Raw genomic sequence first — 70,282 nt, 5'->3', positions numbered from 1 at the left:
TCTAAAACTAAAGCCTCCACCTTTTAACAGATCCCTCTCTCTCTGTAAATATCTGTGCGTTTATGCCATTTGTGTATAAATCTTATCTTTTGGGGTTTTGGTGCAGATTTGAGGGGGCGTTTGCAGATCCAGAGTTTTTGGTTTTTGCGGTTTTAGGGTTTTAGAGGTTTCGAAATATGGCCACCCCCTATGCCTTTCCCGTCACTGCTGCTCAGGTTCTCTTTCTCACTCTCTCTCCTCTCTCTCTGTTATTCTATCTTGCTCTGCCGCCGCTGAGGGTGAAATCGCCGTCGTGCTTGTGGTGGTGTAGGTTGGGACGTACTTTGTGACACAGTACTACCAAGTGCTTCAGCAGCAGCCGGACTTCGTGCACCAGTTCTACTCCGAGGCCAGCACTATGGTTCGTGCCGATGGCAATTCCAGAGCCACCGCCGTCGCAATGCAGGTATTCTTCCGGCAATTTTGGTGCCATCTGCTTCTTCATAACTTATTAAGTTCCTCTTAAAGTTTTCAACTTTTTCTACAAAATAACAGCAGAATGTCTTCTTTACAAGTTTTTCGGAGTAATTCAAGTAGTTTGATTGGTTTTTGTAATTTTTGGTTACCTATATGTACCGGGTTGGCAGAATGGTTTCCCGAGTTTGAGTCTACTAGTTGCAGACATTTGTGTATCTAGCTGTGAGAAGAGATGTGTACCTCATTTTATTGTGTGTGAGAGGCTGCATTTTCTTTTCGTATCTTCGTTACTCCTCGTTAGGCCTCTATGAGGTGTACCCAAGTGAAGAGTTAGCAATTTGCACAGTCCCTCTATGTGGATCAACTAAATTGGGAAAAGTATGCCTATTTGGTATAAGGATATTGGCTGTAGATTGCCTTTCTATTTTGGTACAAGAACTGGCAATTTTTCCAGAAGTATGCCTATTTGGTCTAAGCATTACCCTTCCTATTTTTGTTTCCTAATTTCTGTCAAAACTGTAAACTGTAGTCCAAACTTAGTAGGTTGGGCACCTTGTAAGTGGTCCTTACATTATTTTCATTAGGCGTTACCCCCTAATGAGAAATATCAGGAAGTGCTAGTTCTGGACAAACAATCATATTGTATAATTGGAGTTTACAGTTTTAACAATGGCGACATTATTCACAATTGATTACATTCATTCATATTACAGCATCTCTCTTATTTTATTTCTTGTTCAGGAATCTTGTCTAGTAAACCATAAATTGTTTTAAATTCTTAATAACTGTATTTATCCAGGTATAAATGATATACCTGGACATTTATCAAGTGCCTATTGCAGTTCTTAGTATCCTGCTCTGTTCTAGATTCTTTCTTTCTTTTTTTTTTTTTTTTGGGCCACAAATTTGAATTTTTATTTGAAACATAACAGTGGAGTGCTTTGATAAGTCTGCTGTTTTAATTCAAGTGATACAAAAATCACCCTTCGATAAAGGCATTAATAGTTTGATTCAAGTCATACAAAAATCACACTTCAATATAGATATTAATCGCAGCCAGACTGGCCCAGCGATTAGTTCCCTCCAACCGAACTCCCTTGGGTTCATTGGTTTTAAATTCACTTGAATTTGCAGTTTTATGGGTGGCCTTTTAGTTAATCATGTTGATAACCCTTTCATTTTTACAGCTGTAAAAATGTTTAAATTGAAACTAACCTGTTGTTGTAATAGGCCTTGACATCTATCTATCAACATTTTCCGTACTCCTTCACTCACAGTCCATTAGACAATTATTGATTGAAATGTTGAGTCATTATTTCCTAGCTACAAGAAATTAAATTTGATTCCACTTGTCAGCATAGTTTATATCTTGACTCCTGTCTATTTGATACTCAAGTTTATCTTTCTTTCTTTGTATACTACAGCAAATCCATGATCTTGTTATGTCACTTAATCTGACTGGATTTGAAATCAACAAAGCAAATTCCTTGGAATCCTGGAATGGAGGTGTTCTTGTGCTGGTTGAAGGCTACCTTGAAATGAAAACTTTCACTGGGAGGAGGAAATTTGCACAAACATTTTTCCTTGCACCTCAGGAGAGAGGTTTTTTCGTGCTGAATGATATATTTCACTTCGTTGATGAGGAACCGATTCATCAACATCCAGCAGTCTTATTAGCCCAAAACAATCTCAACGCCAAGCTAAGTGCTCCTGCTACAATTCCGCATCCAGGTATTGTAATGCCTCATGATTTACGTTGATTTCAAGGATTCCTTTATCAGTAGGCATTGTAAAGTCTGGGTAGTTTTGGGAGAAAGGATGTGATTATTACCAGAAAAAGTGTTGTTGAATTTGTTCGACTATATTTTTGCATTTATGTACAAGAATTTGGTATTTGAAAAGAAAGAATTTTATGTATGACAACAAAACCAATTCTATAATCAGCAAGTGCGTTGTTTATTGGTTTCTTCTTTATGTGTGGTTGAATGGTTATATTTACTTCATCTGAAACCGTATATACACATGGTTATGGCTCATCCTTCAGTGCCATTTCAAAAGCTCTTTTGAAATTTTTGGAGTTAAATGCAGTTTCTGAAGTTCTTAGTAACTTGTTTTGATTTGGTCGTTTGATAATTACCATTCCAATGTATAAAAAAACTGTCTTTCTTTAGTAGTTTAATTGATGGAACGGGTGATTTTGCAGTGGCTAACTATTATCTGGGTGAAGAAATTCAGACAAGAGACTTTGTGGCTCCTGCTGTCAAAGAAAATGGACCAGTTGAAAGTTATGGTTTTGCCGAGCAGCAGTTGCAGCAAGTTGTTGAAACTGAGAACTTGTTGGATGATGGTGCTGTAGAACAATCAAATGGTTCACTTCAAAGCACGCCGAATACCGTACAAGATCACCTGCATGCATCTGTTGAGGAACCTATTGGAGAGCCCCAAAAGCAGACCTATGCTTCTATAGTACGCACTGAACCTGTATCTAATTTTTTTTTTTCTTCCCAAAAGCACATACGTATGTAATTATGTATGTATGGAAGGTTATGCTCATTTGTGTGTGACCACTCGTCTGCTTGATTTTTTTTGGTAGTTACGCGTTGCTAAAGGACAACCTGTGCCTTCTGTAACTCCCCACCATTCATCTAACAAAAGTGCACCAATGGCTTCAGAGTGGAATCACTATCCTCAGTCCTCTGCTCAGCAGCCCATTTCACCATCGAATACATTTGAAAGGCCTGTAGAAGAGACAGCAGATGAGGTTGCTGCCCCAGAAGATGAAGGTGAACTCTTGTGCTTATTTTAATGAGTTCTTTGAGAATAATTGCTTAAAATTTTCAGTTTTATTAAAATCCTGTCTTTTTTATTTTTTTCTTAGTTTTATCTTGTTCGCGCTAATAAATCAACAGATCTGCTAAATCAACAGATCCGCAGTTTGAAATGTACTTCAACAGTTTTATTTAATTAATCTTTTTTTTTTTTTTTTTTTTTTCTTCTATGATTGATTTTAGGCGAAATAAAGTCTGTTTATGTAAGAAACTTGCCGACTACTGTTTCCCCATCTGAAGTTGAGGAGGAATTTGTGAATTTTGGAAAACTCAAGCAGCCTGAAGGAGTGGTTATTAGGAGTCGCAAGGTTCATGCTCCTAGCTTTTTGCATTCTTTTATTACCTTAGGTTCCTCTCCAGATCTATCATTATATATCAGTCTGAAATTATTAAGCTATAAAGTATTTCACTGTTGTGCAGGATGTTGGTGTTTGCTATGCGTTTGTTGAATTTGAAGATATTACCGGTGTGCAGAATGCCGTCAAGGTCTACTCATGAAACCATTAATACAATGAGTGCTATTTGCGAAATTTGAATTTTGGTAGAAGATTCTACCAAAATTTCCTTGCAATGCCAATTGAATTTAATGTTGGAGATGGATTCTTAACTTTTTAGTTGCTTTCCTCCTACAAGTCTGCTTGCTGAATCTTTATTTGATTTTTTCTTGTTTTTATTTTGTTATATAGGCTGGTAGTGTTCAGATTGCTGGACAACAAGTATACATTGAAGAGCGGAGACCAAACAGCAACATCCCGTCTCGAGTGGGAAGTATGTTTTCTGTATTAGTATTCTGTTGTCTTATTAAAATTCTGTAATCGGTTCTCTCTTATTATCTGGACCATTGAATTGAAAATATTGCAATGTTCAACAATTCGGTATTTCGATGATTGCCTAATCCTGTTTTTTTTGCCCGTGCATGTGATATTTGTGGCATCATTATATTTTGTGGCAATTTTATAATGATTTCATAATGGTCTCATTTCACCGTCCATGGCTTCTGTATTTAATAGTTGGCAATTAGCAATGTTCTTAGCGTCATCCACTTTCCTGTTCTAGTTATCTGGTGAAAGAAACTCTGATATGATTCGTTTTAGTCAAATTTGACTGCCTACTGTGGTAGCTATAGAGATATTTGAGTTTTGTTTCTGATCAAATTGTTATGGTATAACAAACTCTTACAGTCCAGGCTTTACATGAAGATATGCTCTTATTGTAATCTTATTGCAATTGAATTGTTGTCTGAACAGGAAGGGGAAGAGGAAGGGGCAGCTACCAAGCAGAGGTACCGAGAGGTCGTTTTGGCTCGCGGGGTTTTCGGAGGGGAGGTGGCTATGATGGAGGTGACCAGGAGTACAGTCGACCGAGGGGAAATGGCTACTATCGGTCAAGTCCTCGACAAGACACAGGGAACTCAGGTTATCAATCATCAAGAAGCGGGCAAAATTCATCAGAGTTCACTAAGTAAGATTATTTTACAGCAAGCGAAGGAAAGTTTTGGGTCAGCAGATAACTTTAATTGGTTGCAAAAACTACATACTGGTATTCCGTAGAGTCGGTTTAGCTTTAGATGTATTAGGCATATCCATCATATTTTTCTGAGGAGTTGCTTGGCGTTGGATTTTTGCAATTTTGACCTCATTTTTTCGTTGCGAAATCCTCCATAGTCACTCTTGTTGATGCAGTTAATTTAAATTCATTCCTACAAGTGCAAAAATTGTGATACACAGAATGCAGTAAGGTGCCGCTTACACGCAAATAGAGTCGCACAAGGCGGGGCGCCAGGCAAGACCAGCAACTATTTGTTGTATGTAGCTTCAGTTACATGAATTGATACATAGATTCTGCACTAAATTGAGACTTTGTCCCAGAAGTTACTTCGAATTTTTATGTTGTATTTCTCGGTTACAAAAACAAGAAGAGTGTACAGCTTCTGATCCTTTGAAGCATTAGATATTAATTCATCAATCCGGCAATCTGTGTTAGCAATTCAGGCGTTTCCAACGCTCTCCACTCCTCCTTGTACAAGAGGCGCTTGGACGTGAGCTTGCGTTACGCTGTCCTCATCTTCTTCGTCATGTTCCCAAAGGAAATGAGCATACGCCGCAAGAATATAGCTGAAAACAATGGAACCAAATGTTAACAGGTCATTTAATCCGGTCAATAAAGCTATATTACTACAGAATACAGAAGCACATTTTCAAGACAATGTTTCCAGGTTGAGCTGTCTTCGGGATTAGTTTGAGCTGCTCGCTCAAAGTACGACAGTGCCCTCTTACTGTCGTGATGAAGTTCCCATACCAGTGTTGCATATTGAGCCATGATCTCACCGTCCCCAGGATCAGCTAGTGTCGCCTGCAAATACTACTCTTGTGCTCCTTGAAGGTCTCCCTTGGACTGTAAGCAGTCACGATAAGTATGAAAGAAAGCAATGAGATCATCTCCAATCGGTCAATCACAAAAACAAACTGAAATAAATCAATAACGGTGGGGGAAATCATATCTGCAGTAGCTTCATACTTTTCTTAGGTTGAGGTTTTATATAAAAAACCGAATGATAAGAGAGCAGAATGCACGTTTCTCACCCGCCACAAAAACTGAGCATAATTTCTTAGCAACAAAGCGTTGTTGGGGTTCTCTTCAATCATCATCTTGTAATTCTCCTCAGGGTCGTCACTCCTCGAGCCAGCTGCTGCCGTATCAGGCACACCATCGCCCCGTGACATCCTGAATCTGTTCCACAGGGCATTAGGTCATTTACAGTAACGTAAGCATTCTCAAATGCCATCATATCTTCAACCAGCGAACAAAAAGACCAATAAAACACCTCAATCTGACCACGACATGCTTCATCTTCTTCCGAGTCATCCTCTATTTCCCAAAGAAAACTAGCGTATGCTGCAAGAATATTGCTCCAATCCAGAAACAAATTATTAACATTCAGATGTGCTAAACAGCCTAAACAGCAATCTGGTCAAGATCTTTTTGCATCACTTTGACGAAATGTACGCGGATTTGTACAAAACCCAACTGCTTCAGCAAGTAGTGTGAAAGTAGATTTCTGTTTTCTTCGGAGAAAGATTTAATCAATAAAATGGTACCTGTCGTGAGGACTAGCCTGAGCTGCACGTTCAAAGTAACTCACGGCTTTATCTTGGTCACGATGAAGCTGCCAAACCAGCGTGGCATATTGACATAAAGCCTCACCATCTCCAGGATTCGCTAGTGTAGCACGGAAACAGAAATCTTCAGCTCCATCGAAATCTCCCTTAGCCTGCCATGAAAGCGTTGATTCACATTACACTAGAATTAGAAATCAAGCTTTGTTCTGTAACAAATAACAAAGGGTTAGACCTTGCCCACGACAATCACAATCGAGTACAGATATGGAAACACAGATTTGAATTTATCTATTGAAACTGAAATTTGGATACCACTATCAGTTTTACCTTCTCCTAATTCTAAATATAGCCCTAATCACAAATTTAAGAACAACCAAAATAGGGAAAACAACAGAGGAAAAAAGAAGACATCTTTGAAGAAAGAAATCTTACCTTCAAAGCTTGACCATACTTCCTGAGGAACAAAGGGTGGCAGGGATATTCATCAACCATCCTCTTATAATACTCTTTGGGATTGTCGCTCGCATCGACAATTTCAGTAGTTAAATCATTATCCCAAGCATCACAACCAGAACCAGCACCACCAACCCCAACCCCTGTTGCAAGATACAAGGGAGGACTGGCAGGTCTTTTTACTTCTTCATCAATGCGCAAAGTCCAGATCGCCTTCAAACCTTCCTCTTCCTCTTTCTCCTCAATCAATCCCATCTTCTCAAAGCTCAAGCCTCCACCCCAGGTCACGTCTGTGCTATCTCCTACTGTAGTAGTCCTCCCCAGTGGTTCTTGTTTCGAATCCTGCCTCGGAATCATTTCATCACGAAACTCACTTGCTTCGTTAAATATCGAAAAAGAAGGAGCTGTTTCCAGCATTGAGTCGTGATCATGTTTATATGAAGACTTCAATGGTGCAACTGAATTCCTTAACTCTTCCACGTCACAACAACTATAGACTAGTAGTTTCTTCTAAGTTTCTGTCAGACTGAGTTCGCCGAATGGCTTTGAAGTCCAAACTTTTGGATTCTTGATTGAATTCTGTGAACCCGGAAGCGGAATGAGAGTTTGGAGAAGAAGAGTTGCATGAAAAAGATGTTTCAGTGGCGGGTTGAAGGGCTTCTGTGGTACATTCAACAAGCTTTATTAAACTATATTCTTTTACTTGCTTGAGATCTACAATTTCTGTGCCTTTGACCTGTAAATTTAAAACAATATTGAAATTAATCAGAGCCACTTATGTGAGTAACAGATCGTGTTCAGTTGCCTCTGCTAATAACCAAACGTACATGTAGCCTTTTCTTTATGCAAGCCATATTCTAATTAATCTAATTTATATTACGAGGAGAGATTCCAACTTAAGTGCAAAAGAGAGTACACTGTTCTAATCAACCGGCTATACCCAAATATGCAAGGAACATGTAGCCTTAAGGAACATCACATAGTGTGTGTGTGTTGAAATTTAGCTAAATACTTATCAAAGCAGCTGGCTGTACCCGTTTGGTTTTGGAAACAATATCATATGTATGTGAAATTGTGACTCCCATTTGTTTATGCAGTATTCTATAATTTATATACCTTCATTTCCTGTTCATCCAAAGGAAGAAAGAACATGTGACTTTAGGTATAAAGAAAGCAACAACATATCAGTTTCGCGATCCCGATCCCAATACCAAAGGAAATGATTTTTGCACTGCTTCTCTTTCTGCACATTCCTATTTAAAACGGTTCCCATTTTATTAAATTCGAAGGCAAATAAACCTGAGTGTGCATTCAGAACAAACAGGTGTGCGAAAATCATTTCCTAGCACCAAAACCCAATAGGCAGCAAGATGCACGTGATTCCATCAATATATGCAAGTAAAGTAGGTCTTCAAACAATTTGAAATCCTTATACATGGAATTGGACATCCACGTCAATATAAAGCAAAGTAAGCAATGACATGAAATTCACCAGAACAATGGGGAAGCTTGTGAACAAATCCACCTACCCTTATCTTTTAGGTAAATTATTTCTGGCTAATGAGGCTTGAGTTCTAATTAACTCACTGAACCAAATGATAGTGTAATTAAGTAGTGTCCAGAGGCGACCAATTTATTCCCTCATTTAAATATGGCGTTAGTGTAAAAAAACATAGTGATCAAGGCTTACCCTCTCTCTATCTTATGTCTGCAAACTTATTTCCTGGCAGAAATAAGAGGGAGAAGGATAATCGGGGTGGGGTTTAAGGATCTAATGAGGCTGCGGATATTTATGCTTTTTAGCTTTTCTTATAATGGTAAAAGAATATGTCATTGAAGGATGTAGAAACATAACCATCACCAGATGACTTAGTGGTTAGAGACAAATTTCAGGCCCGCACGTCTTTGGTTCGATTCCTATTGCTGGTGAATTGCATTATGGTGGCCATGAGAGGCTGAAATGCCTTTGTGAGTCTTTCCAATTTCCGAAAGAGTGGAGTGCTGTGGCTAAACCACCAGTGTTCCATTTTAAGAAAGAAAAAAGAAAAAGGATGTGGACAAGTTAGAAATAGAGGTGTGCTATCCATACACCATTTTTTATTTCCTGCACATCGTCTTAATTTATAACCATTGAATCGACTGAATTAAAAAAGATCAGATGACAAAAATTAAGAATGAATGTATAAGAAGTAAAAATTAACCATAGAAATAAGTCAGGTTGGTCATAAGCTAGTATTTTACTGTGAGCATTTGTTTATTGGTTTGCTTGGAGAGACAGCAAGCTGTGCCACGTGTACTTCCACAGTTTTCCCAACCAAAACGCCGATCACCACCACTATATTTCTTGTTCAAGTTGTCAAAGACGGTGGCCATGGATTTTATTTTAGGCCTGAATCTTTCACTGGGGTAGAAATTTGAAAACCTTTGGGCTTTTGGTTTGTTTCTTTGGGCTTCATATTGGTTGGGTTTTATTTGAGCTTAATTTTGTATATCTAAACCAATCCATTGTCTACTTATTTAACAAAAAAGTTGTATAAGTCGTTCACTTGATGCAGATATACCACATATATAGCATGTTGTATTAAACGTACAAGTTGATGGCTAAATCTCAGGTCTTGGTTCTTTCTAACTGTTCTGTGCATGTTAGAAAGTAAGATTACTTTTGTAGTTCAGTGATCAAGTCTTAAGAATAATTTGACTCGCCTAATCCTTCATTATCCTCATTAAATTAAAAAATTATAAAAACGTACAAGTTGATCATGTACATATCATGCAGTGGGGTATGAGGCTTCCATAGCAATGCCATAAAGACGTTTTCTCTCAACATCTCCTTGCATTTTTATGTACCCTTCTTCACCCCATTCTGCGCCCCATGAGTTCTTCACTAACCAATACTTAATCTTATTAGCACTAACTCCATAACCAACAGTGGTAACCCCATGGTCGAGGTTTGTTCCACAAGTTCCTGTAAAGACACCACTTGAATATGACTGAAATTCTGAACCACCAACATTAATGGCAACAGAAATTGGTTGATTAGTGACAGCCTTCAAAAGGGCAGCTTCACTGTTTGCAGGCACAGTCGTGGCCAGTTATCTTGGATGCATGGCTGGCCTCCTTCGTGTTGCTGCAAGTACCATCAACACCCGTGCAAGGGTAATTAGTCTCGCTAAGCCCGTGGTTTTGAATGATGAACTGAATCGTATCATCCATCAAATCACCCTCACAACTTTGGTTCACACTGTTTAGGTCGCAATCAACCAGCTCTTGCTCAGACAAAGATATCAATTTACCAGTTCAGCTTAGTAATCCCCTCTATAACTGCCACCGCTGCAACAACATCCTGCAAGTATTTCATTGAAATTAAACATTTTATTCGTTTTGCTGGATAAATTAAATAATGGTTAGATTAATAGACATGGATTTTTAATATTGCAATTAAGTCGTAGTTTGATTTAAGTTCCAAATTAAATTATTTACATACCACATCGGCCTTGGTCTTGGATAGGTGTTACTGCTCCTTTCTTTCTCCAATCTATTGTAGGTGGTGCTGTAACATTTCCATATTTGAAAGAAGTCGTCTTTGTGGAACATTCATACTCCATGAATTTCTAGAGGCCCCGCCTAAGCCCCTACCAAGCACCCGCCTAGTCCTCTAGGCGCTAGGCTTCTATCCGCCACCCAACTAGCACGTTGTAGAACCTTGGATATAGTTGGTAAGGGAAGCAACCTGGGATTGGATGGATAAATGAATTGAAAAGAAGGTATACTGAAATGGTAGACTTTTCACAGTTTATATAGATAAGATAACGGCCTATTGCGATCTTCATGCCCCAAACGTTGGTCTGCAATCCTCGTGCCCTATAAAATGTTCTGATATAAAAGGGTTTTGCTTCTAACTATTGTTTTAAATTGAAGTAATGATATATTACTAGCAAAACATATGTCCTTATGTGTGTGCTTAATTAGTGACCCGTAAACCATGAGGGACAATTTTAGATGCATAGTTCATTATATATGCGGTTCAAGTTGTAAATCTGAAGATATTCTCAACTTCTCACGCATATGCTACGTACTCTGTGTTCGATGTCACCCGATGGACACCATGCATGCATAGCTCCATTAATGACGACGTTCCTTAGAGGCTTAGAGCCTCTCATCGCTAAATGTTTTGGATGAACACTTTACATTTTTTTGTTGTCCGGAAGCTTTCTAATTAACATGATGTAAAATACACATTTGACCGAAAACTATAAGTTTGCATTTTGGAGAGGCAAACAATTTTTTACGTGGTTTATAAAATGACTTTAATTGTGCAAACAAAAGAATTTTTGTTAGACTTGGAATCTTCATCAAATGTTTAGACTGAAGATTGATGATTAGGAACCTGAACCGACTTCGGTTAAACATAGAGAAGATAAGATATATACACACATGAATAATTATTACAGAGTAGCTAGATTAATCAGTTTCCCGGATAATATTACAAAGTACTAAATTAATGTGTTTTATGCTTACATTCATCTCATCTCTACTCTGTGGTTTCTCTACCAGCTAAAGCCAAAGCATCTCCCGCAGTTTGATTCCCTATCTCAATATGGCTTTAGGATAAAGACTTAATTAAGGTGATACTGGTAACAATTACTGTTAGCTCTCAACAAAAAACAAAGAAAATGAAAAAAACAAAACAAAACAAAATTACTGTTAGCTGAAGACGATCACACATGATTCAAAGGACCATAAAATCCCACACTTAATTAAACCCTAAATTTAGATTAGGGACTGTAGGTACATGTAACTACACCAAAATTAACAACCCTCTCTCGCTCTCCACTTTCCAAAATTAAACCTAGTCAAAACAAAAAGCATGGGGTCAAACACTCTCTAACACCCATCGTCGTCATTTGTCTTTCTCAAATAACGGACCCTCCTTGTTCTATGCTGTTTTTACACAATTCCACCTTGCAGCTGCCCTCTTTCTCTCTCCCCCTCCCTTTTTTTTCCAAACATATTTTCCTTCCCATTAGATGCCTCCACTCACCTCTGGTCGTCCGTCCGCCGCCTCTTTTCGGACGACGAGCGGAGCCATCTCCATCATCTCCTTCACCATCGCCACTTTCTCAACAACACACCAACGACGTCCTTCTCTTTGATTTCCTATCAATTGTCACATCTAAATACAAGAGAAAATACGTAAATTGTAGATTCTAGCCTAGCTTCTATTTGAATTTCCATTCTAAAAGCTTTGAGCGCGATTTGAATTATTTTACTCTATCGCGACAATGTCCCAATCAATCTTAGCTCCATTCCAGCTTTTGGAACTCAACGTGATATCAGCGCAGGACCTTGCGCCCATGTCGCGTTCCATGCGCACATACGCCGTTGCATGGGTGCACCCGGATCGAAAACTCTCAACACGGGTGGACACCTCAGGCCACAACAACCCTACATGGAACGACAAGTTTGTGTTCCGGGTCGACGAGGACTTCTTGCATGAAGACACATCCGCGGTCATGATCGAGATCTACGCCCTGCATTGGTTCAAGGATGTTCACGTGGGAACCGTCCGTATCTTGGTTGGTAACCTTATTCCAACCCCGGCAAAGCCCCACCACCACCATCCTCAAGTGGGCATGCGTTTCGTGGCGCTCCAGGTGCGCCGCCCCTCGGGTCGGCCGCAGGGGATTCTAAACATCGGCGTGGCGCTGCTTCATAGCTCTATGCGGAGCATGCCTTTGTATTCCCAACTCAGCGCCTCAGCAGTTGGATATAAAACTTTGATGGGCGAGGACGACGCGCCGCGCAGCACCAAAACCCACCACACCGGAAGCCAAATGACAACGTATTCGAAGCCCGAGCTGAGGCGCACCAAGAGCGACTCCAGCTCAATGTTCGGGTCAGAGCTGAGAGAAAAGGAATTCAGATTCAAGGGTAAAACGGAAAAAGCAACGTCCGTGGTTAACTCATCAGACGTCAACGCTAGAAAAAGCAAGAAGGGTCGCGGTTCCAAGGCGAGCTCGTTGGTTGGCGGCTCATCAGATATAATTTACAGGAAGGGCAAAAAGGGAAAAGCAAGTTCTGTAGTCAGCGCGTCGGATGTTAGTTACCGAAAGGGGAAGGCGAGCTCCATGCTCAGTGCCTCCGATGTGGGCCCACCAAAGAGTCGGAAAGACAAAAAAGGGAAGCCAAGCTCCGCACTGAGCGCCTCCGATGTCGGCACGCAGGACCCACCGAAGAACGATAGCAGTAGCAACGAGAAACCGGCCAGCTCCGTCCTCAGCGCCTCTGAAGCTGAAGAACCACCGAGAAAGATGCCTGCCAGTCACAAGCCCTCCCCGAAATTCACCCTGGTGGACAATTTTGGTGCTACACCCGCTCGGAGGTCGGCTCTGCCAGCTGGCAAGTCGCCATTCCAGAGGCTGCAGTCGCCCTACGACGCGTACGCGACGCCAAGAAAGTCGAACCTCATGGCTGTACCGTTCCTAACGGAGTCGGAGCTGGGGCCGTCGCCGTCGGAGGTGGCTGCGGCGATCGCAAAGGAGCGAGTGGACCAGGACAACGAGAGCTCGGTTGTGGTGGGCGCGTGGAACGAGGACGACAGCGTGGAGGGGTTGCAGTCGAAGCTCGAGCGGTGGCGGACGGAGCTCCCTCCAGTGTATGATAGGGGAGAGTTTTCGAGCTTTAAATCCAGTGAAACGCGCCACACACGGCGACACAGCGATGGGAGCAATGGGCTATTCTCTTGCTTTAGTAACATATGTGGAATCGAGTGCTCCATTGTATGCGGGTCGGGTGACCAAGAAAAACCTCAAAGGAAGAACGGGAGTAAGAATGGTGGGCGGGTCCATCGGAGTCCATCAGTAGGAGATCTAAGCTACGTATGATCAACCCGGATGGAGATGGGTTAACGGGTTGGATCTTTGGTGGGAAATATTCAGGGAGATGAGAGTAACAGCTTTGTTGGTGCTAATTTGCGCCGAGGGTGTACTGTTGGGAAAAGAACCACTGAAATACATAAGGGTAATATGGGGTGCAGGATGAGGATGTGCACACTGGGGGGTGATGTCAGCAAGTTGAGTTGAGCTCGGTTAGATCATTCTTCCCACTTCCCTCATTTTAATTTTGTTTTTCTCAAATTTCTGCTATCTAATCTAATTTAATTTATTCTTTCTCAAAAACCAAAAGAAAAAAAAAATTATAAAAAGAAAAAGACAATGAATAAAGGGACCGACAAAATTCAAATTCATTTTACATATTGTTTGTTGATGTAGAATATTAAAGCTTATATTGCATATTTGCGATGTGTTATATCAAAAATGTGGTGTGCTAATGAATTTATTTATGCATAAAATATAATTCTTTTTTGGTGTATGGAATCTAGATTTGCATATTTTGCAATGTGCCACCTGCGAGTTTGCTGTATCTTCTTTACGACGATAAGGTCGATCGGCATGGTTCGACTTAGAATGATTATGATGGGAATTGGATCATCTCCGAGGCAAATCTTTGAGATCCTCCTTACCAAATAACATGGGCCGTTGGATTTTGATCCAACGATTACAATTATTATAACTTTAGAGGGGCCTGCTATTTGTAGCCGTTGCATCGAAATCCAATGGCTCGTGTTAGTGGGTCAGGAGGATCCTGAGGGTTTGCCTCGGAGATGATCCAATTCCATTATGATGCAAGGCGCAGCGGATAAAAACAAAACAGAATGATAGATATGATTGATAGGTAGGGTTCACTATCTCCTAGTGCGAGAAGAGGCTTGAAAACCCTATAAACTTTGGTTCTAATACCAGCCTACAATGTAGACACTAGAAAGAACAAAGCAGCAGACTCTTAAACAAGAGAAAGACACAAATATGAGATAAAAATCTCTCTAAATATTTCATTCACCAACAAAAAATGTCCAACTCCTTTATCTTACAAAAAGAAATGGTTTTTATAACCATTTTGTAACATACATTCAAAAATTAGAAGGGCAATAAACTTAAAATGACAAAAAACTGAAAATTACATAAAGAAAGTAATCCAATTAGCCAAAAAACGTCCAAAACACCTTGGTTATTATTGGGAGCTACTAATGGCTGTTATTAAGTTCTTCTAATTTGTTATAGTCATTCATTTTATCCCAATGATTCAATAAATGCACTAGCGAACTGGCCTGCATCATCCTCTTCGATTTGGAGAAAATTCGCCCTCAAATTTGCATTTCCAGTACCGTCGATGTCTCCTTTGTATGGAATGAGGTGTTTCACATTGAACACATCAAATATGGCTTGGTAACTTGGTGTCACAATTGAAACAATTGAACTTGGTAATCCAAGAAGTCAGTAGACTCCGCAAAAGAATAGCTTAGCAACTTCTGAAGCATCCGTTGTCTTCTTGCAGGCAATAAGGTAAGCCATTTTGGAAAATTGATCCCCCACAACAAAAATTGAGTCTATACCATGTTGAGTACGAGGCAAACCCAAAACAAAATCCATGCTCATGTACACCTATGGTTGTGATTGAATGGGTAATGGCATGTACAGAGCAGCATTTGTTGCCTTGCCCTTAGAAACTTGACAGATTCGACATTGTTCCACAAAACAATATACCTTTTTGCACATGGCAGGCCATAAATGAGAAAAAAATAAAATAAAATAAAACACTAGTGTAAAGGTTTTGTCCCTTCCAACGGGGTCATCGCTATGTAACTCTTTTATGATCTGCAGCCTCAAACTAAACTCAGGTATAGAAGGTCGATTCCCTTTAAAAAGAAACACTTCATGGAACACATAATTTGTTCTTCTCGAATAAACTTGTCCCCGAGTTCTGTTTGGTCTTCCTCTGTCTTTCAGATACCCAACAAGTACTTGCCACAATAGGCAATTAAGAACCACAAATTCAGCATGCATCAACATATCCAAATAGTACAAAATTCAAAATAATTTCATTCTTCTCCACTTTGTCATGTTCCATTTGGAATTTAAACTTTTCTTGATGACTTAAATTGCATTTGAGTGCACATACAATTTCCAGCAAACATCTTGATATTTTAGACTTTGAAAAGTATAGACATAATTCAAACAATGTGAAAAATTTCTTTTCTCCAAGTAAAATTTTGTAGCGTGACAAGCAATGAACGATTCCCAAACATAATCATAAAAGTTATAGAAATGTAGAATAGATTTTACCGCAAGTACCTCAACCATTGAACCCAAATCTTCATCACCATTGCATTCATGCAGAATCAGAGCAGAATCCCAATCGACAACACAATGAGCTTCGATTTGCAGAGTAAATTGAATTTCATTAGCTACTTTATTCACAAGCATGTAATCTTCATCATACTCATCATAAATTGGTAGAGAACTCCAATAGACTGAATTATCGATTTCATAAAAACCTAACAACAACAACATAATAACCAAAGAATCAATTAGGGCTTTGATAACCAACTGATGCAGGGTGCAGCGGATAGAAACGAATAAAATGAAATGAGAACAGAAAATTAGGATAAAAAGGATGGATAGGTAAGATAGATAGATAGGGTCCACTATCTCCTAGTGCGAGGAGAGACCTGAAAACTCTAAGAACTTTGGATCTAGTACCAGCCTACAATGTAGACACTAGAAAGAACGAAGATGCAAACTCTTAAACAAGAGAAAAGCACATAAAAACGAGTTTACAACTCAAATATCAATATGATAATTCAAACAACTTCTCCCCTTCTTCTTTACAAATAGAAGTATTTATAGGCTTACAACTTAAAGTGAAAAATATGGAAATACATAAAAAAAAAAAAAAAGGCTTACAATATAACTCCTAAAAAACTAAATGATTTCATAAAATGTCATTAACCTAGGAATTTCATTAGCCATAAATTTAAAGCAAAATACATGCATTATAACTCCAAAAATGCATGTATTATATTATAAAACTTAAATCCCAACTGCCAGTAATTTTATGTAATAACGCCTTTAGTCCTTAGCATGCATCATTCTCGCTAGGTTGGAGAGAATTCGTCCTCGAATTCGAATCATCATCTGATTTGGAGCGATAAAATTGAACTTTGCGGGTCCAAACAAATAGATAGTTGGAGCATTTAATATTGACTGCTGAAGTGTGAAAAGCACCCTTAATAGCATACCTCGCAACCTTGACATTCTCCTTCTTCATTTGATTTATATTATCAACCAAAACTTTGAAAATTCTCAAGTAGAAGACATCGACCCCAATTAAATCAACATATCCAGAAGTTTCCAATGAAATCATGAAACAAAAATTCTTTGTAATCAGCATTTTTAATAATCAGACAAGATTCCATATCAACATTTCGTTAAACCACACAAGAACTTTGACATCAAATGTGATAAGTACCATATGGAGAATGATCAAACTCCGAAGGAAGATCAAGATTTAAGAGACAATCACCTGAAGAATTTTCACAACATGTTGGATATGAACTATCCAAGCAATGATCAAATATTGGAGGAAGGTCCAGATTTAGATCTTCATCTAATGGCATCTATGACATGCTGAATATAGGGTTACCCTTGGATTGAGTTTACGCTCTTATACTAACTGATGCAGGGTGCAGCGGATAGAAACAAAATAAAATGATAGATAGGATTGATAGGTAGGGTGCACTATCTCCTAGTGTGATGAGAGGCCTGAAAACCATATAAACTTTGGTTCTAGTACCAGCCTATAACGTAGACACTAGAAAGAACAAAGCAATAGACTCTTAAACAAGAGAAAGACACAAATATGAGATAGAAATCTCTCTGAATATTTCATTCACCAACAAAAACGTCCAACTCCTTCATCTTACAGAAAGAAATGGTTTTTATAACCATTTTGTAACATACATTCATAAATTAGAAAGGCAATAAACTTAAAATGACAAAAAACTAAAAATTACATAAAGAAAGTAATCCACAAAAAATGTCCAAAACGCCCTAACTATTATTAGGAGCTACTAATGGCTGTTGTTAAGTTCTTCTAATTTGTTATAGTCATTCATTTTATCCTAATGATTCAATAAATGCACTAGCGAACTGACTTGCATCAGATTATTTTCTAGTTTCTTTTCTTTTTTGCTTTGCGTCCTTGTAACAAAAAAAAAAAAATCATATTCTTTTTTAGACGGTTTTGTTGGAGTAAGGCTTGAAGGATTAAAGGTTTGATACATATTTTGCTCAAGTCCAAACTGTTGATTTGTTTTTTTTTTCTTCCTTCAAATTATGTATCTGTTTGGGTTTGAAATACAGGTTTTTGGTTGAGAAAATGATATGTTGAATTAGAAAGCCTTGACTTTAAGCCCAAGGTTAATTTCTCAGGCCAGTTGGCCCTCAACCTATAAAAGTGAATTAAATCGAGTCCAAAATGAAAGTAGAATTATTGAATGGTCATGCTCAGGCATGGCTCAGTCGAGTCCTAGTTGAGTAATGATTGTTAAAGATCAGGATGGGTTTGTATAAGATTTGAATTATTCTAAGGATAAGAACCTATGTTTGGTCAGGGAAGAATGAACCAAGTGAATAAAGAGATTAGGTTCAAAGTCCTACTTCAAGTTGAAGAAGACGGGACTAAATAGAGATTGAGTTTCGGCTAAAAATGGGATTAATAAGATAAGGTCAGAGGATATCCAGGTGAGTGTCGAGTAGGCATAGCCCTATCAAGACTCTACCTCGTTAAATTAACAGCACTGGAGCTGTATAATCAGACGATTATGAGCAAAACGTCATTGCTTCTGGTTGGTTGGTTATCTATCCAAGTCTCGATTGGCAAAGACTTTTCAATTCTTTCACTTAAAGAGGTCACTTCATTAGCTCCCTATTGAATTGAGGTGTTCTATGATTGGCTACTCCCAGATGCACTTCATAATTCGGCATTTAGACGGCTAAACCACTTTCACCATAAAGTCATTCATCTCCTTTGCTTATCTTTACCGATACAATACTAATTCGGGGCATTTAGATTGTCATGAATATAATTGAAGCTGCCGAACTTGGTGCAAAAGATCATAAACTTCGCAGTGTATTAAGCAACATTGTCCTTAGTTTCTAAAGCCCTAGGCCGAGAGGTGTACCTTTCTCAGTGGTAGTTGTTCAGGTGCAAAAGTGAGCAGCACATTTGACACCACCACCACGACATCTATTCTACTTGCTCGATCGAGGGTGGTCTCGAGTTGGCATGCCCGCATTTGCAAGAAGTACATAGTTACCTTAACAATTAATCAGCATGCACGCCACGTAGGTCTTGTTATTTTTAGGGTCAACATACCTAGATTTGTTTTACTAAATAGGTAAATTATTGTTGTCATGCACAAGATTTTAAAAGATGTTAGGTGTTACTCAGGCGACAGGTCAGACACGGGTCTTGCCCCTAAAGGCCTAGAAAGAACCTAGGTGGAATTTTTATTTTAATTATAATAGTAATTATTATATATAAGTGTATACTATGAAGTTTAAGTATATGAGTAAAATTCTAGAGCCCATATGTTTAACTTTAAGCCATTTTTGGTACTTGGTTTGTCATTAAGATAAAAATGGGGCTGGTTTTAAAAGAAAAGACTAATTGTCACACGCATAAGTGTTTTTTTTTTTTTTTTTTTTTAAATGAAATTTAAGTGTTTTAATTTATATATGTTTTATTAAAACATTTATTCGAATATAAATTGGAAGTCAACATCAACCACCCACAATGGTGTAGGTTTTTTGTTTTCTAAAGTTTTAAATTTTAAATTCATTCAAAATTAAAATGTGCTAAATTACTTTAACTCCTTTTAATTTAATTGTAATTTTTGAAATTCTTGATGGGAAATTTACAGTATTTTGAATGCTTCACCATTTTGAGGTATGACACATGACTAAAAAATCCAAAATACCCTACAAAAAACATAAGCCGCCACCAATTATTTTCTTTACAACTGCAGTTTGCAAATCACAATTGCACATCTCTCTTTCTTTAAAATTTTCATTGTCGAGGCACATGCAAAGAGCAAGACAGTGGCATGGCGACACGGCAATTTCAGGAGACGGCACAGAGAGAGCATCATTGTACATGCTTCAAAGAGACATAGAGAAGAGAAGCGATGCAGCAAGAGATGTCGTATGATTTCTTTTTGGTAGGTTACTCAGAGAACTCTTTCGATGAATTAGTTAATTATAATAAATTCAAAAAGCAATGAATCACCGCCTATATAGCGCTTAGGTGGCATATTAATTCCCATCTTATTTTAATGAACATTTTGGCCTAAATCTCAGTTGCAACCAACCATCTAGCACATAGACACCACGTATGCTGATTTTTAGAACAGTAATCATACATTCAATTTGAAACAACAACCATACTATACAAGAAATGGTATTTGAATATTTGTCTCAACTATGTTGATCTTGATGGCTAATTAACTACTAGATATTTGGTATGTTGTACATTCTCATTACCACCACTAAATGGAAATAGGTAAATATACAATAGTGAGATTCGCTTAAAATATGTTTTACATGTATCTTGAAATTGAAATATTTAAGGTTTGTTTGATAACTATTTCGTTTTTAATTTTTAGTTTTTTGTACTTGAAATACAGGGAAAGGATATTTGCAAAAGAAATGATTGTATGTTAGATAAAGTATGTAAGAAAAGGTACACAAACTGAAAATTAAAAGCTTAAAAACTAATTTAAGTTGTTTTTACTTTCAATTCATACTTCTTTATTTCTTCCTCTCCTTCCCACTACCCTTCTTCATCGATCTTATCTCCCTTATACTTCCCATATCTATGTTGAAATTTTTAATTTAAAATATAATAAATTATTTTATTTGAAGGGAAATTATATTTGATGAGCTATGACTATTCAAGAACAAGGGAAAGGGTGCAACTTTTGCCCTTAAATTTAAAAGATACAACTGTTGACTCTTCAAAGAAAAACACCACTATTTTGAAGAGTCACTTTTACATATATAAACGCCTCATCACATTGAGTCAGTAATCAATTTATTAGTTAATTCATTCAAAGTTTGTGGATGGAAATTTGTACACGGCTGATTAGACAAAATTCCATCTACAAGAGAACAAGCACTGTTAGCCTAGTTGACGAACACCCTCAAAAAGGAGAAGGTTGTTCGTCAAAGGGCCTCCAATACCTAATTCAGAAAAGTAGTAGAGAGAATAGAGAACTTGAGAGTGTTCTAAGTAGTAAGTGGCAATTACAATTTATTCTGTTTGACATAGCTATTTATAGGGAAAAACCTTAACAGGCAGGTTGAAAAGGAGATTGTAGGTCAGTCTTCACAGTCATGTCAGCTAGCAATTTTGAAGGTCCCTGTTGGTAAGAGCGTAGTCGCGCTGGACACCCAAGGGGAGACTCTGGAGAGTTGGTACCCTGATGCCATTGGACCAGGTGTGGCCCAATGACATGACATATGATAGGTGGTTCAAAGAACCCATAATATATGTCATGGTAGGCTTGGATCGCTCATGACCCGTACCATGAACAACCCGGAGGGCCCATGGTCCCTTAATGGCATAAAAGCCCGATTATCTTAGGGCAGACTACGTTGCTTCTTTGCCATGTCTAATGAATCTTTGACCGCATATCAAAATTTTGACATAGGGTATGGTACACACCAAACCATACCAAAATTTTGGCTTTTTTTTAGTGATGATACTTGTACTCTTTACAAAATCTCATTTTAATCCTTGCAATATATTTTGTTTCATTTTATCACCTGAACTCTTCCTTCATCCCACATTACTCCATTTCGTGAATTCAATCATAAAATGAAGTATTTTTGCTCACCATCCTCAACTTTGGTATATGCTCATCATACATCTAATCATCTGGCATATGTATCTAATCATCTGGCATATGTTATTTCACGTAACCATGGTTAATTATTTTCAAAATTAAGAAAGTAACATTTAATGTAAAAGTTAACTAGAAATAAACGAAATGACACATGTCAAATAATAAAGTGCATGATAATTATAATAGTGAGTAAAAATGCTCGGGTCGCAAAAACTATTAACCTGATGAGATGTATGATAGCTATAAGAATAGACGCTGTAGCGCGTGGGGTAAAGTAAGCGACTTGCAGAAAGTGTATAGCTGTCTCGGACTAAAATTGCAAAAAAAAACTAAAGGAGCTGGGGTGTTATTGTCTAGTGGTTCCACAGGTCCCCCGGTCAGCCGCGTACTCTGTCGGCTTACGTGACGCTAAGTTGAATGCAGTTCAGTAGTAGAGGCACGTGACATGGCTCCCACTTTGTCGACTTGTCCCACAGTTTTTTAACCTTTGGACATTAATCCGACTTCTTTTCCTCTATTTTTGTACGCATGTTTTTTTATAAAAATTATTTCTCCCCTTATCGCCCACAACTTCTCGCCTCTCCTCTACTACTTGAACATGGTATTGCCGTCAAAGTAGCAGCTATGGTCTCCGGGGTTGGGCTGCGTATCTTTTTTCAGACGAAGCGAAATGCAAAATTTCCTTTCCATATTTATTAACGATGAAAAATCATTTTCTTCTCATTTTTTGACGACTCAAAAAATTATTTTTCAAGCTTAGACTTACCAACCATGGAAAATACAACACTTTTTCGTTTCCCCCACTCTCTTCCCTCGTACCAAACGTAGCGTTAAGGTTAAGTGAGATTTGAAAGCATATGGTTCAAATTAAGTTGTCGGACTAAATTACACAATGAGCCATTCGTAATAAATGGATATCAAACTCGTTATCTAAGTGAGTATGACTTAAAATTTTCATTTGTAAGTAGAGATAAATATTATTAAACCGCAATGCAAGTAACATCTATTTGGCAAGATTAAAATAGGGGTTGGAAAATCACAAAGAACTTGGGTCTTTAATTTTTCTGCTAGCTACTTGGTCTTCAAACACAATGATGTGAACCTTACATGGTTGAATAACTAAAACTAAAATACACATGAATGAAGACTAATTAACATGATGCAGAAGTTGGGGGCATCCATTGAAATCGATGCAAACAGAAGGAGTTGATGAACACCAATGAATTTTCTGCAGAACTCCTATACAACTACTCAGCAGGAAGTAATATATCGTGTATCTAGGCTTTTGCTGGGGCCGAAGGTTTATACAGAGGTTATAATACTCTAGGCCCAGCTCAATAGCCTACAAGTTAGGAATTATATCTAGGCTTTTTAGCCAAAACAGTTCATGAGATTAGCATAATAAATCATTTTGGTCTTAGATATTGAAAATCAATAGAAATGGTCCTAAAATTGTTCACCATCCATTATTTTGATCACTCCGTTAAGTATCCCGGAGCTCTTGACCTAAAGTTTGGGCAATTTTCAAAACTTCGTAACTCACGTTTTTTAACCAAATTTGACTCATAATATATCAAAATGAAGATGGGAAAGTGTAGAATAAGATTATACCTATTTGGAAGGCCAATGATTGTTGGAGATGATAGGAAAATAGCCTGAAATGTGACTGGTCCGTAGGAAAACTGGAAAACTCGTCGGAAACTGGGTAAACTTTAATGAAAAACCACATTTTTACACTAAAAAATCAATCATAGTACTATTCACTATTCACTTTACCTTTTTTTTTTTGTCCTTGTCGTTCAAATTTAAAGTTTTCAAGTAATTTTTATTAGTTTTCCTTTAAATTAATACCCACATCCATTCTATGTTCATTTTGGTTATTTAACATAGTTACAGTTGTTTTACATAAAAATTTACCAATCATTATAACATTGTTTTCTTTTTTACTAAAGACACTTTTATAACTATAATTTATCAAACATTTTATTACTTTATTTCATAACTGCTTATTCTTATAACATAACAAAAACAATTTCTTTAAAACACACCGATACCAAACTAATTGTAAGAATCGTTAGGAAATACAGATCGTACTGTGTAACTGATTTTCACATCATATAAAATAGAGACATAAATAAAACAACAGGTTACATCCAAGATTTTTCCTCTTAAAAAAATGTTTACTTCATTGTCATTGTCTCATTGTCAAAATGAAGGCATAGGGTAAACTTCTGCAACATTGACTTATTTCTTTGTACCTTACTTTCATAAACAAATCAATTGAATAGACTATCTCTACCCCAACAAATTCTTGAGAAGTGGATCCTAATTCCATAATTTTGAATTGTAAATAACTAAATAATTTGGTTTTATTAATAATTAATTTGTTATTTTCTCAGCTTTACTGAAAGGCCCACTAATCCACTGCCAGTGCATCTCTCTTTAGGTCCCAACTTTCTAAAACAAGGTTTTGTGCCCTTTGTCTTACCAATAGTAGACAGCACCCAAGGAGAAACATACATATAAAGGGTGCATAGATAAATAAGAACAGAATAATTCTTTTTCTTGTAAAAAGACTCATCCTTTAGACTTTAACCCGAATGCTTTAACTAATACTATTAATTAAAGCAAAGCTAAGAGACACCTAAGATCAAATTAATGGTGAATTTGTGATGGTCTTCCATTGTGGTATTTGGTAACCACAGATTATGTTTGTTTGCCCATTATCTAAACAGTCCCTCTCACTGCACTTATAAGTGTTCCTCTAGATTTATAAAGTAAAACCTACAAAGAAATGTGACATTTACTCATAACAATCATTGAAACAACAAACGGATTTGTGTCTCAATTCATTATAAGCGTTTTTCTTTACATTTGAGGTTTTGTGTTCAGACAAAACAAAAACCACAATGAGATGAAAAAAAATAAAAAAAAAGATTATAATTGTCCATCAGCTAGAAAATGGAAAGTCAAACTTGAGACATTCTATAACATTGAGAGATAAATATCACCACATAAAAAGCTAGTTAGAAAGCATTTACTTAAGTATCATGTTCGACTTACATAAACATAAATATTATTATATTTACGATGAATTTGATTTTTACTATTGACATAACTTTTGCGTGAGTCCTTTGTTCAATTGTAATACTATTATGTAAAGAATTTCCAGTTGATCAAAACGCAAACATTATTTGGTTGAAATTAAATATAAAAAAAACAAAGAAAACTGGTGGGAGAGGGCTATGTTGCTAATAAAAATACTTAATTAAGAAAATCAAATTTTACACCCAAAAAAAAAAAAAAAAAAAAAAAGCAAATCTGACATCCCAAGAACTAGCACTATTACCAGCATAATTTTTCTGTATACACAACTAAAATCCCTTTTTTCCTCATTGTCCAAGCTAAAAGGTCCGACAAGCCAAAGTTTAATATTATCATTAACCATCATACCAAGACCAAAAAGTTGAAAATACCATCATACTTGCTAGCAACTTGTATCATTTCCATCCTTTTCATCATATTATACCACCACACTTGTTTTAATTATCTTCATTAATTCATTTTTTTTCTTCTAAACCTTATCATGCCACACAAATGAGCATGAAAGCAAAACATAATCTATGTCATTAGAGAAACACAAAGAACCCAACATAAAATTTTATATTTTTGATTCTCCATCTCAACCCCACTCTATCGCAAAAATATTGACATATTTTTCACAGAAGAACCAAATTATTTTACACTAGACAAATTTATAGACCACTTCTATCGATTTTAATTGTCAGGTACCAAAGTGAAGAGTTATGTCAATTTTAACGATCATTTTAATTTAAAAAAAAAAGGATGTGATATCCACATACTCTTTTTTACTTCTCACACACCCTTCTAATTTTCGGCCGTCGTATCGGATGAATTGAAAAAGATCAACGGACAGAAATTAACAAAGGATGTGTGGATAGCACACCCCAAAAAAAAACCTATTTTTCTTAAAATATTATAAAAGTAAGATATATTAACTTTGTACTCTATCAAATTTATAGCATATATTAATACATTAAGTCTCGTCACTCATTACTACAGGCTAATGATTTACTTGTAAGTGAGATGTCTTAAGTTTGATTATCGTCAAATGCGAATTTGAACCATATTATTACTATCTTATTGTGAGGCTAAATTCCCTTTACTTTTTCTTAATGTAAATAATATCGTTTGTCACAATGATTTCAGTGCACACAAAATTCTTTCAAACACAAATGAAAAAAAGAAAAAAAAATGGTCATAATCAATTGGCCTCATGGAAAGGGATCCTCTCGGTATCCCTTCTACCTAAGCCTCATAACCCATAAATTCGGATCTTTGAAATTCGATTAATGGTTATAAACATAAAATCCTATTAAAAGTTATAATAACTTTAATCGTTCAATCAAATTTTAAAGATTCAGATTTGTGAATCACGAGGGTTAAGTGGAAGGAATCCGAAGAGTATCCTTTCCTAGCCTAATAACCAATTTTGTTTGTTTTAGTAACAACAGCAAGACCCAACACAGAGAAACAGATCCTTGAAAGATACGAATCATGTCTATTAAAAAATGAGGGTGGGTGGTGACTGGTGATAGTGCAAGGCGCACCAGCAGACACATGGGCCCCATCATCATCACTCTCTCCACGGCCTACCCCTTCCCACCCTCCTGCTCCCCCACCTTCCCCTTTCCTCTGCTTTTGCCTTCCCCTGCTCCTCCTCAGTCCTCCCTCGCTTGTGGTCCGTTCTATTCTATTTGACGCTCATAAGTCATAACAAACAAACAAACAAAATCCCACATCCTCTCTCTCTCTGAAACCCACAATTTCTTCAACCCTCTCTCTCTTGATCAGCTTGATGGAAGCCACACTTGGGTTACTTGGTGGTGGAGGTGGGTCTTCTGGGGTCTCATCAAACGAGTCTACAATGTCAAAAGCGGAGGTGGTGGCGGTGGAGCAAGACTATGTGGGGATGTCCTCTGAGGCAACCTCTTACCCTGCTGAGGCAGAGCTTGAGCTGGGCCTCAGCCTTGGTGGCGGAGGGAAGCTCAGCAACCCATGTGCATGGGGTGAGCGTGGTAGAATCTTGACTGCCAAGGACTTTACTTCCATGGTGGTCTCTCACGGCGCCTCTTCAGCTGCTTCTAGGTTCTCTCACAGACCCAATGCTTCTGCTGCTGTTGCTGTTTCTGGGACTAAGAGAGCTGCTGACTCTGCTCCTCAAGAGGGTGGCTCTCCCACTGCTGTAAGGTGAGAGAATTTTCACAAAGTTGAGAAAACTGATGGAAAGTGAGAAATTCAATTATGCACGGTTTGTGTCCGGTCCAGGAAAACAGTAAAGTTTAGAAAACCCCAAGTAGTGGTTTATGTTATGCCCCCTTAAGAAAAGATTAAATAATTGTTCAAGTATTTTCGGTTTCTTTTTATTTAAATGATTAATTGTCTTTAGTCTGATATATGTTTTGAATCTTTGATAATTCAAAAAAAAGTTTAATTGTTTTAAATTAATTGTTTTATGTTTTTAATATCCATTACATTGTAATACTAATTAATACCATGTTGAATACTTGAATGTATTGTTACTCTGAGAAATAATATGAATACTCTGTTTCTGTATTTTTGGAATTCCTGCATGTTTTGGATCGTTTATTTTTGTATATTGTATTGTGAAAGCAGTCAGGTTGTGGGATGGCCACCTATAAGTGCTGCGAGGATGAACAGTTTGGTTAACCAAGCAAAGACTGCAAGGGCTGAAGATGATACGGCCGTTGGAGAGAAATCAAAGGACACTTCGAAGAAGAAGATCAACGTCGGTAGTAAGACAACTGTGAAAGAGAAAGGGCATCTCGGATTTGTGAAGGTGAATATGGATGGAATTCCAATCGGGAGGAAAGTGGATTTGAATGCTCACTCTTGCTATGAGACTTTGGCTCAAACACTCGAGGAAATGTTTATCAGCCCCACTACAACTATTGGTTAGTTGTCTTCCTTTGCCTTTGGAAAAATTGGATAGAGGACCTTATTTGTTGCTCAATTAATTACTTTATAAGCTTATGAGTTCCGATTAGGATGTATAGTTGGTACTCAATCATGGCCCGTTTGACTTGGCCAATTTGTTCCCCGTGTGTGACAATAATTTTGTGCTCATGTTAGGTGGAGACACGGAACAAGCAAAGAAACCCTCGAAGCTTCTGGACGGATCCTCCGAATTTGTGCTCACATATGAAGATAAAGAGAGAGATTGGATGCTTGTCGGAGATGTTCCTTGGGGGTATGCTGCTACTACCACTAATATTAGTTTTGTTAAAAAGAAGAGCATGGAAAACCTAATAACATAAAGATGTAGGGATTGTGATTGTACGTGGAGCAATGTACTTCATATATAATTGATATTGCCTGAGTTGTTATTAATAAGTATGTTTGCAATTTTTGTGGCATTTCAGGATGTTCCTCGGCTCAGTGAAAAGGCTTCGGATCATGAGGAGATCCGAGGCTAATGGTCTTGGTACGTAAATTTGAAACCATCAAGCTTACATTTTGCCCTCCGAGTTTCAATTGTCGGTGTTTTGCACTCCTATGAGATTATGAAGATCTCTGTCTAAGGCCGATTAATCATACTTATTTGCAGCTCCAAGATTTCAAGAAAGTAGCGAGAGACAAAGAAACAAACCTATCTAGAAAAGGCACTGCTGCGCATTATTTTTAAGTCTGGTAAGATGAATGAAGGAAACCTACAGTTTGATAACAGAAAGAAGTAGAAATTCAATGAGACAAAGAGTGCGAAGATCGGCTTCCACAGGCTGTTACATAGTGCTAGCATACAGGCCTGCATATTCCGCTACATGCTGCTGCTGCCTTCTCGTACTGTAAATATGGGAGCATTTCACTTCATATCTAGAGAGGAGAGTGCTGAGTTTTGCTGCAAAAGAAGCTTGTCTGGTTTTATTATTTTTTAATTATTTATTTCGGTTGTTTTGGTTAATCAGCACTCTTTTACTTTCTTTTTATTTACTGTGCTTTTGCCCCTAGTTTTAACTTGAATTTTGAATCATGGTAAAAGGAATCGGATCCCCTTCGGATCATTTGGAACTGAGCTTACTCATAAAATGATCTGGACCATTGAAATTTGATCCAACGATTATAAACAAGGGGTTTTTTTTTTAAAAGTTATAATGATTATAGTCGTTGGCTCAAATTTCAATGGTCCGGATCATTTTATGAGTGGACTCAGTTCCAAATGATCCGGAGGGGATCCGGCTCCATGGTAAAAAAACTCAATTAAATGCTCTACAACTGCAAACTGGTACAAATGACAACGGAGGAGGGACCCCAATCTTCTGATTGTCATAATTATTTTTCCGTTTTCTTGGGGTAAATACTGTCATAATCCCAACTGGTCTGGCCTTTGTAGTAAAGCTGTAGTAGTTGTACAAACTCTCTGATTTGGTCTTTTGACCTGTGTTTGGAGGGACAAGGTGCCCTTTCCACAAGTCCCTTGTTTGGAGGGAAACTTCCTGACTTAGGGCAATCCGTTTCTTGGGACACAATTCATTTCACTAGGGAAAGACTTCTTAAAGATACCATATCGTCCTACGTCAATAATGTGTCACGTAAAAGAGTTAAGACATATGGCTTCACATTATTAGTTCGAATAATGTGTCATGTAAAAAAGTTAAGACATATGGCTTCACATTATTAGTGCGGAATGACGCAATCACTTTATGAGGGTTTTGACCGCATTCAATTTACTCAAGTCGTCACAGACTTGACACGTAGTCAAATTGATTAGAGCAGTGCCTTCTTCATTTTTGCACTCAAGTTCAAAATCCCTTCACATAGTTCAAACTCGTGAGATTTCAAAGAATTTGCTCAAGGATTTAGCTTAGTTGTATGCAAGAATTTCCTAAAATAAAATCATGATTTTAAATACATTCTAACATGCTCTAACGATTACACATACAATACGTACGGCAGCTACCCGACATATACAAGACAAAACCTTGCAGGATGGATGTTACGCCCATTATTCCGTAATCTCTGCTATCTAACAACATTTAGTTGCAGAATATAAAGATGACATACACTGATCAGATTGTAATGATAGAACTGCCTACTGCAAAAACTCTCTCGGGTCGGTGACGTAACCAGTCAAAGCAGACGCAGCAGCCGTATAGGGGGAAGCGAGATATATCTGGCCTTCCTTGTGACCCATTCGGCCTGGGAAGTTCCTGTTTGTTGTTGAGACGCATACCTGCAAAGACAAGATGGTTAATAATCTACCGGTATTTATTTTCAATACGATTGAAATAAAAACCAAGATGTTCTCCTTGCAACAAGGTTATCTGCAAATGGGGTTATGAAACCCCCAAAGGCAGGGAAGTCAGTCCTAATTCTATCGAAGACAACGATATAGTGAAATGCAACAATGCATGAGGTCCAGCTGCCCCAAGACATGAGAGCACATTAGATCCTTGTGGATGTATTGCAGAAAAGGATGTACTTGCCTGAGGCTCATTTAAGCGAGCATACGTGTCTTTCGGACCACCCAGGCAAGCGCCGCAACTGGGACTTGCAGGTGTGTCGCATTCAGCTTCCTCAAATATCTGAGAGCAAGTCTTGCCACCAGACCCTGGTACTGGGAGACTATACACGTCCATCCAAACCTACAAATTTAAGAATATTCAAAAAACAAGATTTCATTTATCATGCATTTCATAAATGGCTTGATGAATTTATATCCACGGATGCTGCCACATAAGCACTTAATTCTGTAGCTTAACAAAACCTCTGGGTAGCAGGCACAAGAAATGTGGGAACTTTAACCTTTTTCCCCTGCAGCAAAGGAATTAAATCTTTAAGCTTAAACCAAGAAAAGAGAATTTCCAAAAAAACAAAGCTTTCAAATTTCCAAGGAAGTCAGCATATGTAAACAATATCGCAAAAGTAATGTGACAGAGATTTGACTCCTTACTGATGCTAGAAAAACTCTGGCTGCAGCCATAAAACCCTCTGTTTTTCCACCAGTACAAGAACCGATAAATACTCTGTCAATTTTCACATCTTTGCATCTCTTGCTAAAGCACGATTATCTGGAGAATGAGGCTGGAACACAATTTATTTTTTATTTTTTATTTATTTATAAATTAGCCGTCGAAGAGAGGCAAACTTAGCAATCATTGAATATCTACAGGGAGATTAATCTATAAGAAACCAATCTATGCGCTGCTCACCTTTGCCGCCAATGGCTCCAGTTTTGAGATATCAAATTTGTACTCTTTAAGAAAGCTAATGCAAACAAAACAAACTCATTAATACAAATGAATTCCAAAAGGCCAAGTCTCACGAATCTTAAGTCAGTCAACAGAAGGAATATAAAAGAATATGCATATTCTAATCCTAGGTATGCTTAACATCCGATTCTCGTACATCGGTGGTTGACTTACAAATGAAGATAAGGTAGTTACCAGTTTTGGGTCGAAAGATTCAACAACAAGACCGGGATTTTCCTTGTTCTGTCCAAAACAGAGAGTGATGGGCTTGTCAGGAATATCATCGTTCCCAAAGGAAGTAATTTCTTCAGCTGGAGAAGAATGGAGGAGTTACTGTCTGAAATTCTGAGAGGAGGAAAGAAAGCGGGGGTTTCTCCTAGTAGTCTATCTCAGTCAAAAAGGAATGTGAGGAGGGATGTAATTGAGTCCTCGAGAAGCCACTCGGTCGTTGTTCCTCAGGTTTCTTATGGAGATGCAGGTCTTGATGAAATTGGGATTCCACCGTAAAACTAATTGACAATATGAGGAGTAGCCCAAGACCATATAAGCGCATAGCAAATCTTGTCTCTCACCGATGTGAAACAACTCTCAACACGCCCCCGCACGTGTGGCAGATTTTCAAGCCTACACGTGGACAACAACTGGGTGACGTGGAGCGCGTGTGGCCATTTGGCTTCACACGAGGACAACCCGCTCTGATACCATGATGAAATTGAGGTTCTACCATAAAACCAATTGGCAATATGGGGGGTAGCCTAAGACCATATAAGCAGATAGCAAACCTTATCCCTCACCAATGTGGGACAACTCTCAACACGCTCTTGCATGTGTGGTGGATTTTCAAGCCTACACGTGGACAACAACTGAGTGATGTGGAGCGCGTGTGGCCATTTGGCTTCACCTGAGGACAACCCGCTCTGATACCATGATGAAATTGGGGTTCCACCATAAAACCAATTGGCAATATAAGGAGTAGCCCAAGACCATATAAGCAGATAACAAACCTTATCTCTCACCGATGTGGGACAACTCTCAACAGTTCTTGGAGGCAAGAAGTCAACAAATTTGGCACCACTTCTAAACGTAAATGAGAAATCATGGATCGAGGAAAGCTGGACTAAGAGTGACACCTTCCTGGAAATCTATAACTGGGGGAGTGTAATCATTTGCGAGAGACACATGGTGCATCAGCCTTGGAGAGAGGTGGAGGCCTCACTTCTAATTCTCCTATGAAAGGAAATCTTCATTTCGCCCTTCTAATGCAGTAAGGCTTTGTTTGTTTGTTAGGACAAGGAGGAAGTAACAAAGATTGCTCAAGTTGGTGCTCTTTCCATGAGCGAGTTCCCAGATGTGGTGTTGTCTGGGTGGTGGGAAATCATCAAATCAGGCGAGAGGAAGGTGGTTAGTTACGGCAGATGGATTGCTCTGGAAGGTTTACAGCCGCGCTTTTAGACCAACGTCTTCTTTCAAAAGATCGGCGATGCCTGTGGTGGTCTGGTAGAAATTGATCGCAAAACAACTGATTTTGATTATTTGCTTGAAGCAAAGTTAAAAATCAAACACAACACCACTAGATTTATTCTAGAGTTCGTTAACGTGGCAGATGGAGACTCTGTTTTCAGGGTTAAAATTAGTCAACTCTCACCAGCAAGGAGGCCTAAGGTTTCGATAGCCGATTGTGGTGATTCAGGTCACTTTAAGATGCCACGACGTTCCATGAAGGCCGAACTGAAGACACAGAGGGTGACCGGAATTTTCTCTCCGGTGAAGAAAACTTCAACTGTGGAACAACAGTCAAGCCCTACAGTGGGGACACTTGTGTGCTTTCAGATTGGGGAATTTGAATGTCCTGTCACTATTGGTTCTGGAAGAAAGCAATGTGTGCTATCAGGAGATAAGTTGATAGATGGTGGGCGGATTAGGGAGTTTGAATTTCCTGTCTCTAAAAAGTCTGGAAGAAAGCAAGGTGTGTTGTCAGGAGCAGAAAAGTTGACAGATGTTAAGGGTAATTCCCTAGAAGGAAAGCGTGTTTTGGAGGATGAAAGGATGTCTTCAACAGATGGGTATTATTTTAATAGGTCAAAAGGGGATTTTAGTCACAAAAGTGGGCTCTATACGGATAAAGATAAGGCTTTAGAGGCATGTGGGCCTGCCACTAATAAGGAGGATTTTAATATTAACTATGGAGGGAAGGTGGGGTTTGACCCACAAAAACTTATTGTTGGGTCGTGCCAATGCCTAATAACTTTAGAATTCAATGGGCTAAGATTTCTGATCCCACAAGGAAAAGAATTTTTAGCCAAGGAAAATAAGCAGGCAACTTTTTTGGTGGAACCAAGGTACACAACTTGGTCGACAACAGGAAGTAGCACTTCTCAAATTTCAACAGAGAAGAGCTCTCATCACCTTTTGGTTAAGGGAGCTTATTCCGATGGCGATTCAAGAAGAAACCCAACGTCCTTAAAATTGAATTTCCTTGGGAGATATGGAAAATCTGACAGAGTTGGAAAAAGATTTAATCATTTTTTTTCCAGATGAGTTTGGATCTTATCAGACTCTACTCGAGGGGCCTAAGCAGAAGGAATTTAAATCTCCCAATCTCACACTCCTAGATGGTGTTTGTGAACAGGAATAAAAGGAGATTGATGATGATGACGATGCAATATGCCCATCAGGCGAGTTGATTGAGGGGGAATTATCTGAACAAAGAGAGGTAAAGGGTTTAGTTTTTTTAGTGTGGATGAACTAAGGGAGTTGAAGGAGATAACCTTGAACAACAGTTTTGTGGACAAGTCCAGATTGACAAAGGAATTTTGGTTTTGATTCTTCATGTCCGTTCGAGTTTGGTGAAGAAGAAAACATGTCGCAATCATCAGACTCAGAAGAGGAGCTTGGTGATTCTTCGCAAGATGAAAAAGAAATCTTTTATGTTATTGAACGCTTTGATGGCGTGCTTGAGAATCTCTTCACTGATACAACCGTGGAAACAAGATCGACATTGGATGAGGTGGTTTCTCAGTCGTATTATAGAGTTTCAGACGCTGTGGAACAAGTTGAAATCAAGGATACTGAAAAGAACAAGAATTTGTTAAAGTATAGCAGGTTGGGATTCGTATTGGTCAAATGTGAGGCAAATAGTCGAACTACCAATTTCATGTCAAATATGAAAGTTTCTTGGGTTCCACTGAAAAGGTCTTTATTTCATGGAAAGAATACTGAGAAAGTCAATTTTAGCAAGTATGTGGATGGAAAGAAGGGAGATAAAAAAGTTCAGAGGGGCATTGTCAAACTTAATGAAGATAATTAGCTGGAAAATTAGAGGTCTGGGAAGTAGGCAGAAGAGGATATCTTTGAAAGAACAATTTTGTCGCTTAAAGCCCGACATTGTAATTTTACAAGAAACAAAGAAAGCATCAATAGACAGGAGGCTAGTGGCAGGTGTTTGGGGAAGTAGATTTAAAGAGAGGCGCCCTTACACAAGGAAGATCTGGGGGTATAATAGTGATATGAACACAAAACAAATCTTAGTTATTGAATCTTTGGTTGGAGTATTCTCAGATTCAAGTCCCTGTTTAGCAGCAATGAAGAGGTGTGTTGGGGTTTGGAAGGCATTAACTAGTGCTCAATAAGTGAATCTGAGGCAGCTTGGCTTGAGAGGCCTTTTGAGGAATTGGAAGTTCAAAGAGCAATTTTTGATTGTGGAAGGGATAAGTCACCATGGGTTCTCTTTGCTAATGTTTCAAAATTGCTGGGATATCTTGAAAGTGGATATTTTGAAGGTGATGGAGGAGTTCTTTGAGAAAGGGTTAATAAATGTGGTGACAAATGAAACATTCATCTGTCTTATTTCGAAAAAGTCGGATTCTTTGAGAGTGACTGACTACAGGCCTATAAGCCTAGTTGCTAGTTTATACAAAATTGTGGCGAAAGTGCTTGCATCAAGACTAAGGGAGGTTATGGGTAGCACAATCTCTCTATATCAAGGAACTTTTGTTAAAGGTAGACAAATTTTGGATGCGGTCCTCATTGCAAATGAGGTTGTAGAAGAGGTAAGGCAGAAGAAAAAGGAGGGATTGGTGTTCAAGATTGATTTTGAAAAGGCTTATGATCATGTGGAGTGGAGATTGTTGGATGAAGTCTTACAAAGAAAAGGTTTTGGCAATAGATGCAAGAAACGGGTGCAAGGTTGTCTAAGTTCCGCAAATTTCTCAGTTTTGATCAATGGGAGGCTTAGAGGAAAATTTAAAGCTTCAAGAGGTTTGAGACAAAATGATCCACTGTCACCTTTTCTTTTCACCTTATTAGTTGATGTTTTGAGTAGATTGTTGGAGAAGGCACAAGCGAATCATCTGATCAAAGGTTTGTGCATTGGGCAAGAAAAGGTGGAGATTTCGCATCTTCAATTTGCTGATGACACCATTTTTTTCTTGGCGGGGGCTGAGGAAGTTTGGAACAATTTATTAGAGTTGCTCAACTTATTTTGTACTGTTTCAGGTTTGAAAATTAACAAAGCAAAGTGCTCTTTGGCTGGAATAAACTCAAATTGCGAGAAAATTAAAAGGATGGCAGATTCTTGGGGTTGTGAGGTGGGTAGCTGGCCAATAAAGTATTTGGGTCTCCCTTTTGAGAGAAGTCCAAGTGCACTTATGTTTTGGGATCCAGGTGTAGAAAAGATGGAAAAAAGACTTCAAAGTTGGAAGAAGGCTTTCTTATCTAGAGGCGGTAGATTAACTTTGATTCAATCTATTTTGGGAAGTTTGACAATTTATTACATGTCTTTGTTCAAAATTCCTTGTGGGCTGATTGGACGGCTAGAAAAACTATTGATAGGGCTTCTTTGGGAAAGGGTAGAGGAAGGAAAGAAAAACCATTTGGTGAAATGAGAGGTAGTTATTAAAAGTAAGAAGGAAGGGGGTTTAGGTGTGGGGAATTTGAGGAAACGGAATGAAGCGTTACTAGCTAAATGGTTGTGGAGATTCCCAAAGGAATCAAATTCTCTCTGGCACAAGGTGATAAGAAGCAAGTACGGGTTGCAGGAGAATGGGTGGGATGCAAATCCTTCGCTGCGTGTTTCAAGTCGTCGCCCTTGGAAAGATATTTTGTTTGGTCTTCAATCGTTCCTATAGTGTTGCAAGTTTGAGGTGGGCAACGGGGAGAGGGTGAGGTTTTGGGAGGATGATTGGTTGGAAGGTGGACCATTGAAAGAGAAATATCCTAGATTATTCTTGTTATCGAGAATGTACAACTAGAGCATTTCAAGTTTTGTGGATTTTTCTCTTCATTCTTTGAGCTGGAATTTTGATTTCAGAAGAAATTTGAATGAGTTAGAGATAGAAGAGGCGGCTAGGTTATTACAGAAGGTGGAAAATGTTCGTTGATTCAATCAAGAATGGGTAATAGAAGGTGGAAACTAGACTTATCAGGATTGTTCACTTGTAAATCCGATAGCTCTTTCTTAAGCAACAATGGAACTTTGCAACATTTTCCACCCTTTTCTCAGATTTGGAAATCAAAAGCTCCTCCGAAGGTCAAAGTTCTTGTGTGGTTAGTGGCTACTGGGAAGGTCAACACTTGTGATCAAGTTCAAAATCAAAGGCCTTTTATTTGTATTTCTTCCCATTGGTGCAGTTTGTGTAAATGTTGGAGCATAACAGAAGAGTTTTTGAGGATTGTAATGGAGTGGGGGTAGCAGAACTATGGGGTAGAGTAAGATACTGGGCAACGCTATGGGCATCAGTTTCGAATGAGTTCAAGAATTATTCTCTTTCTCATATAGTGTGGGATATGTTAGCAGCCATAAAATGATTATGGTTGAGGTTATGTTACTTGTAATCATATCTATTTGAGAGGTCTTAGCTAGCTTTGCTACATGGTGAATTTCTTATCCACTATTTTGTAATTCTTGTTTCTTCATCACTGTAAACAGGTTCATAGGGAACAGACATCTTATCCTGCAATGCAACATAAAACATTATGTAGCTTGTGCTAGACAACATAAAACGTAACAGTAACAAGAAAATGTAGTGCTTCCAAGCCCATTTTTACTGACTCTAAAGCAGGACGGGAAAGAGAGGGGGAGAGAGAGAGCCATCGCAGCATTTGAAGATTGTAGCACTAACCTCAAGATACAACACCATTTTTACCCCCAGCCTCAACAACCATGTTGCATAATGTCATCCCTTCTTCCATCTGTCCAGCACAGGTTTGTGAAAGAGTACTTAACAGATAAAACCAGATGAATGGTATGATCATACATGCGGTAACAACCGTTATATTCACTCACAGATAAGCTTTCAACAGTGCTGCCAACAAACTCCATAGTTTCATATGTTCCACCAGCAACAGATATTTCACCAATAATCTGCCATATGAAATATATCAAGGAAACAACAAGGCTGGATGTGTTATATATCAAGCAAATAAAATCATATGATCATCTGTCTCACTCTTAGAATTTTAACTTTTTCGTAAGCTATGCAGACTGAATGAAAAATAAAGAAAATGCCTTGAGACCTGGTTAAACTTACTTCCAGAATCACATCTTTGGCAAGCAAATAGTCGGGCATTTCACCATCCATCACAAATCTCAATGTTGGAGGCACCTGCAAATTTAGAAGGAAATCAGAAAAGTATGAAAATACAATAAAATTCACAGAAATTAGTGCAAACAACAATAACATTAAAGCACGAGATATATGCAATACAGCAGAAATTGTGAATCTACAGATACACCTACCTCAATCACTCATAGTCATAGCTCATACAGGAAAGAGAAACACATTGAACTTATCAAAAGCATAATTCCCCCTTTTAGGTTCTCTATATGGTTTACTTTCTGTTTTCTAAATTTTTAACAATGTCCATTGATTTGTTTTGAAACGGTCAAACCTCAGGTTGAGTGAGGCTGCAACATGTACCCTTCTTGATATTGCCTTTCCATGATCCCAATGACAAAATCAAATAATACAGCCAAGTCTAATGGCCTTTATAAAGTCTAAGCCGTAGCTTCAAAAATCAAAGGGAAATCAAATGAAAACCCCTCTTCCTAATAATAGAACATAATATAAAATGAAAACATCTCAACCTGGCCTTGCAAACGTGGTACTTGTGCTCAATAAAACTTGAGCATCACATGCAAATGCTACTAGAGCCAGTTGTTTCATATGGCATGTATCTAAACACCTCAAGCGGCACTTGCTTCCTGGAAATATACAACAATCTAAAATTGTCTAAATCAACCATTTACTAAAATCCTTTCATGTGCATGATAACAAAGTTTCACAAGCTCATCACGCCTGCTAGTGCACTTTAGAAAACTATCACTACCTTCATGACCACACTTAAATAAGAGTAACGAAGGCAGAAAAGTTCTGCAACATGCATTTAAATTATACTGGTTGTCACTACCTTCTATTCGAAGCCATTTCATATTGTTTTCCTATCACTTATTACAACACAAATACTACTACTTTCTTCAACAAAATACAAAGTTCTTGATGTTTGAAGTCGAATACTCTGCCAAAAATCACTGATTCTATCAGTCTGTAGATGTAACATATCTGATGGAAGATCATGGTACCAATGACGATGGTTCATTAACCCTTCATTTATTGCAAAGAACTTAGAAACTAATTATTATCATCACAATATAAATAAAACAAAAGAGGAGGTAAGAAATGACTCCAAAACCATTGAAGCACTACAGTGTAACAAGATCAGCAAATAATATCAATGACTCAATTTTTTTATACTTGCAAAGCACTCTATGAAGCCTAAACGGGGTTAAGGGGGCCAATATTCACCAATATTATGTTAGTGGAAGCTAACCTATCGGTGGAATTAAAACCATTTGCATGAAATCCGCCAGACAGTGACAATTATATGTGATCAGGAAAGCAGAAATGAAAACTTACTTAAAATCTGCAAACCCTGAGAAGAAGCTTCCCAGTGCCCAATACAAATCCTGCATCATTGTTCCCAATTCCAGTAGCAAATTGTCCAAAAGCTCCAGTAGTACATGTATGAGAATCTGTACCCAGCAGGACCTGAAGACCAAATCAGGTGTTTGATTGCTTTTTTGGACTGAAAAACCATAAAATAATAATATTGAACTCTTCAAGGGAAAGTACCTCCCCCGGCCTGCAATAACCTTCTTGAGCAAGACTGCAAGAGCAACATGGCATAAGCCCTTATAATCTGGGTTGGCCTACCAAATTGTCAACTAAACTCAATATCTGAACACTTAAAAGCCACACCTTGAAATTACTTATCCTTTATATCATAGAAGTACTTGATGTTTTGCTCCGTGCACAAATCCCTCAAGATATCCACATTACGGTTCGCACGTTCATTAGTTGTAAATATATAATGGTCAGGTATGATTACAACCTTTTCACGGTTCCAAACCTGCAATGTCAAAATAATGAAGCACTGTTTATACCCCATGACAACAAAAACTGCAGTGATTACAAAATCTCAGATATGAAAAATAGACCTTTTCAAAAATAATCAGCACACCTTCAGAGATGATGAATAGTAAGCTAAACGAAGAAAATATGCCATCAAGCAATGAGTTAAATGCAAATGAATTCCTTCTTTCTTTTATTTCTGTGATTGGTTATGGTTATTAACAAACGAAGCAGTAAGAGAGGACTTGTAAGTTGATATGTTGTATTGGCCTCGCATACATACAAGAGGTTTACCAGCAGAAACGGGCATGCCATCCACAGTTGGGTTGGGTCAAGCTACGCTGTGATGCTAATGTTCTGTGTTTTGGTTTTGCGACTTGTGGGAGGCGCCGGCTGAGGGGCGTGTGTTTTGGAGTGGAAGTGACGGAAGCAGAAATGACATGTGCAGGTGTGCAGTTGGTGTTGCTCCGTTTAGGATGGACTGATTTAGTTATTTTATGTTGTCGAGGGGAGCTGCAATCATCTGGGACAATGTAGCAGTCGACCAAATTTACGTAGCAGCAGCATACCACACGTGTCTCAGAACTTATTTAGTTACTGACCCGAGTGGTTTAAAGCATACCTAAAGTGACGTTACAATAGTACTGAACAGATTTCAAACACTATACTTCACTTAACCAACCTCGATCACCCATTAATCACTTCATAATGTATTAGTGTAAAATATTACTTATAAAAGGGGAAAAAAAATGAAAAGTATGATTTGTACTTTAGATTTAACATTGTAGTTTCTATTGAAATTGTCATGTGGAATGGTAAAAGGTGAAAAGTCTAACGTATTATTCACACTTTTATTTTTTTATATAATGATATATTTACATTAATAGGCAGTAATAAATTAATTTTAAACTTGTTTATGAGATTTGAATTTAAACTTCTCACTTACAAGTAAAACAAAATATCATTGGACTATAATATTACATGGCAAATATAGTTTCACACCTAAATCATTTTACCGATTTGTTTTTTTAATCAGACACATGAATATTGAGCAAATTATATGAGAAATCCGATGTTGATAGTGGATGTTGATAACAAATTTAATCACTCAACAAATTTGTTGTGAAGCGTTTTCTTTAACCGCATAGTTGACATTACTATATGATTCTTGTCGTGTGGATTCCTAAAAGAGAGTGAAGGATAATTGAAGATTAATAGTGTTATTTGAGGAGAAATTTTCAGTATATTGTGAATACGGTTCAGTGCACATTGGAAACACGATCTGGTACATTAAATTTCAAAATAAAAGTGGTTGGAAGTTTTTTTTTTTTGAAATATCCAACCACTTGTATCATAATAGTGTACTGAGTCATATTCTCAGTACAAAAAATCTCTCCTATTAGGATTGATATACATTCCTCTTGGTCTCATACTTAAAAGTGTTTTCTCATATACAAAAAATCTCTCCTATTAGGATTGATATACATTACCATATGATTCTCGTCATGTGGATTCCCAAAGTAGAGTAAAGGATAATTGAAGATTAGTAGTGCTATTTGAGGAGAAATTTTCAATGCATTGCGAATATGTTTCAATGCACATTGGAGACACGATTCGGTACCCTAAATTTCAAAATAAAAGTGGTTGGGAGTTTTTTTTTTTCCGATTATCCAACTCCTTGTACTATGACACCTAGTGTACCGAGTCATGATCTCGGTAAAAAAAATCTCTCCTATTTGCAATATATTTACTTTCACAATAATGGCATATTCAAATTGTTGTTGAGGATTGATATACATTTTAATTCCACAATAAGGGCGTACTTAGTTATTTGAAATGTGAAAGACTATGAATTAAATGATATAAGAGTTGTGTTCCAGTCATAATGAAAAATTTCTCCGGCGAGCGGTGGAGGGCTGTGTGTTTTGGAGTGGATATGTGACCGGTACATGGGGTAGAATATCATGTGTTACTATATAAATGATAGGATATGTGTGTTAAAAAGTTAATAACTTAAAAAGTAAAAGTTTCTACCACTTCTATAAAAACATATAGTGTACCACTCGTATTCCGGTCATAATAAAAAATTTCTCTGCTACGTTTGTTTTGGAGTGGAAGTGACTGTGAAGCAGAAATGACATGTGGAAGTGTGCAGTTGGTGTTGCTCCGTTTAAGATGAACTACTTTAGTTATTTTATGTTGTCCAAAGGGGGAGCTGCGATCATCGGAGACAACGTAGCAGTCGACCAAATGTACGTAGCAGCAGCATACCACACGTTTCCCAGAACTTATTTAGTTTTGTTTGTTTGTTACCCCTGCACGTAATAGGTGGGGCGTCCTTATTAACCCGAGTGGTTTAAAGCATATTTAAAGTGACATTCCAAGAGTAGTGAACAAATTTCAAACACCATACTTCACTTAACCAACCTTGATCACGCATTAATCACTTTATAATATATTAGTGTAAAATATTACTTATAAAAGGGAAAAAAATGCAAAAGTATGATTTGTACTTTAGATTTAACATTGTAGTTTCTATTGAAATTTTAACCAAATTTAGTAGTGTGATTGTCATGTGGAAGGGGTAAAAGGTGAAAAGTCTAGCGTATTATTCACACTTTTATATTTTTATATAATGACATAGTTGCCTTGATAGGCAGTAATAAATTAGTTTTAAATTTGTTCATGAGATTTGAATTTAAATACAAATGAAACAAAATATCATTAGACTGTAATATTACGTGGCAAATATAGTTTCACACCTAAACCATTTTAATGATTTTTTTTATCAGGCGCACAAATATTGAGCAAATTATATGAGAAATCTGATGTCGATAACAGGGTTTTTTTTTTTTGTTGGATGTTGATAACAAGTTTAATCACTCAACAAATTTATTGTGAAGCGTTTTCTTTAAGGAAAACTAACGAAAAGTTCAAGAAAACTTTAGTTTTAATGAAAAATGACAAATAAAGGTGTAGTGAATGGTACCAAGGAAAGGTAAAAATGAGGTTTTTTGTTAAAAGTGAACAGTATCGGGAATGTTTCATTAAAACTCCATTTTCTTTAACCACATAGCTAACATTACCATATGATTCCCGTCGCATGAATTCCCAAAAGAGACTGAAGGATAGTTGAAGATTAGTAGTGCTATTTGAGGAGAAATTTTTAGTGTATTGTGAATACGGTTCGATGCACATTGAAAACACGATCTGGTACACTAAATTTCAAAATAAAAGTGGTCTGAATTTTTTTTAAGTATCCAACCACTTGTATCATAACACTTAGCGTATTAAGTCATGTTCTCAGTACAACAAATATCTCCTATTAGGATTGATATACATTCCTCTTGGTCTCATACTTAAAAGTGTTTTCTTTAACCGCATAGCTGACATTACCATATGATTTTCGTCACGTGGATTCCCAAAAGAGAGTAAAGGATAATTGAAGATTAGTAGTGCTATTTGAGGAGAAATTTTTAATGTATTGCGAATACGCTTTGGTGCACATTTGAGACAGGATTCGGTACCCCAAATTTCAAAATAAAAGTGGTTGGAAGTTTTTTTTTTCAGGTATCCAACTACTTGCACTATAACACCTAGTGTACCGAGTTGTGTTCTCGGTAAAAAAAAAAAAAAAATTCTCTCCTATTTGCGATACATTTACTTTCACAATAATGGCATATTCAAATTGTTGTTGAGGATTGATATACATTTTAATTCCACAATAAGCGTATTTAGTTACTTGAAATATGAGAGACTATGAATTAGATGATGTTACCTACTTGTTTACTTATGCCATAAACGACTTCCTATTGGTCTCATACTTGGTTGGTTGTTCAGGTACAAGTGTAACTTGCATATTTTCAGTGTGCGAACTTTTTTATTCGTCTAGAATCATCCGTTCATGGTTATGATGGTATACAAGTTTACAACTTAAAAAGTAAAATTGTTAAGTCATATTCTAAAACTCAAGCGTCTAGCGAGCCATTTGGATTGCTCCTAATCTAGTAATGTCAGGTTTGTCGCGTCTGTCAGTTTTGTGGCAAACCTACATTCGTGGTGGCTTTTGTGTATGTGGTGTGTGAAGTCTAGATTTGGTTGTTTTTTACTTTTCTTGTCAATCTTGTAAATATGTGCAACACATGCTCTTTAGATCAGTTTTCTTTAGATGGGACTTTAGGATACTTGGTTTATAAAATCAGGGTTATGGAAGATCAAAGTGCAAATGGTGTTGCTTCATCACAAGTAAGGCTTGTACATGCATATGCATTTCACATTTAAATTTTTTATGCATTCTGACGAGTGAAGTTGACCCGTCAGAATTATGAGCTGGGCACGCAATTTACAGCAATCAAAGTTTGTTTAATAGTTGATAGAATTTTTACCACATGCAAAAGTAGGGTTAAAATCACTGAAAATACTTGCAAGAATACAAGGTAATTGTAGTCTAATTGTTCATGCAAGGTCGTTGTCCCCAAAGATTGTTTGACTAATTCGTAATTAAATCAACTCTTAATTAACTATTAAAACAGATTTTTATCAAGGATTTGAGATTTTTGAGTTTGAAAATATTGAATTAACAATTTAAAGAAACCTAGAAGTTGGAAAATAAAAGCAGCAAACAGAAAAACGTTTTTTAATTAAAAATCAATTTAGGGAAAGACTAGGGTTTAGCCGTCACCGTCACAATCCTATGCAATTCTATCAATTACTTATGAATTTCCACATCCATGCTTTGAATTGAAGGTTAGGTTTTCCTAATGCATATTTTCCTTGTGATGTTCAAGCGAAAACGTATATCTAGCATGCAATCCGTCTGTGATGTTTAGATCAAATATAAACATGCAAGACTCACTAAGTTTCGTGAAAACTCTTTGAAAAACCATGCAACCCTTAAGAGCGTGATGTTCGCCTTAAGTGAACTTACAATTACTAATCACAAGAAGCCCTCCTCAATTTTAGGATGATGTTCCAACAGAAATTGCATCAAATTACTTGTCTAAATGCCCTAATGGTGATCAATCAATAAAATATATAGATAGTTTTAATCGCAGTGATTAATAATTCAAAGTAAGCATGCATCCATTTACAAGCAAATTAATAAAACTACATATTCTTACTAAGGTTCATGGCCTAACCCTAGCAAGAATTAGTTATGCATACTCATAATAAAAATCAAAGGAAATATCATTAAAATGAATAAGAATGAAAACACCTCCGAGTAGAAAATCTTCAAGAACCCTAGCAATTCTCCTTGTCTCCAAAGTTGAATAAAGGAAGCGTAACCTCAAACTAAGAACGGCCAAGCAATATAATTGCTGAGCCATCGCACAAACCCTAAAACATAGGTCTCTTATTCCAACTAGGAAAGTAAATAATAAAATAAAATACTTAGAAAATAAAGTCCTAATTAAACTAGGAAAAACTGCAAGGAAAATGTCCAGCCACGTTTTAGCCTCAGAAATCCTCCAAATCCGGCCTATAATAGCTTGTTTTGAAGATCGGGACGTTCTGAACACATCTCCAGAAGGCCACGAACCCATCCGAGGTCACCTTGGACTCCAAAAACGCAATTCAAGCCCAAAACGTCACTATTCCAGCACTGCGCATTGCTCCTTTATTTTGTCACCAGAAAATAATTGCTTGGTGGAGAATTCTAATATTTTGACACGATCAAGCCAAGTGACTCACGAACGTCCTCCAACTAGAATTACTCCAAAATTCGTCCATTTAATTATGTTTTGCTCCAGAGGAAGTCGACAGTCCTATATTAGAAATACAATTCAAAGTATCAAAATTCTTCCAAAATATTAACCAAAATATACTAATAATAGGGTTAAATATATAATATAAAATCCGCTCATCAATAGTGTTAGAGGATTTCATTTCCTCCTTGGCTGAGATAGATGATATTTTAAAGGAGTATCTTTGTTTTTCCTCTCCAACTCAGATCCTCTAGGAGCATCAAACATTTTTCTAGGTAAAGTTCTTCATTGAATAATCACAAAACTATCCATGAAAATGTTTGCTTAAATCTTCTTAGATGCTCCTTTGTTTTGGGTTAGATAAATTGCAATTTCAAGAGAGTGCCATAAGCTCTTTGAGCTTCCGCTTCTTGTTTCTGTGAAACCCTAGCAACATACACCTTTCTCATGCCTTAAACTTGTGCTAGCTCACCCACATCATATTTGAAAAAGGTTTGCATTGTTCATGGTCTAGATTTTAGTTTCAAATCAATATACCTTTATTTGGATTCTTAGTTAGTTTCTTATTTTAACTGTTTGACTGGATAAACTAACTTGTCATTTGAATCCACATCTCATATCATCATCATCATCATATCATTTTGCATTGGACGTGTTGCTCCTGGTGCCACAAGGAGAAGAGTTTAAGGTTGGAGTTGCCTCCTCGTGAAGACTAAAGATAGTGTGCAAAGTGAGGTTACACAAGTCCCCAGTTTTTTAACTGAGAGGTGGTTTTTCCGATAAAAAACTTCTTTTGTTCTCTGTTAGTTACACTTGTCCACATATCTTATTTATTAGCATATGTTACATGAATCCTATGGGTCGTTATATGATATGTGTTTGAGACTAAGTTTACATTGCATATTATGAGTAATGAATTGAATTGTTGTTGACTTGAATAACTTGTAGGAAACTAAGTATGTTTGATAGATTTGTGCTTGGTTAACTAACGAATTTGTACTTGGTTGACTAGTGAATTTGACTAGTCAATTCAGCCTACTTTAATTCATAATTGTTTTGTCATTGTTGTTTGCATAATAGACAAATATGTGAATGTGTTCCAATTTGTGATTTTTTGTTGTTAGACAAATCTAGGTAGACTCTGACTAGTTAGACATACTAGTCAATTAAGTTTAGTTCTTGCAATTGTACTTTCTGTCACTGAAAAACTTGTAACTAGTTAGCTAGCTCATTTGACTAGTCTACTGTGCAAAGTTAAATTTTTTATTAGCAGAATATTCCGCCTAATACCAATTTTAATTGGTATCAGAGCTTTGCTCTTGTTATACAGAGAGTAATCTCTGAGAGTTACTGGTATTGAGCAGCATCTCACCATTGATTGTGATCGTGTTACTGGCTCTTATAACTCACCTCCGTTCTGTGTTGGAACGGACTATGCTGCATAGAGTGAGAAGTTCACCGACAAGCCCTCTTTAGTCCATCGTTTCATAAATACATTCTAACATGCTCAAACGATTACACATACAATATGGCAGCTACCCGACAATCACAAGACATAAAACCTTGTAGGATGGATGTTATACCCATTATCCCGTAATCTCTGCTATCTAACAGCATTTAGTTGCAGAATATAAAGATGACATACACTGATCAGATTGTAATGATAAAACCGCCTACTGCAAAAACTCTCTCGGGTCGGTGACGCAACCAGTCAAAGCTGACGCAGCAGCCGTATAGGGGGAAGCGAGATATATCTGGCCTTCCTTGTGACCCATTCGACCTGGGAAGTTCCTGTTTGTTGTCGAGACGCATACCTGCAAAGACAAGATGGTTAATAATCTACCAGTATTTATTTTCAATACAATTGAAACTAAAACCAAGATGTTCTCCTTGCAACAAGGTTATCTGCAAATTGTGTTATGAACCCCAAAGGCAGGGAAGTCAGTCCCAATTCTATCGAAGACGACATAGTGAAATGCAACAATGCATGACATCCAGCTGCCCCAAGACAGGAGAGCACATTAGATTCTTATGAATGTGTTGCAGAAAGGATGCACTCGCCTGAGGTTCATTTAAGCGTGCATGCGTGTCTTTCGGACCACCCATGCAAGCACCGCAAGTGGGAGTTGCAGGTGCGTCACATCCAGCTTCCTCAGATATCTGGGAGCAAGTCTTGCCACCAGAGCCTGGAACTGGCAGACTATACACGTCCATCCAAACCCGCAGATTTCAGAATATACAATAAACAAGATTTCATTTATCATGCCTTTCATAAAATTTCTTGATAAATTTATATATACAGATGTTGTCACCGAAGCACTTAATTCTGTAGCTTGACAAACCTTTTGGGCAGCAGGCACAAGAAATGTGGGAACTTTGACCTTTTTCCCCTGCAGCAAAGGAATTAAATCTTGAAGCTTAAACCAAGAAAAGAGAATTTCCAAAAAAAACATTCAGATGTCAATTGAAGTCAACATTACAGAATATGTAAACAATATCCGAAGTCAGCATCTGTAAACAATATCCCAATACTCATGTGACAAAGATTTGACTCCTTACAGATGCTAGAAAAACTCTGGCTGCAGCCATAAAATCCTCCGTTTTTCCACCAGTACAAGAACCGATATATACTCTGTCAATTTTCACATCTTTGCATTCTCTTGCTAAAGCACGATTATCTGGAGAATGAGGCTGGAATACAATTCTTTTTATGAATTAACCGTAGAAGAGAGGCAAAATTACAAATCATTGAATATCTATAAGGGAGATTAAACTATAAGAGACCAATCTATGAGCTGCTCACCTTTGCCACCAATGGCTCCAATTTTGAGATATCAAATCTGTACTCTTTAAGAAATCTAAATGTACACAAAACAAACTCATTAATACAAACGAATTCCAAAAAGCCAAATCTCACAAATCTTAAGTTAGTCAACAGAAGGAATAAAAGAATATGCATATTCAAATCCTAGGTATGCTTAACATCCAATTCTCTTACATCTGCTGTAGATTTACAAATGATGATAAGGTAGTCCGTGACAACCTGAACTAAACTACATAAGATGATGACCACATGGTACTTTAAATGTGACAGTTCTACTAGTATATTTTCAAAAAGATGAATATAGAATGATGTCTCATCCACTAACATAACATTGTCAAAATTCAAATGCACCATCAGTGCGTCAAAAGTCCCTCAAAACCATAGGAAATACTATTTTAAATATATCGCATTAAAACGTTATTAAGTCTAATAGGAACATAAGAGTCTAGAGTGCATGTCCACGTTGAAAGCAAAATACATGCTTCAGAGTTCAAACGTTATAAACTGGATCATGAAATGGTCTAATAAAATGTGGATAATCAGTAGCATTAATTACCTTGCTTTAGCATCACTGTAAACAGGTTCATAGGGAACAGACGTCTTATCCTGCAGTTCAACATTAAAAATTATATAGCCTGTGCTACACAACACAAATGTATGTGAGATTCAAAAAGAACAAATTTGTGACAGCCACCCACCAAAAAATAAAAAATAAAAAACGTGAAAATGTTGTGCTCCCAACTCCATTTTACTGACTCTAAAGGAGGGGAAAGAGAGGGAGAGAGAGCCATCGTAACATTGAAGATTTGTAGCACTAACCTCAAGGTAATTAAATGTAGTGCTATCAGCAGGAACAATACCATTTTTACCTCCAGCCTCAACAACCATGTTGCATAATGTCATTCGTTCTTCCATCTGTCCAGCACAGGTTTGTGAAAGAGTAATTAACAGATACAACCAGATGAATGGTATGATCATACATACAGTAAAATTCACTTACAGATAAGCTTTCAACAGTGCTGCCAACAAATTCCATAGCTTTATATGTTCCACCAGCAACAGTTATTTCACCAATAATTTGCCAGATGAAATTCATTTATCAAGGAGACAACAAGCCTGGATGTGTTATATATTAAGCAAATAAAATCATATGATCAGTCTAACTTTTATAATTTTAACTTCTTTGTATATGCAGACTGAGTGAAAAAAAAAATGCTTTGAGAACAGTTAAACTTACTTGCAGAATCAAATATTTGGCAAGCAAATAGTCGGGCATTTCACCATCCATCACAAATCTCAATGTTGGTGGCACCTGCAATTTTAGAAGGAAATCAGAAAAGTACGAAAACACAATAAAATTCACAGAAATTACTGCAAACAATTATAACATTAAAGTATGAGATAAAGCAGTACTGCAGAAATTGTGAATCAACAGATACAACAACCTGGATCACTCATAGCTCATATTGGAAAGAGAAACACATTTAGCTTATCAAAAAGCATAATTCTCCCTTTTCGGTTCTCTACATGGAGTACTTTCCTGTTTTCTGAGTTTTTAACAATGTCCAATGATTTGTTTTGAGACATTCAGACCTCAGATTGAGTGAGGCTGCAACATGTACCCTTCTTGATATTGCCTTCATGATCCCAATGAACAATATCAAATAATACAGTAAAGTTATGGCTTTTATAAAGTCTAACCCGTAGCTTCAAAAATCAAAGGGAAACCAAATGAAAACCCCACCTCCTAGTATTAGAACATAATATAAGATGAAAACATCTCAACTTGGGCATGCAGACGTGGTACTTGTGCTTAATAAAACTTGAGTGTCACATGCAAATGGTACTAGAGCCAGTTGTTTCATATGGCATGTATCTAAACACCTCACGCAACACTTGCTTCCAGGACATATACAACAATCTATAACTGTATAAATCAATCTAAATCAACCATTTACTAAAATCCTTTCAAGTGCACAATATCAAAGTTTCATGAACTCATCATGCCTGCCAGTGCACTTTCGAAAACCATTAGCAGTTGCCTTGTCACGTCAACAAAACCTCAACTATTCCAGTCCGCAGTCTACACGCCAAACAGCACAAATCGTTTGAACTGAACTGCTCCTTCCCAGTTTTGCATTCCATAATTTTCATAAGAAAATGTCAAAATAATTCAATATTAAAAAAATTATAATTACAATTAAAAATCATAACATATTTTTCAATAATATCAAAATATCTAAACACTTGATTACTCGCAAGGCCAACCCTGTAATTTTTGGGCCCGAGTCAAGCTTCTGGGCGGGGGCCTTTGAGTTTTTAAGTCCTTCGATGTGTCATATATATATATTTTTTTCATGTTTTAAAAGCAAATACAATAAAAGAGAAAGAGTTTTTAAGACATTTATGAAACAAGGAGTCCTGTGTCAAATAAAATAATTTGATGAGGACAAGTTGGCCGTATCAAAAAATAAATAAAACACCAAACAAAAATTTAATCAACATGTAAACTTATAATTGCATCAAAACATCCCACAATCAAGTTTTCTTCCTATCCTTTTTCAATAGATAACATAACTAAGTCACTCAATCTCTACCGAATACAATATACCATTTGACCAATTTCAAATAAAATTAATTTCATAGTTTGAAAATTAGATTATTTGAAGTTGTATTCTTCTAAACTGTATGAGATAGTTAATAGGTTGCTTTCTTAAAAATTTTGTGTAATTTTTATTCTTGTTAAATGATGAAGGACTAAAACGGATAGGAAAAAGAAAAAGAAATTAAAGAGAAAGAAAGGCATTTGCTTGGATTGAATTCCTGCCAAGTAGTCAAACCAATTTTTAATTCATTTCACCAACACAGTAACAGTTCAATTTTGAAATATTTTTTATTTTCTATTATTTATTAACCTACAACCTAAGGTAACCGAATTTCAGGGCTAGGCAGTCGCCACTCTCGGCTATCCTTAGGGCCTGCCCTGATTACTCAGGCTGATGGAGCAAATCGAGTACATATACATAGACAAAATTATTTCAATGGGATCTTATATTAATTTTCCAAAATTTTTGGTTGTGCTTGCTTTTCTTATCTTCGTCGTTATAAGACCATCTCCAACTCTTGGAATAAGTCTCAAAATTTGCCTTCTATACCCCATTTCACTCCAACCCTTGGCTCAAAATTTAGTTTTGGGTTAAAACTCAAATTTTGACAAATTCGGACCAGAATTTGAGTTTGGGTTACTAAGTTGGCCCACTTGTGCGTGTGGACTCGACGCGCAGGCCCTTCATGCAGCCACGCTTCAACGTGTGAGCTTGCTTTATGCTTCGACAAATGGAGAAATTTTTCAAGGTACCCGATACTAGACTTGGCATTATAGACCTGACCCATTAACCTGAATCGACCCACTCGTTAAAACTAGTATTTGGGTGAGTGCTTAGTGGGTCATGTTGTTAACGGGTGAGCTCTTTAATCAGCCGTTAAATAACGGGTCATTTTTAGTCAACCTGCCAAACCTGTTAGCCATCCGTTAACACTTGTTATTGACGGCTTTTGAGTAAATTCAATAGACATAACCAAAAAAACCCTTGTTGACTCTCGACGTCTCACACTCTCACATGCTCTCCAACCATTCTCTGGTTCTCCTTGCTTCTGGCTCCTCTCGCACTCTCGCTTTCTATTTTCTCTTCAATCTTGTATGACTCATGGCTTCTTCTAGTTTCTTCTGTTTCTCCACCATTTTAAGTTAAGTCGTGAGCTCTGCCTTTTTACTGTACTTTTTCTGCTCTTATTTCTTCATATTTTTTCTTACATAAAGATGGTTTGATTGGCTTTTCGAGCATCAATAATTTTGATTTTTTGAATTAAAATGTGTAATTTAACAATAACTGTCTGGTTGTCTTTCAATTGTTCACGTGACCACTGTTTTGATGAAAATATTGGTTTTTTTAGGATTTTAAGTATGATGATTGATTTTTCCGTGCAAAATTATGTGTATTGATTAATATATTGATGCTTAGCTAATAGTTAATGAGGGTTTATTGTGGCAGGCTCTTGTTCTTTGAATGTCATGATTTTTGATCATATTTTGTGTTTTTATGAATTGGGTTTAATTTTGTATGTGAAATTTTAATCTTGGTTAGTGGTTTTGGTTCTTAAAAGTTGCTTCCTGGGATTGAAAGTCCTTTGTTTAAATTTTTTTATTTTATTTATTTATTATTTATTTTTATTACTTGTATGTTAACTGATATGATTTTCATTTACATGTGAATTTGTGATCTGACCAGGTGGGTATTGAATCCTGAAAGGCACTGATCAGAACTAGAGTTGATCTCATGAGTTGTTGAGAAGACACCAAAGTTGCAAAATCCATCTTCCCCAACCAAAATCCTGCATTCCACCTATATAGTTCATCTCATGAGTTCCTTTTGTAAGGGTTTATAATATTTGTAGTGACTACCCTCTGTAAGGTTTGATTATATTTATATGGTCAATGCATTTGGGTACTTCTAAAATGTGTTGGAACCTCCTACTTGAAATCTTGATTGAAATATGTATAATTTGTATTGGAATACAAAAGCCCAAAAAAAGAAAAAAAAAGTTGTTATTAAGTGGTGAAATGGGTAACTCACTAACTTAATGTGTTGAATTTGAGTGACTTGTTAACTTAACGGTTAGGATTAAGGTGACTCGTTAGCTTAACAAGTCTAGTGAATGTTGGGAATAACCTAAGAATTAAGATTTTAACCCTAAATCACAATATGATATATAGAACAAGAAGACTTACCCATCTAAGCCATCGTGGTTGTCAAAAAAACTCTTCTACTCACTCAAGCCCTTTATGCTCTTATGGTGAGAGAATCCTAGACTTAGAATCGATGCTTTGTGAGTAGGGAATCCCTTTTATTTATTGATGACTGGCATCCAACTTCCATCTATCATGGGTGAGTTGGTTATCGTCTCATATCATCACAACTTGGAAGTTATTGAGTAGTGGAGGAATGGTTTGTATTCAAAGCACATTTGATGTATTTCCTCAATTATAGGATGTTGGTTTTACACATATTCAAACTCTAATGATTTGCATTACCAACATATTACTTCTCCTTTATCTACTAGTTGAGTCCACATAGGATTCTTACTGTGAAATCTGATCCAAACCTAATAAATAATTCCGTTTACAGGCCAGTACACTAATTGAGCTGGTGTTCTCGGCAAATAAATGCGTGAGACATAACAAAAAAATGCAAGCTAACTTATTTTATCAATGCAATTCATAATTTTCCCTAAAAGTGAAAGAGAATTTGGAAAAAAACCACCCCCCCCACCAAAAATTGACAGCAACCAATCACCCAGCCGCCACGAACTCACGGCAAGACAACGACCCCTCCATTGATGGCGATAATTACAACCTCTGATCAAAGTGCAGGGATGGCCGACGACAATTTATAGTGCCTTTCTCCGATGTAATGGAGGTTAGAACGAAAAATAGGAAGGTAGAAGGAGATAGAAAGAAAAATGAAAGGGGAAGGGAGAGATGGGTGGGCATGGGGCGGAGGTCAGAGGCTCCGATGGGAATTTGAATCAGTTTATTTAATTAACTTTTTGTTCAAATTTATTTTCTGAAAATTAGAATTAAATGGGAAGATTGTTTGCAACGTGTCAAAACAGAGGCTAGGTGTCTAATATAAGCTACGTGTTAGGTGTTCATATGTTGGGAACACTAGCTATGGTACCGGCTACGCCAAAATATTAATGCAGAGAGATTAAATTTGTAGACTAAATTTTGTAAACTAAATAATATGGAAGTTGATGATTGTATTATTACTTAAACATTGATGAATGTACTCATTTCCTATTGGTGACATATTTAGTCTGTAAATTTACATTACAAATTTAATCTCTCTTATGACGACCTATCCCTAATTTTCATTGGAATTTCTTTTTCCGTTGGTGTGTTTTGACAATTTTACCCTTTTTGGACAAAAGTGGAATCTGACGTGGACATTGTTTTCAACTGTTATTTCTTTTTCCTGGTTTCGTACTTAAGTAGTATTCGTTGTTACAAATGCATGAGCATAAGTTAGACCCGAATCAGATATGTAACGAAAAAGCTACGCTCTGTTAAAGTACATGACCACGAGTACTTTTGTACACGCGCGTACAAATTAACAGTGTCAGAAACATTGTAAGGAAGTAGATTTTGTACATTAAAAATTGTTCAAAATCTGAAATCAAATTCTTCCTTTATTTGGTGAATCCGTGTCCCATCTCCCTCGCACAAAACAACCAATCATCTCCTTGATTTCCTCCTCACCACCCAATCAATTGCTTTCCCTCATTTGAAAGCAACCAATCAGACGTGAAACAACTCGATTTCAAGGAGTCAAGTTTTTTGCCGAACCTTTCGAGGCATTTTCAGGCCACTTCCCATTCATTTTTGGACTTCCAAGAGGTACAATCTTGTTCTACTCTTCATAAGCTTCTTAACTTGCTCATTTCTCAACCATTTTTGATGAAATTTATATGGAAATGAAGCTTATGAAGAGTATAACAAGATTGTACCTCTTGGAAGTCCAAAAAATGGACAGGAAATGGCCTAAAAATGCCTCAAAAGGTTCGGCCAAAAACTTGACTCCTTGAAACCGGGTTGTTTCACGTCAACTCTTCCTCAAACCTTGACTAGGACCCTTAGGGAGTTGAGTAGGAGCTTTCCCGAGTCCTAAAACGCCGTGACTCGGTTTGAAAATCGTCGACCCAAAACTCATCGAGTTGGAGCTTCCGAGTTGGTGTGTCAAAACTCAACCATTCTTGAAACTGGTTGCATGGTTGTGTTTGTGGGGTTGAGATAAGTTCAATGGTATGGTTTTTAGATCACGTTTGTAGGGTTTGGTGTTTGTTTGAATGAGTTGCACAATGAGAAAGTGTCTTCGGGGAGAGAGAAAAAAGAGAGAGAGAGTGCTGAGTTTTCTGATTGGTTGGTGCAAATGATGGTGATGAAATCTGATTGGTTGCTTTCAAAGGAGGGAAAGCAATTGATTGGGTGGTGAGGAGGAAATCAAGGAGATGATTGGTTGTTTGTGTGAGGGAGAGGGGACATGGAAGAATTTGATTTTAGATTTTGTACAATTTTTAATGTACAAAATATTTTTCCTTACGGTGTTTCTGACACTGTTAATTTGTACGTGCGTGTACAAAAGTACTCGTGGTCATGTACTTTAACGGAGTGTAACTTTTTCGTTACAGATCCGATTCGGGTCTAACTTGCACTTACGCGTTTGTAATGACGAGTACTACTTAAATACGAAACCAGGAAAAAGAAATAACAGCCAAAAACAACGTCCATGTTAGATTCCACTTTTGTCCAAAAAGGGTAAAATTGTAAAAACACACCAACGGAAAAAAAAATCCAGTGAAAAGTAGAGACCGGTCGTCACAGCCTACCCCCTTAAGAAAATTTTGTCCTCGAAATTTAAAATAATTTGTTACACAAAATTCGAAAATAGGGAGGATAAAATATATGTATGTAACGAAGAAATTAAGTCAGAGTGGTTGTACAAAAAGGGAAAATGTCGCTCCGTCACGATCGGAGTGCATTAATTCTTTTTTCATGCCTCCAACTCATTCTTTCCTTCTTCTTTAGTACAATACTATAATATAATAGTTTTCACAAACCAAAACATCGAAAATATTTATATGTACTAATATCCCTTCGAAAATACATATATATAACAACAAAAGGTTAAAGTAGTTATACTGATTTTAAAAATGAACATAGGATTTTTCAACTACGCACTCGAGTGTTGCGTATTTCGAAGTAAGTATATAGTAACCTTGGGTCGGGCCTAAGTAATTTAATAGGTAAATACAACAAATACATAAATAAGTACTAACGTAAAAGAATCTACCTATTTACTTACTTGCTTAACTAATCCAACTCACTGTTGTCATGATAAGTAAGTAAATAACTCCCGAGGGAGCAATATTACCATCATGCTCCCATTGGGAATTACACAAACAACTTCTGGTCAAGCCTCTACCGTGCTCATGCACTACCCCCTTGGGCAACAACAGCAATAAAACAATTATATATTGTGAACTCTCACAATTGAACACTTGTTCGTAAAACTCCTATGTCAAACAAGTGTTAAGTAAAGAATCTCCATACTACGTCTCAACAGTGTCACAACCAAGACCAAAAATAGTAGTCGTAGTTACAAGCAGTTCTAACAGAAATAAGTGTCTAATACGATAATGCTACCACTAAAGAGGAGATAAACGCAATATGCCATGAAGGTCCAGATAAATCGTTCAGACTGGCTGTTAGTCTGAGGGAGAAATGTAGTTGGTGATGAAACTTACTACACGTGGCCTTCAAGAAGACATCTCCAAAACTTGGAAGTAAAACACTCATCACGATGAGATACCACAGTGACGTACCTGCCATGTAAACAAACCATGTAGTCCGCAACTCCTTAGCAAGCAACTTCATAGTAAAGCTCTCTCGAACTTAGTGAGAAAGTAACTACGTCGAGAAGGCTAGAAGAATACTCGAGAATTTGAGGATCAAAACAAGTCCATCAAATCTGAAGTACTAGATAACTGCATTGGATGCATAACATCAAACTACAACAGTAGTTTTCGAGATATTCAATCACCACGGAAGATTCGTTCAATCGAGTATTTGTTAGGTGATTGAGAAATTAATGGTCACAACTACACTTCCACTGTCAACAGTGCTCTTAGACAATGCATCATTTTCAAGGCAATACGAAATGCGGTAGGGTAGACACGTACCGAAGGTTGACTGGAATGCCTTTCAGTACAGAGGGGTAAAAATGGGATTACCCGTCAAAGTAGGTATTGATTGAAATGTCAAAAGACCCAATAGGTTTCAAGACTGGGCAATTTTACCAACACTAGTAGAAAAAACACTTTGCGTGACGTAGGTACCTTCGTCGTGCAAAGTCAAAAATCGTTGCCTAAGGGTTTGCGCAACGCAACCTTCGTCGTGCAAAAACCGTCGCGCCAAGTCCGTGACAGTAGAGTTTACGCGACGAATATCTAACCTGCGTCGCGCAAGGACACTTTGCGCGACGCATTCCCTACGTCGAGCAAAGTTTCTTTGCGCGACATAGGACCTACGTCGTGCAAAGTGTCCTTGCGCGACGCATGGCCTGCGTCGAGCAAAGAGTCTTTGTGCGACACAGGTCCTACGTTGTGCAAAGTGGCCTTGTGCGACGTATGACCTGCGTCGTGCAAAGTGTCCTTGCGCGACGCATGACATACGTCGAGCAAAGGATCTTTGCGCAACTCAGGGCCTACGTCATGCAAAGTTGCCTTGCGTGACGCGACCTACGTCGCGCAAACCCCTTTTTTTTTTTTAATGTTTTATTCAAAACTAATTTTTTTTATAATTTTTTTGATAAATATATTACAATTAAATTGTAAAGAATAATTGATTAACCAAGCAAAAGTATTTAATTATAAAATATATAAAAATGTATATACAAGATGTCCAAACAAAAAAGAAAAAACTACAAGTGAACTAGGTATAAAACATCAAGCTACTGAGTATCGGGAGGGTGAGGTGGCTCTGAGGTCGAAGGTGGATCAAGATGAGGTACTGGTAGCGAGACTTGTAGGCCGGCCGTCTGTATGGCTCGTACAAGGTCTCTCACCGTCTCAGCATAGGTCTTCACCTCCTCGTTCTGGGCCCTCAGCTGCGCTTTCATCTGATCGTCCTGGGCCCTCATCTGCTCCCTCATCTGATCGCTCTGGACCCTCATCTGCTCCCTCATCTGCTCGCCCTGGGCCCTCATCTGCTCCCTCATCTGTTCTTCCTGCAACGCAAGCTTACCCCTTAAGGTTGTCACTTCCTCTATCAATGCATCAACCTCTGCTGTGTTCGATCTGGAAGAAGAGGCACCCGTCTCACGAACCCGTGATTTCCCCATACCCCGAACAACTTGGCCATGACGACGACCAAGGTTCTGATCCAGGACTTCAGTCATGATCTGAAAACCTACATCCTCTGGTACCATAACGTCCTCGATCGAAGTCTCTGGGGGAAGCTGCGATGCTGCTTCTTGGAGAACAGCAGTGCTCTTTTCCACCATAGTATCCTGTAATAATGAAGAAAAAACATATAATGTTTAATAACAAAATATAAATAATATTTGAACAATTCATACATATAAGAATAATAATAATAATAATAATTACATATACTTACATAAAACTGCTCAGCGGTTTCATTACCAGGGCGAACGTAAACGTCCTTGAACATGTCGATCTCTGGGAACTTAGAACCCTCCTGAAGAAAAAAAAAACATTAAGAAAATTTTATTAATCAATAATAATAAATAAATTGTATAAAATTTCAAAGTTAATATAGTTTTACCTGACGTCGTTTCTCAAGTCTATACGAAAAGGGCTTCGAACCAGAATGGTGGAGAAGTATCTTTGACTCCCGAGCTTTCTGGCCAGCAACAGATTTCTTCTGTTAAACACACAATATACATGTTAGTGCGACTATTGAAATAAATTAATAAAAAAGCTTTAAAAAATAACTAAAACAATAATAAATTATTATTAAAATATTATGTACATACCACAAAATTTGGGTCCGTAAAATGCTTGCAGAGCCACTCCCAATCCTCTGGCCGGTCCTTCAACTCGCTTGGAACATGTAAGCGAGCAATCTCCAGATTATCCCATTTCTTAAAATAATTGTGAAAATTGTTCTTCCAATGTTTGTACCGGATTGATAAGGTCTTCTCTAAGTAGGCCATGGCCTCAAGGGTTATGTCATCAAGATCATAAATGAACTACGAATATGAAAAATGATGAAATAATAGTAAGAAATTTAATAATATTAAAGATAATATATTTTGGTTTTTAATATTTGTAAACAAAATTTAAAAAAATGATAAAGGCTAAAAATTAATATACTAACCGACAACTCGTGTCGCACCAGTTCCTTTGTGTCCTCGGGAATTTCTGCCCAAGACTCCCACTGAAAAGGACAATTGTCTCGAATAACAACACCACAGCTACTAGCGATGAAGCTATGCTGCTGTGAGGTAGCCGCTCCACGATGTCGCTGGTCATACACAATCTTGATCTTGGAGGCGGTCTGACGTACGTTTTGTTTCTGCTTCAGCATTCGACTAGGCCCCCTGGTGTTTTTTTTAGCTGGCCAAAAATACTTAAATGGTGAAAACCTTAAGCTTAAATTTGTACAAAAAATTCGACACAACCTCCCCTAATAGTATAGCATTTCCCAAAGTCTTAAAATAATAAAATAACACTAATTCACAACTTGCAACACATTTTTACAATCCAACATATTTTCACCATCATAAAAATAATAATTTTAAAATGAAAAAAAAAATGCAACATAGTGAGAATTAGAAAAAAGGTACCTGGCTGGGAAGCCTCACCCTCGACTCTGGATGGTGGGAAGCCTCACCCTCGACTCTGGCGCAAAGTTGTTTTGCGCGACGTATGACCACATGCGTCGCGCAAAACATCTTTGCGCGACGCATGCCCACCTGCGTCGCGCAAAGTCAACGAAAGAAGCGGTAAATCCTTTTTCGTTTGGCGCCAAAAGTTTGGCGACGAATGACGGCGTCGCGCAAAACTGCTTTGCGCGACGTATGTTCACCTATGTCGCGCAAAGGTGTTTTGAGCAACGCTTTCTTCGTCGCTCAAAGTGCCGTCGCGCAAAGTTTGTTTGCGCGACGTTTTGTGTTGTACGTCGCGCAAACGGAGTTTGCGCGACAAAATTTTCTCCGTCGCGCAAGATTCCGTCGCGCAAACATGTTTTTCTACTAGTGCAAGAGGTGTAAAATGTTGTCCATTTGGACCAACGGAACACGAATTGACTCCTCAAGTCAATCGATGACTAAAATTACGTGAAGTAGTGAAATGACGAAATTTAGGAAATTATTTTGAACTATATAGGTTCACAGGTATGCGTGAGTTACCATGATTATACTTACAACCTTGATTAATTAATGTTACGAGAATTGTTGTGCTATTGTGAAATGCTAAAATAATCCTACGGGATGCGAACGTAAGTTACTTTGTTGACTAGAATTATTGAATTGTTATGGTATGATTATATTTACGTTATCTGCCTATCATTACTGCACCCCGGTGATAGTACTCGCCCCAAGGCCAGGGCCAGGGCCAATCCTTTAGGTGTATGTTCACATCCATACCGTTCGCTCGCCTTGGATCCAAGTAGGTGCTAGTCCTATCGTACAAATTGCATCAAGCAATTCCGACTCATATGTGACTGCGCTTCGACGCCAGCCTTCACGTTTACTTATTAAATTACTTGGGCCCTACCCAAGGTTACTATATACTTACTTTGGAGTACGCAACACTCAAGTGCGTAGTTTAAAAAAAAAAAAAATCCTATATTCAGTTTTATTATTAATACAACTACTTTAACCAGTGGTGAAGCCAGAAATCGTCAGGGGGAAGGGCGAAACTTAAAGAGGTAAAATATCTCAAAAATGTAGACAACCAAATCGGAGTAGACAATGTTAACGTTGTTCATAATTTATCAATACAAACCAAGGTTTTAAAAGACGCTAGACACTGGCCGGACGGCGGGCTGGAACATAGTCTAGGCTTAAGCGGATTTACATAAATTTATTATATATCATATAAATGAGTACATATTGCACTTAATAAATGTACTGCATTCTATAAATAAACATTGAACCATACTTATGTTATTTTAAAAAAAGAAAAGGATAACAATATGTTTACACGTTATTTGGGAGGTTTTTTTTATTAACAAACAATATTTTAATTTATCTTAAGGGGGAATTAGCTAAACATCTTATTGGGCTAGCCATAATTAAATGGTTCATATTCGCTTTCGAATCTAACACCTGCTATTTGGGAGTTTTAGGTAAGTATCTTTATATGGAATACAATTGAGAAAGAGGAAGATGGTGGAATAGAGAAAATGATGAGGAAATTAAAACGTTAAAATAATTAAAAAAAAAAGATAATACAAACAAAAAGTCAGCAAAATAGAAGATGGTGGAGTTAAAACCAAAATGTGGCGGGCCCAAACTAAAAAGGAAAAGAGGGGATACGAGTGATGACTGGTCCCCGTTTAAATAATTTATTTCTTCTTTAACTCAATAACAGAAGGACGTCGTCATACTAAAGGAAGGATTTTTTTAATTTTCAAGCAGGACCAAAACACCTTCATTTTCTGGCCTGGTTTTTCTAAAAAGAATTACAACCTTGTGTGCAGCAGCAAGGAACACCCAGAAACAAACATCATTTCATCATTTCTAGGGGGACCAGAGGGGCGAAATCATTTCATCATTTCCAGGGGGACCAGAGGGGCGAAACCATCGCTCCAATGCTAGATTTCCGGCAAGGGGAGGGGTGGACGCCCCTCCTTGCACCACTGTAGCTTCGTCATTGACTTTAACCTTATGTTGTTATATATATGTATTTTCGACGGGACGTTAGTACATATAAATATTTTTGACGTTTTGTTTTTGCGAAAACTATTATATTATAGTATTGTATTGAAGAAGAAGGAAAGTATGAGTTAGAGGCATGAAAAAGGAATTAATGCGCCCGATCACGACGGAGCAGCATTTTCCCTTTTTGTACAACCACTCTGACTTGATTTCTTTGTCACGTACATATATATTTTATTCATCCTATCTTTGAATTTTGTGTAACAAATGATTTTAAATTTCGGGTACGAAATTTTCTAAAGAGGGGTAGATTGTGACGATGCGTCACTACTTTTCACTAGAATTCATTTTCCGCTAGTATGTTTTGACGATTTTACCCTTTTTGGACAAAAGTGGAATCTGATGCGGACGTTGTTTTCGACTGTTAATTCTTTTTCCTGGTTTCATACTTAAGTAGTACTCGTCGTTATGAACGCATGAGCATGAATTAGACCTAAATCAGATCCGTAACGAAGAAGTTACGCTCTGTTAAAGTACATGATCACGAGAACTTTTGTACACACATGTACAAATTAACAATGTTGGTTACACTGTAAGGAAGCAGATTTTGTACATTAAAAATTGTACAAAATCTGAAATCAAATTGTTCCTTTGCTTGGTGGATCCGTGTCCCCTCTCCCTCACACAAACAACCAATCATCTCCTTGAATTCCACCTCACCACCCAATCAATTACTTTCCCTCCTTTTGGAACCAACCAATCAAACTTCACTTTCACGCTTCACACCCAATCAAATTTCAGAAAAATCAAACTAGCACCCTCTCTCTTGTCTCGTTCTCCCCAAAGGCACTCTCTCACTCTCTCACTCTGTAACTCTCTCAAACAAACACCAAACCCTATGAACATGATCTGAAAATCATACCATTGAACTCATCTCGACCCCACGAACACAACCATGCAACCAGCTTCAAGAATGGTTGAGTTTTGACTTACCAACTCGGAAGTTTCGATTCAGTGAGTTTTGGGTTGACAATTTTTAGACCGAGTCACAACGTTTTATGACTCGGGGAAGCTCCTACTCAACTCCCTAAGGATCCTGGTCAAGGTTTAAGGAAGAGTTGACTTGAAACAACCTGGTTTCAAGGAATAAGTTTTTGGCAAAACCTTTTAAGGCATTTTCAGGCCACTTCCCGTCCATTTTTTGGACTTCCAAGAGGTATAATTTTGTTCTATTCTTCATAAGCATCATTTCCATATGAATTTCATAAAAAATGGTTGAGAAATGAGCAAGTTATGAATCTTTGAAATTTTACCCAGAAATCGGTGAAAAATTCCAGATTCTAGCGTAACCAGACGACAACCAGCGATGCTCACTAGAGAAGACAACGGAATATTCTGTCAAAGTTGACAGAATATTCTAACGATGTCTGGTAACGCCGTTAAACTCTGTTAATTATTTAACGAAATATTCTGTCAAATTGACGGAATATTCTTGACGGACGTCAGGGTCTGGCCTATGCGTGGTGGTGCGTATGGCCGTGTCTTAGCAGGCGCGTCTGACGTTCAATTGGCTTTCTGTCAGTTTGTGTAGGTCCGTGACATCGAGTAGATCGATTTTGTATATTCAAACCATATGTTTAAGCAAACTACAGAGGTTTTATTTAAGTTTCTGTTTAAGTGTTATTAAACTAAGTTAATTAGTAATTTCACATATAGGTGAAATGTATCCCGAGGACATACGGGGTCAAGTAAGGCTTAGAGGCTTCGTTTTGACTGTGTAACTATGAGTGGGTCATTTCTTTTTATAAGTATACGCATACTTGCTAGTTTCCAGTTATACTTTAAAAAGAATTTACTACGTATGGCCTGCTTATACTAAAATTACATGAAGTAGTGAACTGACTGAACTTAGGGAATTATTCTGCGCCCTATAGGTTCACAAGTATGCACGAGATACTATGATATTATATTTACAGCTATGATTATTACTATGTTGATTAGAGTTATTGAATCTTTGTGGCATGATTATATTTATGTTATCTGCTCATCATTGTTGCACCCCGGTGTTAATACTCACCCTAGGCCAGGGCCAGTCCTTCACCTGTATGTTCACATCCACACCATTCGCTCGCCTTGGATCCAAGTAGGTGCCAGTCTTGTCATACAGATTGCACTAGGAAATTTTGACTTGTATGTGACCATGTTTCAGCGTCAACCTTCATGTGATCGTAGTACTATAGTACATTGATTACACCCATTTTTGTCGTACAGGTCGCATTAGGCGACTCCGACTCGTGTGCTAGCATTGATTGATGAGCAATCAGTTCAGTTGTACAGGTTGCATTAGGCAACTTCGACTTGTGTGCTAGTAGATTGTTAAGCATTCTTTATGTTATGTTTACATATTGCGAGATTATGTGATTACGGTCACCTTGTGCTTACTTACGATAGCTGTATTTTATTGATTTTCTTGAGACTTTGCAAGCTACGGTAAGTATTTTCTTATTATACGTAGTACGAATATTTTGAAAACTATACTTGATTTTACGGCGAAAGGTTATATCGTTTTTGAAAAGGTTTTTACAAAACACTATTTTTTGACCCACTCAATTTTATTTTTCGCCCCTCCAGGTTTAGTAGCTATGCTTACGTGTAAGCAAGGACTCTGGAAAAATTGCTGTAGATGGTTATCTTCAATGGTATAACCTTCACCCTACTTTACTGTATTGTTTTTATACTCTGACATCATGTGTAAATTGGGTTAAATCCCGCTCACCTGCACACTCTTATGATTAGGCACTTTTAGGTTTTAATTTATTCACATTCTTTTTCCACTACACTACACTTTATGGCTTCGTCACCCTCCAGGTGTCGGCCAACACAACTCGATTCGAAGTCCAAGTGGACATTTCAGGTCGGGGTGTGTTCATAAAAAATGGTTGAGAAATGAGCAAGTTATGAAGCTTTGAAATTTTACCCAGAAACCAACGAAAATTTCCAAATTTAGGCGAAACAAGACGACGGCGACCGGCGAGGCTCGTCGGAGAAGACGACGGAATATTCTGTCAAAGTTGATGGAATATTCTAATGGCTTCAGGTAACGCCGTTAACTTCCGTTAACTTCCGTTAGTATTTAACGGAATATTCCGTCAGACTAACGGAATATTCCTGACGAACGTCAAGGTTTGGCCTGCACATGGTGGTGCGTATGACTATGCCCTAGTCAGCTCATCCGGCCTCCAATTAGCTTTCTGACAATTTGTGTAGGTCCGTGACGTCGAGTAGATCGATTTCATATAAACCCTATGTTTGAGCAATCTATGGAGGTTTTATTTAAGTTTCCATTTATGTGTTATTAAACTAAGTTAATTAGTAATTTCACATATAGGGGAAATGTATCCCAATGATGTACAAGGTCAAGCAAGGCTCGGAGGCTTCATTTCGACTGCTTAACTGTGAGCTAGTCATTTCTTTTTATAAGTATACGCATACTTGGTAGTTTCTAGTTATACCTTGAAAAGAATTTACTACATATGCCTTGCTTAGACTAAAATTACATGAAGTAGTGAAATGAATGAACCTAGGGAATTATTCTACATCCTATAGGTTCACAGGTATGCACGAGATACCATGATATTATATTTACAGCTGTGATAGTTACTATGTTGATTAGAGTTATTGAATCTTTGTGGCACAATTTTACTTATGTCATATGCTCATCATTGTTGCACCCCGATGTTAGTAATCCACCCAAGGTCAGGGCCATCCTTTCACGTGTATGTTAACATCTGCACCGTTCACTCGCCTTGGATCCAAGTTAGGTGCCAGTCTTGTCGTACAGATTGCATTATGCAATTCCGGCTCGTATATGACCATGCTTCGGCGCCAGCCTTCACGTGATTGTAGTACTAGAGTGCATTTATTACACCCAGTCTTGTCGTATAGGTTGGATTAGGCAACTCCGACTCATGTGTCAGCATGTGTCGATGAGCATTTGTTTTGTTATGTTTACTTATTACGAGGTTATGTGAAATTGGTCCCCTTATGCTTATTTGTGATAGCTGTTCCTTATTGATTTCTTGAGACTTTGCAGGCTACGGTAAGTATTTTCTTACTATATATAGTACGTATATATTTTGGAAACTATACTTGATTTTACGGCGAGAGGTTATAATGTTTAAAAAAGATCTTTTACAAAACGTTATTTTTTGACCCACTCAACTTTTTTTTTCACCCTTCCAGGTTTAGTAGCTAGGATTTCGTGTAAATGAGGACTCTAGCAAGACCTCAGTAGATGGTTATCTTCAATGGTATAACATTCACCCTAATTATTGTATTGTTCTTATGCTCTGCCATAACATGTGAAATGGGTTCAATCCCACTCACCCGCGCACTCTTTTGATTAGGCACTTTTAGGTTTTAAATTTATTCGTATTTTTCCACTACACTACACTTTATAGCTTCGTCGCCCTCCAGATGTCGGCCAGCACAATTCGATTCGGAGTCCAAGTGGACATTCCGGATCGGGGTGTGTCATCTCTATCGTTACTATTCTCAAATGGATGATGGAACACGCCCATGTGGGCATGTCAGCCAGACTAATGAGCTTAACGGAAGAGGATCCTCGCTGGATTGGCGGATCCTCTTTGTGATGATCCCGGGGATCCTCCCACCATAACTGTTCATCGTGCAGCGTACAGTCAGAAATCATTGTAATTTTTTTATTTAAAATTGAATATAAACAGTACCTGACAAAAACTGACCGCACGATGCACGATGAACGGTTGTAATGGGAGGATTCCCGGGATCCTCACAAAGAGGATCTGGCAAGGATCCTCTTTCGAGCTTAACAGCCCTTGGATTAAATCCAATCGTTGATATCTCTATGATCAAATCAAAGGGTATAAAAAAAATTCAACGGCTCAAATTTAAATTTAATGATTAAAATTTTTAAACTTAATATTCACCTAATTTAGTGATTTTTTTAATGATTATCGGAATTCAAATATTTTTAAGTTAAAAGTGTTCATAAAAATAAATTAGGATAATCTACATATTAAAAAAAAAAAAAAACTTAAAAAAAAAACTACATTTATTTTTTTAATAATTTTGGACTAAAAAATTTAACCCAGAAATGTTTGAGCAGAAAAACTGTTCGTGAATTAAAACCTAAAAATTTTATGTTAAAAAATTTAAATTTTATTCAAAAAGTTGAAGATGGTTTAATAAATTGTAATTTCATTCTCGCAAATGTATTTTTTTTTAGGTTACTTTTCGTTTTTTAATCCAACTTTTAGGTTACTCTCTTATTTAACTTGGGTATCGCTGTCCTGATCCCCTAACTGATCATGTTTTACTTTCTAAAAATGCGGTTTTTGATGCAATTTCTTTTCCATTTTATTTTCCCACGATGCTTCATTTCCCACCGAATATACCCACACTCTAGTACTGTAGCTGCCAATAGCCCTCCCCTAGCCTTTATCACAACCTGCTGCTAATGTACATCCTGCATCTGCTATCGCTGCCCCGCATGCTGCTGCCACTACTTTATTACAACACAAACCCACTACCAAACCCTAGTGAGCAATAGGAATTTTATACTATAAAAGAGTGAGAGGTGAGAGGAGAGAGGAGCAGAAAGAGAGGGAGATAGTTCGTAGAGAGGTGAGGAGCAGAGAGAGAGAGGGAGGGACGGATTTCTGGGTGTGTTCATCTCTCGTGTGCAAAATGGGTTTCCACTGTGAGTGCAAGTTCTCGGTGTTCTTCGAAGCTCAAGGCGGCAGATCTTCTCAGGTTCATTCGTTTTTTTCTCTGATTGTTTATGTTTATCAAGTGTTTGATTAAATGACTAAGTGAGAAGATTTCTGGGTTTCGCATATATTTTCTTGATGTATTAAAATCCAATGCCGTATGTGAGTAGTTAAAGATTGAAACAATATAAGGCCAAAGCCTTTCTTTCTATCAAAGCTTGAAAATTTGTTGATTTTCTGCACTTCAAAGGCCGAAGCCTAAGTTGCAAGGAACATTTGAAAATTTGTTGATCTTTCTTGTTTTAGCTACATTTCGTAAGGCCAAAGCCGAAGTGTAGTGTCGTTCCGAAGTTTGTTTGAAGGAATTGTTGAGAAATTTCTTGGTGTGTAAAACATTTTCTTGGTGTTTAACAATATCTGAGTGAGAGTTATAAGCTATAGATATCGATTCCGGTTTCCTTTTGGCTTTGATTGCGTTCTTTTTCGCTATGACAATTGATCCAAAACATTTTGGTAGGAAGATCAATTCGTCAGATGACTCCTACATGATAGAACTCGTGTCTTTCGTGCTGAAGTCAATAGGAGTAGAGTTTATGTTCTTCATGTTGCTCGTATTTGCGGTTCAGATGGAGTATCCACTCCTGCTTGGTTTGGCATTGTTTGTGGTCAAAGCCATGTACTGGGTGTCTCAGTATGAGACATTACCCAAGTATCTATACTACATTGTGTTTGGCATTCTAAACTTCCTACTATTTGGTTCTTTGGCTTTGAAAATAACCTTTGATTTTGGATGGGGGAACATCAAATCCCCCATCCAAAATCAAAGGTTATTTTCAAAGCCAAAGAACCAAATAGTAGGAAGTTTAGAATGCCAAACACGATGTAGTATAGATACTTGGGTAATGTCTCATACTGAGACACCCAGTACATGGCTTTGCCCACGAACAATGTCAAACCAAGCAGGAGTGGATACTCCATCTGAACCGCAAATACGAGCAACATGAAGAACATAAACTCTACTCCTATTGACTTCAGCACGAAAGACACGAATTCTATCATGTAGGAATCATCTGACGAATTGATCTTCCTACCAAAATGTTTTGGATCAATTGTCATAGCGAAAAAGAACGCAATCAAAGCCAAAAGGAAATCGGGATCGATATCTATAGCTTAGAACTCTCACTCAGATATTGTTAAACACCAAGAAAATGTTTTACACACCAAGAAATTTCTCAACAATTCCTTCAAACAAACTTCGGAATGACACTACACTTTGGCTTCGGCCTTATGAAATGTAGAAAGATCAACAAATGTTCCTTGCAACTTTGGCCTTTGAAATGTAGAAAATCAACAAATCTTCAAGCTTTGATACAGAAAGAAGGGCTTCGGCCTTATATTTTTTCAATCTTTAACTACTCACATATGGCATCGGCCTTTAATACATCAAGAAAATATATGAGAAATCTATAAATCTTCTCTCTTAGACATTTAATCAAACATCTGATAAACATAAACAACCAGAGAAAAGAACGAATGAACCTGAGAAGATCTGCAACCTTGAGCTTGCATGCACAGTTAAAACTCTTTATTTTATTTTATGAGCTAATTTTTTCCTGCTCACGTAGATAAAAGGTGGAAAATCTTTAAAAGCTGGGTGAGACAATGTTGTGACTTTGTTGTCAATCTGTTCTGACTTGTTTTGCAAAGGAGTTCGAAGATGCGAGAAGAAATATTTTGATGAATGAAGACTACTAGATTTTTAATCTGTCTTTATTCTTTCTATCAACTTTGTTTTTGTGTTTCTACAATCAATTGTTAAATTGCTACCAAAAACATACACAGAAAGAATAAAAATGACCACAAAGATGGCAAAACAATTAACCACATATGTTGTTTATATGCTCACTGAAAGGAAAAATTAAGCTTCTGCATTCGAAAAAACCTATTTGTATGTAACAGACATATCCCTTTAGCTTAAGCTCACACACCATCTGAAAGAGCCTCTTGTATCCATTCCAATTATTCTACTGTGGAGCATGTCCCTCTACTATTCCCCACCAACAATCAACTATAAAAGCCATCTACATTAACTGATTTCAATACCCTTAGCTGCTTTAGTAGACCATCTGGGTCAATCAGTTCACACTTCATATTAATAACACCTAACTGCCACCAAAATAAAAGACATGATGAAGAGCATACAAATTAGAGACTAAGCTTAAAAACAACCCTTGTGTATTAAGCAGAACTTGAACTCACTTGACTTGGCAACCTCTAATGCAAGGTATAGAGTAGAAAAGCAAACGCATTGTCAGACAGAAAAGCAACAATTTAACTTGCACTGCAAATAAATATTAGTAAAGTTATAAAACTCACTGGCAGCATTACACATACCAATAAGAAACCTAAATATGAGTGTTCGGGAAAGTTTTGTTTATTTGAACTATCAGGAGTATCTGGTGTATGTACAGGGTAGACGGTTCTTACAAAATAGAATGAGAGAGATGAGGTCTAAATGAACTGGTGGCAGCGGTGATTGAAACTTGAAAGGATATGGTTTAAGTTTTTCAATGGTGAAGCGGTGAGTGACAGGAGATGGAGAGGGATGAAGGTTTGCCAGATGAGGCGAGGAGGGAGAGGGAAAGCAGATAGGAAGGAAGAACGACAGCTCATGCACAGAGACACGTGTTAACGTGGGGCAATTTCGCAATTTTACTGTGCACAAGAGAAAAACAAAGAGCAATTTGAACAGTAAAATGGGGGCAATTCCGTCTTTACATTGTTCTTATGAACACTGTTTTTTGCCGTACGGATATAATATAATAAATTTTAGAGTTTTAGGTGTCAATTGTATTGGTGAAGAATGCTGCAACGTGGAGGCTTGAAGTGGTGAATGCATGTTGATTGTTGCAAAGCATAGGGTACATATGTTTTAGTGTTTGGTCACCTATATTTGTATTTACATGCGTGGTTATAGCTTTGATGAATAAGCAATATAGGGTGCTTATTCTTCGTCCTACAGTAGCTGCGTGATAGGTTTTTAAGACACCATTTCATCTTTGCTTTTTTTTACTGCCAATTGGAACCAGCTTTGTGCCGCCTCCCAAATGCTAATCGTTATACAACCACATATCACTTCGGCAACACTAATTCATCCAAAATCACAAATTTTACTCC

General features: G+C 37.4%; 7 protein-coding genes and 2 pseudogenes across 9 annotated transcripts in view; 3 read left to right on the top strand and 6 right to left on the bottom strand.

Annotated features, from left to right (window-relative positions):
- LOC137737487 (nuclear transport factor 2-like) overlaps positions 1–4,886 on the top strand; it is a 4,983-nt gene extending 97 nt beyond the window's left edge. Inside the window, exons 2-10 of one of the 2 annotated variants that reach the window (XM_068476982.1) lie at positions 107–215; positions 311–445; positions 1,881–2,187; positions 2,660–2,922; positions 3,050–3,239; positions 3,468–3,592; positions 3,705–3,770; positions 3,971–4,052; positions 4,532–4,886. In XM_068476982.1, coding sequence (XP_068333083.1) covers positions 177–215; positions 311–445; positions 1,881–2,187; positions 2,660–2,922; positions 3,050–3,239; positions 3,468–3,592; positions 3,705–3,770; positions 3,971–4,052; positions 4,532–4,749 — 1,425 coding nt within the window. In that variant the 5' untranslated portion in view covers positions 107–176 and the 3' untranslated portion in view covers positions 4,750–4,886. Of the gene's footprint in view, positions 216–310; positions 446–1,880; positions 2,188–2,659; positions 2,923–3,049; positions 3,240–3,467; positions 3,593–3,704; positions 3,771–3,970; positions 4,053–4,531 lie in introns of both variants that reach the window. The other variant, XM_068476981.1, reaches the window with a different exon arrangement.
- Positions 4,887–6,363: 1,477 nt separating this feature from the next.
- Positions 6,364–7,273, bottom strand: LOC137736096 (uncharacterized). The gene is made up of 2 exons (XM_068475430.1): positions 6,836–7,273; positions 6,364–6,555 (listed from the first exon to the last, which is right to left on the bottom strand). Exons 1-2 carry the CDS (start codon positions 7,271–7,273, stop codon positions 6,364–6,366), a joined length of 630 nt encoding a protein of 209 aa, XP_068331531.1.
- Positions 7,274–9,624: 2,351 nt separating this feature from the next.
- On the bottom strand, positions 9,625–11,966 carry LOC137736095 (senescence-specific cysteine protease SAG39-like; annotated as a pseudogene).
- LOC137738433 (uncharacterized) lies at positions 11,911–14,168 on the top strand. The gene has a single exon (XM_068478068.1). The coding sequence runs from the start codon at positions 12,139–12,141 to the stop codon at positions 13,738–13,740; it is 1,602 nt and encodes a 533-aa protein (XP_068334169.1). The 5' UTR covers positions 11,911–12,138; the 3' UTR covers positions 13,741–14,168.
- Positions 14,169–26,383: 12,215 nt separating this feature from the next.
- On the top strand, positions 26,384–28,665 carry LOC137738230 (auxin-responsive protein IAA13-like). The gene is made up of 5 exons (XM_068477861.1): positions 26,384–26,933; positions 27,360–27,658; positions 27,837–27,954; positions 28,127–28,188; positions 28,312–28,665. The coding sequence occupies exons 1-5, from the start codon at positions 26,542–26,544 to the stop codon at positions 28,359–28,361; spliced, it is 921 nt and encodes a 306-aa protein (XP_068333962.1). The 5' UTR covers positions 26,384–26,541; the 3' UTR covers positions 28,362–28,665.
- Positions 28,666–29,576: 911 nt separating this feature from the next.
- LOC137736094 (3-isopropylmalate dehydratase large subunit, chloroplastic-like) lies at positions 29,577–39,397 on the bottom strand (annotated as a pseudogene).
- Positions 39,398–46,039: 6,642 nt separating this feature from the next.
- LOC137737092 (3-isopropylmalate dehydratase large subunit, chloroplastic-like) lies at positions 46,040–49,920 on the bottom strand. Of its 2 annotated transcripts, XM_068476455.1 has the most exons (8): positions 49,127–49,920; positions 48,890–49,005; positions 48,709–48,804; positions 48,446–48,495; positions 47,869–47,923; positions 47,625–47,756; positions 47,127–47,455; positions 46,040–46,879 (listed from the first exon to the last, which is right to left on the bottom strand). In XM_068476455.1, exons 2-7 carry the CDS (start codon positions 48,983–48,985, stop codon positions 47,138–47,140), a joined length of 747 nt encoding a protein of 248 aa, XP_068332556.1. In that variant the 5' UTR covers positions 48,986–49,005; positions 49,127–49,920; the 3' UTR covers positions 46,040–46,879; positions 47,127–47,137. The 2 variants fall into 2 exon arrangements, with proteins under 2 accessions (XP_068332556.1, XP_068332557.1); XM_068476456.1 differs by lacking the exon at positions 49,127–49,920 and having other exon boundaries at positions 48,890–49,096.
- A 7,448-nt stretch (positions 49,921–57,368) lies between these two features.
- On the bottom strand, positions 57,369–58,205 carry LOC137737093 (uncharacterized). The gene is made up of 2 exons (XM_068476457.1): positions 58,127–58,205; positions 57,369–58,016 (listed from the first exon to the last, which is right to left on the bottom strand). Exons 1-2 carry the CDS (start codon positions 58,178–58,180, stop codon positions 57,459–57,461), a joined length of 612 nt encoding a protein of 203 aa, XP_068332558.1. The 5' UTR covers positions 58,181–58,205; the 3' UTR covers positions 57,369–57,458.
- A 74-nt stretch (positions 58,206–58,279) lies between these two features.
- On the bottom strand, positions 58,280–59,232 carry LOC137736093 (uncharacterized). Its single transcript, XM_068475429.1, has 3 exons — positions 58,850–59,232; positions 58,506–58,721; positions 58,280–58,393 (listed from the first exon to the last, which is right to left on the bottom strand). The coding sequence occupies exons 1-3, from the start codon at positions 59,057–59,059 to the stop codon at positions 58,280–58,282; spliced, it is 540 nt and encodes a 179-aa protein (XP_068331530.1). The 5' UTR covers positions 59,060–59,232.
- Between the last annotated feature and the right edge of the window lie 11,050 nt (positions 59,233–70,282).

The sequence above is a fragment of the Pyrus communis genome, chromosome 6, assembly GCF_963583255.1.
Source record: "Pyrus communis chromosome 6, drPyrComm1.1, whole genome shotgun sequence".
Classification (NCBI taxonomy): Eukaryota; Viridiplantae; Streptophyta; class Magnoliopsida; order Rosales; family Rosaceae; genus Pyrus; species Pyrus communis.
The sequence above is the reverse complement of the archived record's forward strand: the minus strand, read 5'-3'. Positions and strand labels throughout refer to the sequence as shown.

Excerpts from the sequence above, each read along its gene's own strand:
- LOC137738433 (XM_068478068.1), top strand. The coding sequence starts at position 12,139 with ATGTCCCAATCAATCTTAGCTCCATTCCAGCTTTTGGAACTCAACGTG.
- LOC137737093 (XM_068476457.1), bottom strand. The coding sequence starts at position 58,180 with ATGTTCAAGGACGTTTACGTTCGCCCTGGTAATGAAACCGCTGAGCAG. Across the intron at positions 58,017-58,126 it reads AAACCGCTGAGCAGTTTTAT|GATACTATGGTGGAAAAGAG; the intron begins GTAAGTATATGT and ends TCATTATTACAG.
- LOC137737092 (XM_068476455.1), bottom strand. The coding sequence starts at position 48,985 with ATGAATTTCATCTGGCAAATTATTGGTGAAATAACTGTTGCTGGTGGA. Across the intron at positions 48,496-48,708 it reads CTACATTTAATTACCTTGAG|GATAAGACGTCTGTTCCCTA; the intron begins GTTAGTGCTACA and ends GTTGAACTGCAG. Across the intron at positions 47,456-47,624 it reads CCAGAGTTTTTCTAGCATCT|GGGAAAAAGGTCAAAGTTCC; the intron begins GTAAGGAGTCAA and ends CCTTTGCTGCAG.
- LOC137738230 (XM_068477861.1), top strand. The coding sequence starts at position 26,542 with ATGGAAGCCACACTTGGGTTACTTGGTGGTGGAGGTGGGTCTTCTGGG. Across the intron at positions 26,934-27,359 it reads GGCTCTCCCACTGCTGTAAG|TCAGGTTGTGGGATGGCCAC; the intron begins GTGAGAGAATTT and ends TTGTGAAAGCAG. Across the intron at positions 28,189-28,311 it reads ATCCGAGGCTAATGGTCTTG|CTCCAAGATTTCAAGAAAGT; the intron begins GTACGTAAATTT and ends ACTTATTTGCAG.
- LOC137736096 (XM_068475430.1), bottom strand. The coding sequence starts at position 7,273 with ATGCTGGAAACAGCTCCTTCTTTTTCGATATTTAACGAAGCAAGTGAG. Across the intron at positions 6,556-6,835 it reads AGTATGGTCAAGCTTTGAAG|GCTAAGGGAGATTTCGATGG; the intron begins GTAAGATTTCTT and ends CTTTCATGGCAG.
- LOC137736093 (XM_068475429.1), bottom strand. The coding sequence starts at position 59,059 with ATGCTGAAGCAGAAACAAAACGTACGTCAGACCGCCTCCAAGATCAAG. Across the intron at positions 58,722-58,849 it reads TGGTGCGACACGAGTTGTCG|TTCATTTATGATCTTGATGA; the intron begins GTTAGTATATTA and ends TCATATTCGTAG. Across the intron at positions 58,394-58,505 it reads TTACGGACCCAAATTTTGTG|AAGAAATCTGTTGCTGGCCA; the intron begins GTATGTACATAA and ends TGTGTTTAACAG.